General features: G+C 31.3%; 3 protein-coding genes and 1 long non-coding RNA gene across 5 annotated transcripts; all 4 read left to right on the top strand.

Annotated features, from left to right (window-relative positions):
- The first annotated feature begins 13,041 nt into the window (after positions 1-13,041).
- Positions 13,042-14,091, top strand: LOC113871625 (dof zinc finger protein DOF5.7-like). Its single transcript, XM_027508722.1, has one exon. The coding sequence runs from the start codon at positions 13,042-13,044 to the stop codon at positions 14,089-14,091; it is 1,050 nt and encodes a 349-aa protein (XP_027364523.1).
- Positions 14,092-36,037: 21,946 nt separating this feature from the next.
- LOC113871114 lies at positions 36,038-39,445 on the top strand. The gene is made up of 3 exons (XM_027507904.1): positions 36,038-36,175; positions 36,436-36,509; positions 38,677-39,445. The coding sequence occupies exon 3, from the start codon at positions 38,699-38,701 to the stop codon at positions 39,272-39,274; it is 576 nt and encodes a 191-aa protein (XP_027363705.1). The 5' UTR covers positions 36,038-36,175; positions 36,436-36,509; positions 38,677-38,698; the 3' UTR covers positions 39,275-39,445.
- A 580-nt stretch (positions 39,446-40,025) lies between these two features.
- Positions 40,026-41,068, top strand: LOC113871115. Its single transcript, XR_003505756.1, has 2 exons — positions 40,026-40,395; positions 40,718-41,068. It is a non-coding gene; the product is annotated as an uncharacterized LOC113871115 (long non-coding RNA).
- Positions 41,069-43,843: 2,775 nt separating this feature from the next.
- On the top strand, positions 43,844-71,055 carry LOC113871113 (methylmalonate-semialdehyde dehydrogenase [acylating], mitochondrial-like). 2 transcript variants are annotated; one of them, XM_027507902.1, is made up of 18 exons: positions 43,844-43,924; positions 44,020-44,181; positions 44,253-44,331; positions 55,451-55,605; positions 56,462-56,525; positions 60,221-60,300; positions 65,253-65,327; positions 65,591-65,632; positions 65,755-65,906; positions 66,419-66,509; positions 68,172-68,252; positions 68,388-68,465; positions 68,631-68,666; positions 68,746-68,789; positions 68,989-69,067; positions 69,473-69,557; positions 69,643-70,562; positions 70,605-71,030. In XM_027507902.1, exons 1-18 carry the CDS (start codon positions 43,844-43,846, stop codon positions 70,734-70,736), a joined length of 2,436 nt encoding a protein of 811 aa, XP_027363703.1. In that variant the 3' UTR covers positions 70,737-71,030. The 2 variants fall into 2 exon arrangements, with proteins under 2 accessions (XP_027363703.1, XP_027363704.1); XM_027507903.1 differs by lacking the exons at positions 43,844-43,924; positions 44,020-44,181 and having other exon boundaries at positions 44,218-44,331; positions 65,253-65,318; positions 65,582-65,632; positions 69,643-71,055.
- Positions 71,056-72,089: the final 1,034 nt, after the last annotated feature.

Here is a 72,089-nt window from a genome sequence, read left to right as displayed (position 1 = left end):
TTCTACAGAAATCAAAGTGCAGAATCATTTTGAGATTTTCACTGCAGTGAGAAGGGGTCTCGCTGTAGCGAGAGTATCGCGACTCTTAGGGTATTTGAGGGGTTTAGGGTTTGAAAAATTCATTTTTCCACCTTCCGTCTCATTATCTTTCGATTCTCTCAATTCCAAGCCCTATTTCACCAATTAAACTGCTTCCAAAACCGTTTAGGAGCAAGATTGAAGGTTGGAATCTTGTTTGGAATGTTAGGAGGTAAGTATTATGAGTTAGGATTTTGATTTTCATCCCTTTCTTTCATTTTCTCGATTTCTCATGGAGTTCTCCATGTTTTTAGGACGAAAACCCGTGAGGGGAGCATTTTCATTCTAGATTGTGTTGTGGGTCTTTAATCCATCTATCCTATCTCTTTGTACTTAGAATTTATTCATAGTGCTATGTATTGGAATGTGGTTGAGAAAAAACGTAGAAAAATGTATATTTGGATGAAAATGATTTGTTTGTAGTGAAATTGAGATAGAAAGATTGTATGGAATATAATGTGGTTGATGTTAAATAGTGTGTATGACGAAATGGTTTGATTGTGATTGGATCATAATGGGAACTTTGTGTGGAATACAATGTGATTGATATTGAGTATGATGTGTGGTGAAAAGTTGGTTGCAATGTGGTTGAAATGTGTGGACATGCCATTGGTTGATAATAAATAACGTGAAATGATTGAAAATACGCGTGAATGGCATGATGATTATTTTTGAATATGTTAGAAAACTATGAATGGTTCAGCGATATACTGGAAGTGCGAAATATGGGGGCAGTAGATATACCTTAGGGAGGAGAGGGTGGTAGTAACACCAACAGTGAGCGTGGGTGCACCACAGGCCACACACTCTCCTCCGACTCAGCCTCTGACTAACACCTTTGCTTGGGGGCCCAGTACCGCGCACGATGTATCTGTTGAGCGTGGGTTATCCGGTGACCATCCACGGTGTGAGACTGAGTAAGTCCCTAAGGTTGAAGGCATTAGGAAAATTGTTATCACAGTGCCACAGTGAGTGTGGCTAACGTATAGTGAGCGCATGTGTGTTTATGGATTAATTGAAGGTGCAGCAAGCGCACCCGTGTGTAAATTGATGTGACTTGTTGTGTATGTTGATGTAATAAATTGATTTATGGTTGTTCAATTAATGAATTAAATTATATCATGAATTATGTTAGGAACATGTTGAATGTGCAAGGTGAGTCTCTATGCTTGTGTATGTGTGGTAGTATGGAGTACTCACCCTTACATTTATTTTTCAGGTGATCAAGACGATCAGTATCAGGCTCAGTAAAAAAATGGATGAAATTGCTATAAGACTTAGAAAGTTCATTTTTGGAAACTACGATGTATTTAAATTAGTTATGTAGCAATGACTTGATTCAAAATTTACAATCCATCCTTATTTTGAAATACTTTATTGAACTATGTATTGGGAACCATTTGAATGAAATTTTTACTATTCTCATTTTATTGCAAAATTAATTTATATAAAAATTAAATTAATGTGTTACATTATGCATGGAGAGGGAAGTGCTCTTCACAGTGAGAAGGGAGAAGTGAGAACGGAGAAAAGGTCGTGAAATGAAACTTGGTTTTGCCACCTATCTTTCCTTTTCTTTTTTTTTACATGTAAGGGTATTATAGGGTTTCCCTCCTCATTTAAACCCAAAATTACCATTAGGCCAAGGATGGTTTTGCCACCTATCTTTCCCTTCTTTTTTTTTACATGTAAGGGTATTATAAGGTTTTCCTCCTCATTTAAACCCGAAATTACCATTAGGCCAAGGAAGAAATAGATGTTTTGGGGTGTTAAAATTCAAAAAAACTTGCTAGGGTTTGAACTTGAAACCTCCAACCTTACTATCACTACACCACCTTCATTAGTGTGTATTAAATTTACAAATCAAATCTAGTGAAGGGATTTTTTGAACAATTTAAAGTATTGGAAAATTCCATCTTTCAAAAAAATTCAAACAGGTATTTAGAGAAAAATTATTTTAACAAAATAAAAATAAACACTTTTATCTCAAAACTTCTTTAACTAAAATCTTAAAATTTTGTAAAATACATTGAATTACTTTTTAAAAAATAAAATAAAATTACGCTGACACACATGAATATAGAGAGAGTAAAACTCATGATGTTATATTAACCAAATAATCTACGTTTAAATGAATGAAACATTGATAAACAAATAAAAATCAGAATAATAAAATATTTCATTTTAAAACACAGAAAATAAAGAGAGAAAATTAAATAGGTACTTATAATTTTAGAAAAGACCAACTTTATTAGCACAAAAAAGAAGAAAAAGAAAAGATCCACGAAACTAATTCATAATTTAAAAGATATTTAAAAAAAAAATTTAATTCATAAAAGCGGTTAGCATATATATGCTCTTCAAGAGCAACTCTAAGTTGTAGTCAATACATAATATATTTCAATTTTAAATTACATAGTTTAATTCATTAATAACATTAAATATTATAATTTTAAAAAAATTATTATTTTATTTGTATTGTTAAATAAAATAATACTGAATAAATTAGGATGCGTACGTTTTTATTTTAAGGCAAACCAAATCCTTTGATGACCAGCGTTAGTAACACATTTTTTTTTATAAACTATATTATTATTTAAAATGTATTAAAATTATAAAATTAAGTTATACTAAATAAATTAGGAATGCGGTTCATATAATTTTATTTTTAATAACTTTTAGTTAATAATAAAAAATGTGTTAGAAAAAATATTTTATTTGTGTTGTTAAATATTTCATCCATTCTTTACATGACTTTAGTCCGCAATGTAATTTTACTTTTAAATATTTCTTGTGGTTTACATTTTAACAAGTTTTTCGTTTAATTTTTAATCTTTATATTTTCATGAATTTTTTTTAAATTTTTGTCTTTACTAAAAGATTATCATGTACTAATTTTTTATTGAATCACATTAATAACAGAAATTAAAATTAAAATTTATAAAAATATAAATATTAATATATATATATATATATATACATATATTCCAAAAGATTAAAATTAATAATTCGCTAAAAATATGAGAAAAAAATAAATTTAATTCTTTAATTTTATAATCAGTCGTAAAAAAGAAAATCCATAAATTCCCGTAGTCGATTTCTTTCGGCGCCATGTTATTGCGTTAACATGAGGCACAAATTGCAATTGGCATATTATATGAACGTAGATTGAAGAAGTAGACGATAAAAGTTGTTAGAGGGAAGACAAAAGAGGGTAGCTCGTGAAATGTAACGTATGAGGAAACCTTGTTCCTATGTAATAATCTGTGAGCGTAGTTTTTGGTTTGCTCTCACGGGAATCCAGCCACCCCTCTCACGTGTCTCTCTCTCTCTCTCTCTCTCTCTCTCTCTCGACTTGACCTGGCTGTTTTCTACGGCGCTGCCCGTTTCTTCACAACCCACTACCTTTGGTCGGTGCTTCCATCTCTAGCAAGCTAGTTTCTAGCTGTGAGCTTCATACTTATTATCACTGATTACACGTTTCAGAAAGATTAATTTTTTTTTACAAATATAGAATCATTTATTTTTATAAAATTCTCTCTAGAATTCTAAGAAAATTAAATTCTATAAGAGTTAATAAAAAATGTTTATTTCTCTGAATTAAGTTAAATCAAATACGTAATATCAGAATCGAATTTTATGGTTTTTCTTGCCGACTTGGCCTTATTTATTTTACAGTTAAAAAAATATCTCAAATATATTTAGTAATTTAATGTACCAAAGAAACTCACATTTAATAATTTAAGTTCAATTTCAGTAAATTAATTGTCTTCAATTTTAAATTAAATGACACATAATTTCTAAAACTGAAAATTAGGTTTTCTAATGTTAGAAAGGAAACTTTCATGTATATTGTATTTCAAAGTTCAATTGTTTAATTTAGTGTTTAAATATATTTTATTTTTAAAAAATTTATATTCAAAATTTATTTTTGTGATTAACAAAGTTGAAATAAAAGAGTAAAACTAAACTTTTTTATCTTTTCACGAATGAAAAGTTTGTTTAAACCTATTATTACTGTATTGATAAGTTCCTTTATGACAAAGCTACCCGGAAATCAGAGACTTGTCCTCAAGAATTGTGCTACTGCAAACATATATAACATGGGAACTGAACGCTGATGCATAGCGATCTCAAAGTGAATCTCTCTTTGTTTTTCTCATACATGTATTATGTATATTGTGGTTCTCCTGGTTCCCAGAAAGGTATTCTATTCTATCAACTAAGCTACAACAAGACAGATAAATAAATGGTTGATCACGACCGTTAAAGTCCTGTTATAGATTGGGTATCTTTGCAGTTTCAAGAGCTTTCACACTTAGTACTTCCTTCCGTTATGTCAGGCTCAAATATAGTAACAAACGTCAAGTAGACTGAATTCAAATGTGATAAAAGGTTATTCTTTTTATCTCTCAAAATCAAAGGTACATTGTATGAGGAAATTTGGAAAGGGTAATAATTTATTATATACGTAGCCATCTATATTCCATGAGTGATGGGAATTTTCATGCCTAAAGCATTCATCACCAATCATCGGGTCATAATTATAAAGATGTATTCATTTTATTATTATTTTTATAAATACAATTAAATTTAGTTTTTGTTTTTTTACAAAATTGTCTATCGATGTTAATCTTTATAATTCTTATTTTTTTTAAATTATTCTTATTGTTGCTCACTAAACATAATGTAATATATATCTAAACATGTGTTATATAAAATATTTTAATACAATCGTTGATGTGACATAATAAAAAATTGTTATGGAATAACGATAAAGATGTTTTTTTCTTAAAATAAATTTCTGAAGTATAAAATTAACCAAAAGCATCATGAAAGACCGAAGCTAAATTAACCGTAGATTAAAAATCATATCTAAGCATAGTTAAATCACGATCTTTGAGTCAAGAAGTACCCTGTCTTACGGTAATAATATTATTGTTAGTTATTATTATCATTATTGTGCTGTGCTTAAGATGATGAGGTTTGTTTGCTGTTGTATGATCTTTTCTAGTTGAGAAAACAAAATCTGGGTCTGAGTTTCAATCAATCACCTTCCTATTTATAGCTGAGCAAAACTTTATAAGGACATGTATTATTTTTGCCCAATCTGTTGCACAATTAAGTGACAAAGCAAAGGGTTGAGGTAGGGGCCATGTATCATTGATTGATAAAGGAGCAGGGTACCTGCAGCCCAAAACAGAGCACCGGTTTATTGCAATTAACTAAAGTTAATGATGTGAGATAAGCTAGATTAATGAGTTCGGGAAATATCACACGTGTGAGCTTTTTTTGGGCTCTTCAAAGTAAGTTAGAAAGGTGCATTTAATCTTTAGTTCAAAAGGGACGTTTCAAGGAAAGAAATAGACAAGGTATTGACAGTGTACAGAGCTCGCAGTGCTGTTGTACTGCTGCTGTTGTGTTCCTTTTACTGATTCAGTTCTTCCCACCCTCTCCTACTACTACCGTGTTCTCTACTTGTACTGCTCCTATAGATTTTCCCTGTTCCTGTCTCCACTGCCCCCTATTTTACTCAGAAACTGTTTTCTGAATAATAATTTTTTCTGTTCAGAAAATTCTTTGTAGACTATGAAATGTCATAATAATTTTTATTTTGAGATATATTTTTTAAATTCATATGTCATAAAGATAATAAAAATGTAAATATTTAAATAATTACATATTGTCCTATATAACGCTATTTTTTTAATGTTCAAATAATAAAAGTGACTCTATTGTAATATTTCTTAAATTCTAACTTATATACCATCTTAATAATGAATTAAATATTTCAAAAATGTCGCTTACACACCATTCAAACGCTTTCATCACATTCCAACGAATGTATACTCTCTTAAGGGAAGAGAGAGAGGGAAAAAAAAAAGGAAGAAAGAAAATGATAACTATGATATCACTATATATAAATATATAAAGCAGATGAAAGATGTACAAGATCGATAGATGTAAAAATTGTATGAGGTGTGGAAAAAATGGGTTTTAACATTCAAAGGAGTACATATAAATTTGATAAGAAGACAGAAACAGGAAAGAAAGATTAATCTTTAAATTTATGGTATCTAAACATTAATACATATTATTTTCATAATATGAAATTATTTTTTTGTTAACATTTTCGAAATAGAATGTTTACAAACCAAAGAGCTTAAAATCTGTAACTTGTGTCGTATTTATTAAAAAATTCATGCACATTAAAAGGTTTAAAATTATTTAAACAAATTAACATCACAAAGAATAATTCTACGGATTTCACATGATATATATATATATATATGCCTTCATAATGTTTGCCTCTCCTTTTTTTTGAAATGTGAAATGGGTGGAAGGATGAAAAAGATAAAATAAAATAAAATAATAGAAAGAGAAAGCTCGTGAGATATTTGTAAATGATATGTTGAAAAAAAAATAGAAAAAGAAAAGGAACGAAGACGTGAGAAGAATATTTGTAAATAATATTTAATATTTAATATTTAAGGAATAACGAAGGATATAAATAGAAAGAGATATCATGTAAAAGTATAAAAATATAATGAGAAAGACGTGAAAAAATTACCAGATATGTTTTTATAGATGGGGAATAAAACATTAATTTTTAACAATAAAACAAGAATGATATTTTGGTCCACTTAAAATGTTTGTGGTTAAAAATTTGCCAATTATATGCAAACAAAAGTGTCAAAATCCACGTATAGGTAACTTAAAAGAGAAAGAAATGGCTTGCATGTATGACGAAAAAGTTTGTTAGACATGTTCCGGAGTGAGAAAATAAAGCTACCTTACTAATTATGCAACAAAAATTTACAAGTCAGTATTTGCTCCTTGCAGTGACTTCTATTTTTCTCTCTTTCTTTTTCCTGGTACATAAGGATATTATGTAGTCAAAAACCTCCAGAGACTAATTATTTGAAGTATAAAAATTATCAAAATAATTTGTCTTTACTAATAATTTCTTTTTAATATACTCAATTAATAATCGCAATATGACAGATATATGTGCACAATTATTTATGGACTACGTGAGACTTTTGCTTTTTGTTGTGACTTGATTAGTTGATAATAATTGCTATTCATCAAATTTGAGTAAACACTCGTCATTATCTATATCTATAAAATTAATTATACTTACTTATTATCTTATGCATTAAATTTTGAAATGTATAAAGTTATTTTTATGTACGTAACTTCATTTACTTATTACTTTATGCATTAAAATTCAAAACTTATAAAATTACTCTTATATGCACTCACTTATAAATTGAAATTATATTTATTCATACTTATTTATCTAATAAAAAGGTAAGTTTACATATTTAAATAATTTTATTAATTAGTTTAATATAATATATAGTTTCATATATATTTCAAAAATTAAAATATACGTTGAATGTGAATTATTGTTTTATATTGTATATTATATTATTAGAGTAAATTTCGAAAGAAAAGATAATTTTTAGTACATTAATCTTTTATTTTCTAAATTTTCATATATTTTAAGGAAGGACTTCTTCTCTACCTATATAAGTCATATTTACATAACTTTTAAAGACTTCTCACCGTTCTTTTTATTGTCATATTTTTTCTTTGTATTTTGCAACAATGTTAGCAGTCAAAAATTACCTATCCACGTAAGTACATGTGTTTTCAAGTTTGATATTTTTTATTTTGTTTCACTAAATTGTGTTATATATTTTATTTTTTTTAAAATAAGCATAAAGTATTATTTTTAAACTATATAATGTATTGAATCTTATTTTTAATTGATTAATTTGTATTAAATCTTTTATTATTTTCTTATATTTATCACAAGTAATTATTTATTTTTATATTTCCATGATGTTGTAGGAGAACGACAAGTTTCAATGAAGATAAATGAATTTTTCTTAACGATCTGAATTCAACAATAGATGAATGAAAAATAAAAGTGTGAATATCACAACTGTGATATTTAATTATAAAAAATATGAATGTATGTATTATAGGTAATATTTATATTTCCACATCAAGATCAACAAAGAATTATGTCAATATTGACATACCAGAAGTTAATCGTTTTATAGATTCATTTAAGTATTGAAATTATTTAAAATATGTCTGTTACATTAATTATTGCTAATTGTTTACTTTTTATTTTAACTATATTTTCAATTATTCATTATCACTTTGTTGAAGAGATTTTAATTATATGCATATTGCTCACAATGTTGATAATACAAGATCTACTATTTTTACTAAGTTAGGAAATTTCAAAAACATATCTAAAATCTTAATAATGGCAAAATCAAAGAGTGATATAATAAATTTAATTTCTCTTATACTTTGTTTTTCTTATTTAAGTTTTAAATTAATTTTTTAATTAATTTTCAAAATATCGTAATTGGTTATATTATAACTGTGAACGATGTATTGCTTAAAAATGGTCTGTATTATATTTCTTGCTCTATTGTAAGAAGAAAGTTTCTTTCACAACTACAGATTTTAGATGTGAATCATGTCATAAGGTATTATATTTCTTGCTCTATTGCAAGAAGAAAGTTTCTTTCACAATTATAGATTTTATATGTGAATCATGTCATAACTACGTAGTGTATCCAATGATAAGATAATTAATTTATCACTATGTATTCTAATTTTTAAATTTTTATATTAAAATAAATTGAATTATATATTATTGCCTTAATTTATTTATATTACAGGTTTCGTCTTGAGCTTGATGTTAAAGATTTTACAGATTCAACTATATTTGTCTTATTTGATAAAGTTGTTGAACAATTAGTACAAATAAAGTTAACAGATCTTATTGCAATATCTGAAATTGTAAGCAAATGTGTTAATTTCTAACTTTTTATAAATAAAATATATTAAACATATAACTATTTTTATGTGATAATTTTTTTAAAGGTAATGGTAAAGTGTTAAAGTTGCATCCACAACTTTTAAAGATTATTGACACTTCACATATTGTTCAAATAAAAATGAGTACCGACTTTGAAAGTCGTGAAAAATAAAGTTTCACTGCAAATAAAATTGTAAAGCCAATAATGAAGGTAATATAGAAAATTAAATTGGAGTTTCATTACTTTCATTTATAATGTTTATAATACAATGATGAATAACTTTATTTTCATTGTTTATATTTACATATCGAAAAGGAAAAAGGAGTAGACAATATAAATGCAAAAACAAAAGAAAATGATTTGACAATAAGTTATCACATATATCTCTAACCATAGAAACACCAAATTTACCAAAAAAATGAGAAAATTAATATATAAATTATAAATTTATAATGTATTATTCAAATTTCTTATATTAGTAATTTATATTTGATATTTTCTTTTAGGTTGTAACTTAAGTAAGACGAAGCAAAAAAAATTATAAACAAAAGACAACAATGGAAGATTTAGAAAATTGAACCATTTTTATTACAGTATTGTATAAATACTTTTAATATTATGTAGAGTATAAAAAGTAAAATGTCACCAAACATTTAAGTCTTTTATAAAATAATTTTGTTATTTTATTATATATATCTCTCTTATTTTATTATTATATATATTATGTATTAACTTTATTCTTAGACAAATCTTGTATGTGATTCATAAATTTTATATTATATTAACATCTATAAATTTAATTAATATAAAGATTAATTTTTGTATTAAATATAACAATTCTTCTCTTTTAGTTTCTACCTAAATCTTAATTAAAAATTTTTAACTACTCTTTTTTTCTTTTCTATTATTTTAATTTTTTTAGAAAATAATTTAATAGAAACTGATATATCAAAATTATGTATAACCTATTAACATAGACAATATTTTATTTATATTTTATATTAGAATAATTATGATAAAAATTTAATTTTTTTTAAATTAAAAAATTAACAATATTTATACTTAATGATTTTGCTGCAATGTTTTTTATAAAATGCTATAATGATGATAATAAATTTAAAACTCTTCAATTAAAACTAATTAATTATAATAATTAAAATAAATTAAAAGTTACTAAATATCATAACAATGAAAATGAATACGATTTAACTGTTCTATTTTCATATTTAATAATTTTATATTATAATAAAAATAAGTAAAGAAAATATAACGTTTTAATTTTAAATTAAGTTCAAATGTTGTATTTAATTTATATATATATATATATATATATATATCATTTATTTTAAAATTTTATGAGTATAAAGTCTAAATCTTTACAACTATTAAAAGACTTTAAATTCAAGAAAAATAGTAGTGTTTAAAATGATAAAAATATTTTTTTATATTAACATATCAAATTATATTTATTTATTAGAATTTCATATTCTAACTATATGATTATTTAAAATTTTTAGATTGGAATATAAATTCTAATACTTTTGAAAATTTTTATGACAATTATAAACGCAAAGAAGAGTGCTTCATAATAGAAAAATTTAGTCATTTTGTAAATTTACAATTAGTTTTCAAGATATAAATTAAAATGCAGATATTATACATAAAAATATGAAATCAGTGCAAATTTTTTTATTAATATAATTATTTATTATGTTATATTCTTAAATTATATATTTTTAATTAAAAAAATTAAATCATGTTCACTAAATATTAACCTCTTTTTATAGAATTAGATAATGTATGAGAGATTGACAAAAAATATATATCTAAAAATAAAAATTAAATATCTAATTTACTATATTTGCATCAAAATGGTTAGAACACATTTATTTTCTAATGGCAATATAATATTTTAATGTATTTATATTAAAGTTACATTTATATATCTTTAAAATAATTATATACTTTTTTTACTTATTTTAGTTCAATCTATGTGTTTTCTTTTATATAGCATTTTAAATTTATTTTTTAAATTTTATTTAAATTAATATTTGTTCTTTTAATAAAATTTTTAAAATATTATTTTATTATTAATTTAGTTTATAAATATATTTATTTTTATTAATTCTTAATTAAAATGATAAATAATAAACAAACTGTATTAATTATTTTTAAAAATTAAAAAAAATTATATAAGAAAAAATAATAAATTTATTATTTTAATTTTATAATCCAAATAACATAATTTTACTATACTTAATTGATTATTAGATAAAATTAATTTATTTATAATGTCAATCAATATTAATTCTATTAAATTATCAAAAAAATATAAAATAATTTAATCATTTAAAAAAAATTCAATTCCATATTTTTTTATCAAAAAGTAAATTTCCAAATTCAATATATATATATTATATGATTATTAATTTTTATTTATAATACTTTTGTATAATAATTTTATTTATATATAAAAATTTTAATATATTTTTATTTTTAAATATTAATATATAGTTTTGTGTATATTAATATTTAAAGACAATTTTTAAACTTTCATACATTAGATGAATTAATATTTTATTTTTTTATATATTAGTCTGATAGGTTATTTTTAAAAAACATGATATCACGTTTTAATAATTATATAAAAATTTTATTAATAATTTTAAATTATAATTATAAATAGATAATTTATCATATAAATTTAATTCAAGAAGTATAAACAAATATATAAATAAAAAATTATAAGACCTTTTATTTAAATTTTATAACATATATTAATAAATTTATTATATTTAATAATTTATAATTATTTATTTAAAATTTTATAATAATAAATAATTTATGATATCATGAAACAATATAAATTTTATTTTTACATTTTAAAAATAAAATATTTGTATGTTATTTTATTTTATGCTAAAAAAATACTAAATTATACATATTTTAAATAATAATTTATTTTAATAAATATTTTTTTTATTATATTTAAATTATATATTTTATATTTTAAAATAAATTAATTTAATAAAAAAATCATACAACGCACGGGCATATTTTTTAGTTAATAATAAAGATAAATTTAATTGTAACTTTTTACATATTTTTTTATTTATCAATAAAAATTAAAATCTATTTTAATGGGTTTATATAGACAATTTATGAAAAACAACTTATGAATCACATAATATTTTAATTTATTTCAATAAATTTTTAAGTTTAATTTTATTACACTACTAGTAAAAAATCTTTACACTTATATTAATTAAATTATATCATAAATATAATTTTTATATTATTAATTATAAAAATTAATAATTGTTTATGATATGACAGTTCATGATTAGATGAGTACAAAAAAAAATTACACTCTCAGTAAATTTAAATTAAATTTTGAATATTTTATAACAAATTATTTTAAACTTATCTTAAATAGATTTTATAATGTAAATCATTATTTAGAAATACTTATTAAATATACATTTAATTAAATTATATATCTAAAACGCTTTAAAGTTTTATCTTAAATATAACAATCTATGTCTAATATTAATAATATAAAAATTCAAATTTTAACTGATAAATAAAGTTAAAAACACCTAAATAACTATAACTAATTTATTTATTTTTTAATATTAACCGTGTGAAGGACGCGCTTGCTTTCTGCCTAATCGTTTTGTTTTATACTGTGGTAGTGGATTACCTTATACTGCCAGAACAGTTTTGGATCATCTACGTTACTCGTTTATGTTCTCTCTCCCTCTCCCTTTCTCATTCTCTCTCCCTCTCCCTCTCCCTTTCTCATCCTCTCTCCATGTTCTCTCTCTCTCTCTCTCCCTCTCTCTTTCTCATTCTCTCTCCTTTTAGTATATATGATAACCTTTTTCTAGTGAGATCTGAAAAAGACCTGTTAGCTCACCTCATACATATATCATTTTACCAATTCTGAATCATCTCTTTGATGAGAATCACAGGCACCCATCAGCACTCAAGACCCTCCCTTCCTTCCATTTTCCTCTTCCACCATGCATGAAACCATTCAATTGATATAGCATTTATTTTCCACCCTACATAGTTCCTCCCCCCCTCCCCCCCCTCTCTCTCTCTCTCAATGATGCCGCCAGATGACATGCCTGTGAAACCAGCAACAGCCAAAGACCCAGAGATTCCAGGTTCTTCCGGAAACAGAAAATCGACAAGGCCAGCACCAGAGCAAGGCCTAAAGTGTCCAAGATGTGACTCACCCAACACCAAGTTCTGTTACTACAACAACTACAGTCTCACTCAGCCAAGGCATTTCTGCAAAACATGCCGAAGGTACTGGACTAACGGTGGAGCCTTGCGTAACGTCCCCATTGGCGGTGGTTGCAGGAAGAACAAAAAGATCAAATCTTCAACATCAAAACTACTCACATGTGACTCCAAAGACTCTGGTTCTTCTTCAGAGCTTGGTGGCCTTAGGTTCCTTCACTCTCTTTCACCTTCCATTGATTTTCAGCTTGGTGGGTTACCCTTCCCTTCAAGGATTCATAACCATCACCCTCCAACTCCATCCACTGGTGTCTATAACCAGTTCTCTTCTTTTGGGGATGTTTCAGTCACAAGTGCTTCACCTGGCTTTCAACTTGACCCTTCTGGTTCTGCTACCACCTCAAATTCTTTGATTGGTCTAAACTACCCCTTTCCTTCTGGATTCAATGGTGCAAGTCCAATGAACTCTATGAACGTTCATAGTAGCCTTGCTTCTTCAATTGAGTCATTGAGCAATATAAACCAGGACTTGCACTTGAAGCTACAACAGCAGCGATTGGCAATGATTTTTGGTGGGGACAGCCAAAAAGCTGATAGTGGCGTTTCACTTTCTCCACCGGTTAATAGCATTGGGAATCAGAATAAGTTGCAACCCGTTTTTTTTCAGAACCTTGAGATTTCCAAGCCAGAGATTTTGCCAGGTGGCAATGGTTTCAGAAAGGGTGGTCCAATTGAGGACACACAAACCGAATGGTTCTTTGGGAATTCTTTTTCCTCAGTGAATCCTACAGCAACAACTTCCAGCAGTGGAGGCAATGGCCACGATGGTAATAATGCAAACAACAACTGGAGTGGGGTCAATGCTTGGGAGGATTTGCAGGTTCAGCAACCATATAGTGCTTTGCCCTAGATATATGAGGAAAGAGCTACACCCATTTTCAATCATGGAAGGAAAATGGAAGAAATTAATAGCTAGGCCAACTTTATAATTGTCTTGTAAACCCCTTTTAGGTACAAGTTAATTAGTTATCTCTTCTTTTTTATGTTGCCGTCAAATCAACAAAGAATTAGGAAAATTTAAGATCAATAGCGTTTTGTCCTTAAATTCATATGTGTTTATATATATACTCATCAATTTGAGTTAGATGTTAATGAATTTAATTGTCTCAAATTTTAATGAATGTTTGATTTAGATATATGCTTGTGTTGTGCCCTCATTTTATCGTTGATGTAGATCCACGCTTATTATTAGTAATCAATAGAAGGGAAGGAAATTGGTGCTTCTGTTACTTACATACACTTCATGTATCTGAAGTTGATGCAATTCAACAAAAAGAGAATTGGGATGGCTTTAAAGGTTGGGTATTGAATTATTGATCTATTTGATGAACTGGAGTTTTGTCTCTACATGCATAGCATTCTCTCAATAGCCTCATTCCACGAAAGGGGTCGGTGATAAGTTTACCGTTTCACTCTATATATCTTTGGGATCTGAGATGGATTTTTGGACTGTTGTTAATGGAAACCTGGGGACTTTATAATGCTATTATACTATACCTTTTAATTTTTTGTATTTAATTGATAACAGAAAACTCATACACCACAGTGTTGGCGTGTCTCTCTCTGTCTATCATCAGAGAACTGAGTCTCAGGCTCCTTCAGTTACTGATCAATGCAATATGCACAAAACACACCACAATACTGGGTGTAGCTTTTGCTGGTTAATTAGTCTGCAGTATCAAAAAGCCTCTGTAGCCTTACTCTCTCTCTCTCTCTCTATCCTAATTTCACTCCATCTATCAATGTTACTAAGGCTCTTAATTCGCAATAATTAATTGCAGTGTGGTGTGATTTGGTGTCTGAAATGGTGGTGGTTTGAAAGTAAGTTTAACGAAACACTATCAACGTTTTAATGAGGTAGAGAGAGAGAAAAGTGTGGCATCTAAAGCTTAGGGTTTGTTATTATTATTATTATTTTAGAAGAAAACAACAAAATGGTTATGTTTAGCTTTATGATTGTTGGAGAGTGAGCCCTCAAATCCGTGCTAAATGCCACTGAGCATCAACTCTCGTTGCCATTCTGTATCTGTATCGTGTCACAGAACGGGAAAGGGAAAGCAAAGCAAAGTAGGAATTGAAGGATTGCTTTTCCCTGCTTCCCTCTGTCATCTTTATTCCTTACTTTCACAATTTGAACGAAGGAAAACAAGAGACCCCACAAATGCTTAAAAGATTAAATAAACATTCTTCTTTATCCCTTTTATTTATATATAGATAGATAGATATTATATGTGTGAATGCAAATAAAACACTTCCCCCTGCATGGTAAAACGTTATTGAAGGAATAACATTACTCTTAATTAAATTTGGTACACAAAGTTGTGAGATGTGCCTTTTCTAAATGAATGAGTCTATGCTTTCAATTCTCTAGGCAACTAAAACACAAGGCCTTAATCAATCGTCTTCGTTAGACAAGTTAATGGGTAACACCATTCCCTTGCCTCATGATTCTGTAGGAAAGGTTACTCTGGTTGCAAATTCTGCATTCATCAATACAAATTAGTGTTGGATACAAGTATTTAATTATTTATTTTTTTAAAGAAAATATATTTACTATTTTTAAATATACGTGTGTGTGTGTGTGTTTGTTCACTTCCTAAACATATGTAGGCAACTACTTCTTCAACCTACTTGTTTTACTATTAAAGATGAATTTTTAAAATTGTTTTTAAGTATTTAAATATAATAATATGTTGTTTTAAAAATTATTTATTACATTAAAAATATAATAAATATTCTTTTAATAAAATTGGTACTTAAGTATTTGATGGTACACAAAATTATATCTAATGACTAATGTTAACATTTCTTTTCTTTATTTAAATACAACTAATGCACTTCTTTCTAATTAAAAAATTTATTGTTCTCAATTAATACATTTTTTAATTTCTATTAATAAATTTTATGAGTTTCGCAAAAATAACGTAGACTTAATTAAATTTAATATTTTTATTAAATATATTAATAATTAAATTACATAAAATGTACTCAATAATAAATAATATATTAGAATGAGTACACGTATCGCTATAGCATACTAATAATAAATGTTATATATATGCATGAACGTCTGAAGTGCTTGGAGTCACTGTCCAACTAAATTATAAAAATATTTCTAATTGCCAGTTTGTATATGTGGGTTGAATGACTCATGGGTCACACGGCAAGAGAAATAGAGAAGATCAGAAGAGGAGAAGGGAGGGTTGCTTGAGAAATGAAAAACATGACATGAGGGTGCGTGATTAACGTGATAGCTGCAGATAGAAACTCCTTTTTGTTGAACAATGAGGGTGGCTCAAACTGTCATTTTACAACTTACAAAACTGCAAGAAGCTCATGACATATGCATTAAACTAAACTATACAAGAGAGACTCTATTCTCTATTTCTCATGATTCTTACACCGAAACTTCTGGCCCCACCATCTTTGATCACTTGATAGTTCCCTCCACTAGCCAACTGCAAGTAATCATATGTATGACCAGAAACATAAAGTAACACCACAAACATAAACACCGCCAAAATTCTTGTTTACTTTTATCATTTTTTTAATTTTATATTTTATGTTATTTAGGTTTTCATTAACATTCTCAAGGCTATATATATATATATATATATATATATGAGTGTTATATAGGTAGATGTGTCCTGTGTTTGTGTGGAACGTTAAAAAGTACCAGTATACGTATTACACTTGGCCCAGACATGCATGTCAGCATCATGCATCATGGCACAATAAGCTAGTGTAACGCTCCCTTATTCTTCTCTTAGAGAACAACCTAAGAACGAGAACAATGCTTTCGGCTCTGTCACCGTATTTGTCTTCTTCCAATTTTGGTTACTGGATTTGGATTTTGAGGTAAGAGGATTGGAACCCGACAAGACAACCTCCACCATCTCGCCTCACTCATCATTTCACTTCTTGACCTCTTGTCCACGTGCTTCTTTCCATTTTCCGTTTCCATTTCTTCCTCTTTCTGTAATCCTTTCTTCATATCGGTCATTTTGCGTTTAATTTACAATCAAATGCCTTAGATATACTTCCAAAAAAAAATTTTAGTATTATTTTTTGAAAATAGTCCTTAAAAATTATATATTTTAAACTCTATGAAAAATTAAAACTACATTATTTTTATTAAAATTTTAATTAAAAATAAATAAAACTTTTTTAAAGAGTAAAGCTAACTATTATCTCACTTTCATTAATTAAAAATGTATCAACATCTATTTATATATTTTTGAGTTCATGCTTTGAAAGTGAAATCGTGTGAAATTACTCTTTCGATTAAAAAGCTACGTCGGCTTATTTGGTTGAAAATTATTTTCTCTTTTGGTCATGTCTTAGTGTATTTATAACTTTAAGCAACTAAGAATGGGATATAACTCTTCATGTATTGTAGCATTCGAGATTTTACTATCAATCAAAATTCATGAGAAAAGATAAAATATGCTCATAGAATTGAAAATAATCTCATATGTAAAGTTTGCTGAATTTTCATAACTAAATCAAAGAAAAAAATATTAAGCTTATTTTTAAATTAAATTTGTGTGAAAAATCCTTTATTAGAAGAGTAATAATTTTATTCTAAATTTTATTTTTTTTAACCAGTAAAAAATAATGTGTGTATAATTTAAATACTTTTATTTCTCTAATTAAAGTCAACTGTCACTCTTGTACACTGGTTTAATTTTGTTAGCAGTATGTGTTTGTATCAGCTCAATCCCAATATAATGTATTACTTTACATCTTGCCTTCTATTGATATAACTCCATGGCAATATATGCATTTGTAGATAGGATGGTCAAGAATATTTATTCTCAAATAGTGCAAGGACTTTTCTTTCACTCAAATTAAGATAGGTTTTTATCTTGATATATTCTTGCATTATAATATATTTTCTTTCTATCACATAATATATTTTTTATTTTTTTAGATATTAAAAAGAATATAGTCTAATATGAAAAAGTACATTTTCCAATAAGAGATGTCAAAATTTTCAAGGAGTCCATTCGGAATGGAATTGAGAAAAATTCGCTGGGTAAGTTCGACAAAAAAACAGTTTACTCAACCTTTAGAAATATCTACATTAATCTCTAAAAAATATCAAAATAGAAAGCTGCAACAGTTTCGCAAAACTTTGGCTGTATCTTGAAATAAGACGGGTGGCAACACATTTTGCATAAATTTAGTTTAGTAAGTTGGATTATCTATTTAATTTCTTTTTATATTTCTTTGTTATTTTATAACACTATCCACTTACGGGGTTTAAATTTGACAATATAACTCTTTATTTTCTTTATGATATATTTTTTATGAAATTACTTTCATTTTTGGTGATCTTAAAATAGAGTTTAATTCTTTTAATTTTCTAAATTGTCATTGCTATGTGTTATAAACAAAAATTAGTATATTCTAAATTAATTTCAAAGTTACTTTACTTATCAATTTTAAAAATTAATTTTTTTAATAAAGAAAAAAAATAGACCAACTACATGATATGAAAACTATTTAAGATTAAAAGTTTATAAATTATATTTGGAGAATCATCTAAAGGATAAAAGGATCTTCAAACAAAAGTGTTAAATAAGTAAATTTGTCAGCTACTGAATTAACTTCCGTCAACAATATAACATATGAATACATGAGATAAGTTTTGAGTGAGATAATGAATATCTTGCATAATATAACAAAATATAAGAGAATCCAATCTTGATTTCTTCAAAATAAGGTTCACCTTTTATAAACAATCATATTTCAAAATTACGCTATAATAATTTTTCAATATGACTAAGTGGAAACTCTAAAAGATTATTTTCAATTAAGCATATAGAGCAAAAGAAGTAAACCTCGTTAGTCATTTACTACTAATCTCGTATAACACCACTACAACTCATATGGTTCATCCTACAATTATCATCCACATTAATTTTATAGTACTTAAAAGATGGCAGATCTCATAACAGCTCCAAAAGAGGTGAATTTGAAAGCTGAGGTGAGTTTGAATGCTAACTTATGTAAAATTAGTAGAGACAATCTTTCATAGACTGACTAATGAAATTCATAATATAATAAATACTTCATTTTTCCTTATCAAAGAGCATATTATTCTTTTAACGCCAAATATAACACCCTAAAATTTTTAATTTGAAATAAAATATATCTTATTTACAATGTCTCACGATAAAATACCAATTCTTGTGTATGATAAACTTTATTATAGCAATTTACTAAAATTTTTCTTTTAGGTAGATTTATTTATAAGAAATTTTCAAACTTCGTAATATTAATGGAACGACAATAATAAATAAATAAATAAATAAATAAATAAATATATAATAAACCAAAATTAAGTACTCTTAGTAGAAAACTTGAATATATATTACAAATATCAAGTATAAGAATTTATAAATTGTTCATCAAAATATTTGAGACTTAAGATAATATTTACATAATCAAAATAATTACATCATATAAACAAATTTAAATCCCAGAGCAGTCCTCAAAACACAATCCAACACTGAAACTCCAGTACTAATTGATTTCATGCCAACTCTCTATCTCTGCCAGATCTTTATAATTAAGATCATTGTCTGACCCAAGATAACAATCACCTGAATCAGTTGTGATCTTTGTGCCAGTAACACGCTCAAAGGTCCATCTGGACGGTCTTCCGAGATGGTCGTGATATGTAAATAGATAGGTGAGGGCTACTGGAGTTCTAACAATATCACTGTAGATATAGATACATAGGGTCTGATATATTCTACTCCTATAAAAATCAAAAGGGATACTATAAAAGAAATTCATCTATAATATAATAAAGGTCCTAGGTACATCTTCTACAAGAACAACAAACTTAAAATAACATAATCTTTTATATTCATTAAATACATAATGAATATAGGCAACAAAGAGGGGTGCATTTCTGAGTTGTAGTTTCGCTGTAACGAGAGTGTCTCGCTGTAGCGAGATTCTGCAGAAATTAGAGTGCAGTTTCCTCTGAGATTTTTGCTATAGCGAGAGAGAGTGTGTTGTAGTGAGAATATCACAACCAGAGAAATATTTAAGGGTTTAGGGTTTGAAAAATTCATTTTCCACTTCTTCCTTCAAACCCTCTCTCTATTCTCTCAATTCCTAACTCATTATTACCAATTAAATTGCCTCTAAAGTCGTTTGGGTGAAAGATTAAAGATTGGAATCGTGTTTGGGGGCGCTTGGAGGTAAGTTCTAAGAGTTAGGGTTTTAGTTTTTCATTCCTCTTATTGATTTCTCAGTTTCTTATGAAGTTTTCCATGTATTTAGGACAAAATACCGCGTGGGAGACATTTGCTACTATTGTTTCGTATTAGGTCTTCATTATGAGGTAAGGGAGGACTCTACCCTATCTCATTGTATTTGAAAATTATTTATTTGAGTGTGTATTGTAATGTGGTTAGGATGAAACGTAGGAAGAGGTATATTCTGATGAGAATAATTGGTTGTGATTGAATTTTAATGGAAATGTGGTGTGCAACATAATGTAATTGATATTGAGAAATATATGTGATGAAATGACTTTGTTTGCTATGAGATGGTGGTGGAGTTTATGTGCTTGAATGTGATGTGACTAAATGTGGGCCTACGTGCCATGTGTGAAAGTGAATATTATGATGTGATTGGGAATGTGGGTGAATGCATGTATTGACATGCCATTGATTGATGATAGATAATATGAAATGTTTGGAAGTGTGTGGAAATAGCATGTTGATATTGATTGTGATTGTGTTGGATTGGTTGGAAACTATGAATGGGTCAGCGATATATTAGGGTGCAGAAGATGGGGCGGTAGAAATACCTTAGGAAGAGAGGGTGGTGGTGACACCAACAGTGAGCGTGGGTGCATCACAGGTCACACACTCTCCTTCTTACTCGGCCTCTAATTATCACCTTTGGTTGGGGTCCCAGTACTGCACACGTTGTATCAGTGGAGCGGGGGCTATCCGACGACCATCCATGGTGTGAACTACAAAAGTCCCTAAGGTTGAGGGCATCAATAATCTTTGATCACAGTGCCATAGTGAGTGTGGCTAAAGTGTAGTGAGCGCACGTGTTGGGTGAAATGATTGAGGGTGTTATGAGCGCACCTGTGTGTGAATTGATGTGCAATTATGTGTGAGTATTACTGAAAGTAATGGATTGATGCTTGTTTAAATGTAATTTTATCATATTAGTAATTGTTGTGAAATGTACAAGGTGAGACGAGTCTCTGTGCTTGTGTGTGATAGTGTAGAGTACTCACCCTCACATTTATTTTTCAGGTGACCAAGACGATCAACATTAGCTCAGTGAAAGGATGAATGATACTACTATAGGGCTTAGAATATTTATTTTTGGAACTGAAATATATTAATTAAGTTCTGTAGCAATGATTGATTAAAATTTCTAATTCATCCTTATTTTGAAATACTTTAATGAAATTGTGTATTGAAAAACTATTTGAATGAAATTTTTATTACTCCTATTTTGTGAAATTTATTATTTAAAAATTAAATTAAGGTGTTGCAAATAAGTTAAAAGAAAATTATTATATTTAAAAAAGTAAATAAATATCACCATTATAAAAATTATAGATAAAAAAATATTTATATTATAAAATTTAAGTATGTAGAAAAATAACATATGAGCATAATAAAAATTAATAAAATTTATATTTAAATTAAAATAACTTATATTTCTAAACTTTTATCTTAATAAAAAATATATGATAAAAATTAATATTAAAATTTAAACTCAATGCAATATATATATATATATATATATATATATATATAATATGACAATAATAATAGCTATTAAATTAAAAAATAATTATAAAATATTTAATTTTATTTATTTTATTAATTTTTATTTTAAATTAACAAATATAAGTAAAATTAACTACATTATAACATTAATATAATATAAAAAATATTATTGATATAATACATTAAAATATATATTTATATATTATATATAAATTGATAAATTAGTTAATAATATAATTTTTAGTTATACTTTTTTTATGTAAATATTTATTAATTATTAAATTTTATTTTTAAAAAAAATTTATCTACATCTATGTCAAATTCAGTAAAAATAATTATTTAAAATTTGATATATTTATATTTAAGTATGTGGCTAGTATTTAAAATTTTTTTTATAGGTATCTTACTCAAAAAACTTATATCAATAAAAATAAAATACGTAATAAGTTACAAAAAATATATATTATTATATATAATTTATTTAAAATTATATTATTTATATAATTTGTTATATGGTCTTATTATATATATATATATATATATATATATATATAGTATATTGAATTTTTTATTTTATTTTCTATCATTTTTTAATAAAATTTTAGTTTCTAATAAAATATAATTCATATTTAAATAATTTTATTTATTATAAAAAAAGAATTAAACATAATATATTAATATAATAATTAAATATTAATAATAACAAAATTAAGAAAATAAAAAATATATTAATATAATATTATTATTTTATTTTATTTTATTTTGATTGCGTCTTGTTCCTATTCAAAGACTTAATTACTTTTTAACTTGTTTAAATGTAACAAATATAATAATTTATTATTAAATAAATTTATTATTTAAAAAGTATAATCGTATATAAATATTTTTAATTTTTAATAATAACAGAATTAAAAATATAAAATATATATTATTAAATAACTTTATTATTTAAACATATTTTAACAGCTCTATTTTTAAATTATATATATATATATATATATATATATATAGGTCAGTTTATCAAACTTAATAAGCTTTATAAACAGCTCAGGCCTGGTATGTTTACTTAAACAGACCTTAAAAAAAGTCTAAGCCTTACTTGTTTATTTCGTTTAGTTTTTTTTTTTTTTTTTATCTTTTTAATGTTAGTTTGAATTTAATCCCTGACCTTGGATACAATAAAAGGAAATTGAAAGTTGAAAGATTAAAAATCACACCCTCTTACACAAGAACTTAGTAAATAACTCGAGAGACATAGGAAAGCTACTGACTCAATGCTTTTATACAACAAAGATCTGGAGTTGTTGAATAGTGTAAGGATGGTGGTGCCTCAAGAGGATTGGTCACCAGAGTTGGAGATGCTGCCATAGCTAAAGATTGGCGAGTGGAGAGCATACAGAAACATCATTTTGGGGTGAATGGAATAGTAACATCATTGTTTTGGCATTCCATGTGTCACTTAACAATAAAAGTTAACACCGTTGTGACAGAAATAGTTAGTTAGACTAAAGTTTCTGACGTTTAACTAAGTTAAGGACTAACGAGTGAAGATGATTAAACTAATTTACCCAACACTCATAATTTCATAGGCTAATATGGAGGTTTACTTAATATGTGATGATGAAGATGATTGAACTATACTAAATTGAAGAAATAACAATGAAATTCCTTTAAATAATTAATGTGAGCTTTCTTCATTTATTGGTATCTTCAAAGAAGTGACAAGTAATTTGATCAAGTGGCATGATGATATAGAAAAAGAAGAAATACTAAAAAAGAAATCAAATGTTGTAATTTTAGTAGATTTTATGAAAGTGCAAGGAAAAGAAACATATGAAAAAAAATGAACAATACAATCTAACATTTCAAGATACCATAATTTCTTTTATGGTAATATCCTTGATTATATATCTTTTCTGGTAAGAATAGTAAAGATTCCCCAAATAGTGTAGATCTAACAATTACAACATCAGAAAAAGATAATTCAAGTAAATTGTTGGAAGACAATCTGCACCAATGCCTTGCCTTGATTCATGGGATTAAATCAATCAATTATCATAAAGTGTCCTAAATATCTTTTCCTTTTATTTATTGTTACCATTACGTTGTATCTGTAAATATGTACAAAACCTCTTGTAAACATAGAACTGGAAATATATACATTTTAGAAAGTTTTGCAGCACCTTGCCTTTCATTATGGTGTCAGAGCTTGGTTCTTTGAAAACCACGTCCATTGAAGAACCCAAACTCTCGATTCAGTCCTTTCACCAATGCTCTAGCCTAATTTCAATTAAATTATCCACCACAAACTTCTTGCTTTGGAAATCCTAAACCCTACCATCGATTCAAAGCCTCAACCTAGAGCATCATATCACAAACTTAGAAAAAGCAACCAATTCAACAGGAAACAAAACAAAAAATATAGATGAAGAGCAATGGGTGTTGAATGATGGATTACTCACCTCATGGCTTCTTGGCAATATGAAAAAAGAAATTCTTAGTGATGAATCTATATTATTACTAGTATTTTCCTGTAGTTTTAATCTATTTGATAAAGAAAATATGTTAGAAAAAGCAGAAAAACTCATAAAAATAGAATAGTTAAGGTTTTCTTTTAAATACATTGTTATTTTAGCATTTATGAATTTTCTGTGTAGAAATTAATAATTCAATCATATTTTTGTAGGAAAATATGAGCAAAGTTCATAAAGATGGAAGATCAATGGAAGGATAGAAGAAAGTAGCAAAATCTGGACTCAAGGAACAAGATTTAATGGAGTTTGAGTTGGGCATCAACTTTCACTGGCAAAAGTGATTGTTCCAAAGCTTGGAAATGAAGTGGATTCTGTGTGTAATCACTCTTATCCACAAGAGTGACTGTTCCAGAAAATGTCATAGCAGAGCACAGTAGCGCGTGATCACTTTTGCTGGTGAAAGTGAGTGTTCTAGACAAGCTCCAAACCTTGCAAGATGTGCATTATCACTTTCGCTGGTGAAAGTGAGTATTCCAGAGGGACTTCAATCTCAGCAGAGTTGCGCATTACCACTTTCTCTGGTGAAAGTGGATGTTCTAGAGAAGCTTCATGCATAGTAAGATGTGCGTGATCACTTTCGTTAACAAAAGTGAACACACGGCCTCTGCGTGATCACTTTTGTTCACGAAAGTGATAGTTCCAGAGAGCTTCTCATCAAAGTAAGATGCATGTGATCACTTTTGTTCACAAAAGTGAACATGCGACCTCTGCGTGGTTACTTTAGTGTAGAAAAGTGATAACGCACGAAAGGCGGGAATTCTATAAATTGTAGAAAAGCTCAGAAAATTTGAATCTTTTCTCATTTTTTCATTTTCACACCTTAGGAGAGTTAAAAAGGGAGATTGGGGGCGGCTTCCAAGCTCTGGACCTTGAGGAATCAGGCTGGGGATTGGATTTATGAAGAAATTCTGTAGCTCCTCTTCTTCTACTATTTCTTTCTCTTTTTTTTCTATGAACATGTTCTGATTTCTTTTTCTTATGGATTGATGGATCCGATTTTGATATTGTAAATTGATTGTGGATCTAGATTTTAATATCTTGATTGTATTGAACGTTTAATTCTTTCCTTAATGCAATTCTTGAATTTGCTATTTAATTGAATTGAACCTAGAGGATTTTCATCAATGGAAGTTGAGTTAATTTCTCATAGCTGAATTGAATGTCAAGGTTATGGATATCTTAGAGATAAGAATTTGTAATCTCATAATTTCCAATGCCTAATGCAATGTTTGATTGATTTACACTTAAGGAATTAGGGTAGTTAATTGAATATTAGGATCATTGAGGCAAGGGATTGTCCTTTGATTAAATAAGTGAAATTAATCATCAATCAATTAAGAAACTTAGAGTTTAGATATACTTCAGTTTTGCAATTGATGAAGAGTTGAAATCAATCCTAACTTCATTCACACATTATTTCATTAATAAAATTCGTAGCTCTGTTTTGCTATTATTTTCTGGTTTTTGCACTTTATTGCTTTTGTTCTTAAATGCTTCAAAACACTCCAAATTTTGTTTAGCTCAACTAGTTATTGATTTGTGAAGTGGTAATTGATAAAACTAATTTCTGAGGACGATACTTGGGACTCAAACTGAATTTCAAATTTTATTACTTGCTACAACTATTTAGTACACTTGCTTAGTTAGTGTTCTCTTAGCTTTGTGACACTTAGCATGATCTACAGTGGGGATACAACTTACTCAATTTGGAGTGCTCTTCATGATCAGTTGTTGCCTAACACTAAAGACAGCGAGACTTAATTGAAAAATAGCCTCTATAACTTATCAAAAGGGACTTTGTCCTTAGATGAATACATAAAAAAATTCAAAGAAATCTGTAATAAACTTGTAGCCATTGGTAAACCAGTCTCAGATGTGGACAAAGTTTTTCAAATCTTAAAAGGACTTGGAAGTAAATACAAGGATTTTTGAATTGCTCTTTTATCAAAACCTCCATATCTTTCCTTTAATCAATTTATCATGTCTTTGCAAAACTTTGAACATGTTTATCTTCCTGAAGAAAAGCCCTTTGTTGATCATAATCATGCCTTTCTTAGTCTCTGAGGAAGAAGAAGAAACATGTGTGGAGGTAGAAACAATTTTAGAGGGCGTAGCTCACATAATTCCATACAAAATCATCCTAGTCATAGCCACACCTATTAGGTCCCCCAGCTCTAGAATTCCATCAAATTCCAGTAATCATTAGAAAGGACCACCAAGGCAACAAGCCAAGGAAGCTTGCCAAATTTGTGGTAGAACAAATCACATTGCCACAAAATACTATTACAGGTATGAATACAATGGTGCAGATGATAACACCCAAGAAGTAGTGGCTGCATTGAACTTGAATGGCGATAATTATCAAAAATTTTATATTGACTCTGGAGCAACTACTCATATGACAAACCAAGGAGGTAACTTAAAAATCTTAAACCATATTTTGGTACTGACACTATTTTTATTGGAAATGGACAAGCTTTACCCATTACCCATAAGGGTAAAGCTTCTATTAAAATTATACAAGATAAGCTTCACCTAAACAATATTTTAGTAGTGCCTAAACTTAAAAAGAATTTGTTATCTGAGTCAACTTATAAATGATAATGATTGTACTTTTGAATTTAACTCTGATGGGTTTGTCATTAAGGATTAGAAACAGAGGACATTGGCCAAAGGACATAAACAAGGAAATCTTTATGCACTCAAAGGAGAAAAAATTGAAGCACTTGTTGCAGTCAAAGAAGCATTTCCTGAGATATGGCATGCTCGCTTAGGCCATCCAAATTTAAAATTCTTGCAAAATTTAGAAAATAAGCAAGCCATCAATGTTTCAAATTGGTTAACAAAAAAATACTTTATGCACTAGTTGTCAATTTAGAAAAAGTTGTAAGCTTCCTTTCAGCAAATCTACTTCAGTTTCAAGTTATCCTTTAGAAAAAATTCATAGTGATTTATGGGGACCTGCTCCTACACTTTCCTCTCAAAAATTTCAGTACTATGCAATCTTTGTTGATGATTTTTTTCGCTACACATGGTTATATCCTTTAAGAAACAAATCTAAATTTTATACGTGTTTTCTTAAATTTCAAGCTTTTATTGAGAAATAATTTGACAAAAAAATCAAAATATTTCAAAGCGATGGTGTGGAGAATTCACTTCCAACATTTTTATGAACCACTTGGCTTATAGTGACATTGTTCAACAGCTCTTATGTTCCCATACTCCATAGCAAAATGGATTTGCTGAGTGCGAACACCGACACATTGTCGAAACATGATTAACTTTACTTTTCCATGCAAATGTTCCTTTAAAATTTTGGGTTGATGCTTTCTTAACTGCAGTGTATCTTATTAATCAATTGTGTAACACTTTAATTTAATTTTCAAATAATAAATTTTGCAAAAAATAAGAATAATAAAATTTTCATTTAAATATAATTTTTCATCATAGAATTTCATCAAACATTTCAAAACAATAAGGGGTTACAAGTTTATATCAATGACTTTTACAGGACTAATTCAGTTACATCATAATTTCAAAATAAAATCTAAGTCCTATAGCAGTTCATTCATCCCTTCACTGAGCCCGGTGCTGATCGTCTTGGTCATCTGAAAAATAAATGTAAGGGTGAGTACTCTACATTATCCAACACACACATAACATAGAGACTCACCTTGCGCACCCACATGTATTCTAACATAATCTACTTAAGTACAGGTAATCACAGACAACACTTTCAAGCATTTCATTTTAATTCATAGTCGATGCACTCATGACACCAAAATATTTTACATACACGTGCGCTCACTGCACATAGTCACGCTCACTGTGGCACTGTGATCACATATTCACACCATGGATGGTCGCCAGTTACCCCTACATCATGGATACCACGTGTGCAGTCACGAGTCGCTCGACAAAAGTTTTGGTCAGAGGTCTAGTCAAGAGAAGAATGTGTGGCCTGTGATGCACCCACGCTCACTGTTGGTGTTACCACCACTCTCTCTTTCCTAAGGTATTTCTACCGTCCTTATCTTCCACACCTCCAGTGTATCGCTGAACCATTCATAGTATATTTATAACCGCATTTAACATGCTTCATTCACCCAAATTTCAATTGCATATAATATTCATATTTGCACACGGCGCACAGGCCCACATTCATTCACATTACACGACACTCAAGCCCACATTCATTCACATTACACTTACACACAGAATGGAGGCCCATATTCAGTCATATTATAAGGCACAAATACCCACATTCACCACACAAGGTTCAATCATATAGTTTTTATCACAATTTTCCTTCAATCATTTTGTTCATCATACACAACATTTCTCAATGTCAATAATACTAGGCTCCACATAAGATTTCCACTATACCCTATTACAATCAAGTCATTTTCATCCAAAAGCACACCTTTCTACGTGCTATTTCAATCACAACTCTATAAGTCACCATATAAACGAATTTTTAAGCATAATGAGATAGGGTAGAGTCCCCTCTTACTTTAGATTGAAGACTCAACATGAAATCAACCAAGGTAGTGCTCCCCATATGAATTTCGTCCTAAATACAGGGAAAAATCCCATGAGAACCAAGATAAACCAAGAAAACAGAGAATGAGGATGAGAAACAGAAACCCTAACCATTAAAACTTACCTCTAAGCATTCCCAACATAATTTCAACTATCAATCTAGCTTCTGAACGGCTTTGGAGGCAATTTAATCTGTGAAATAAGGTTTTGAGTTGAGAGAATATAAGAGATTTTGAAGAAAGGAAAGGGAAAAATGAGTTTCCCAAACCCTAAACCCCTTAAATCTCTTTTTGATCGCGACACTCTCTCTACAATAAGATATTCGCTGCTGCGACACACTTTCTCGCTACAGTGATAATCTCAAAGGAAACTGCACTGTGGTTTCTGCAGAATCTTGCTATAGTGAGACCCTCTTGCTACAATGAAACTGCACCCAGAAATGACTCTCCACTGTGGCCCTCTCGCTATAGCGAGAAAGTGACAATTTCATCCCTTCTCTTCCAGTACCTTCTCGCTATAGCGAGAAAGGCACAATTTTATGCCTTTTGTCCAGGGCCTTCTCGCTATAGTGAGGATCCTTTCACTATAGCGAGAACACCCTGCACCATACACTTAACCTATTTTGCTCGGTTCAATTCCAGCCATAAACCAACATATACATATCTCCACATCATCATCATATAAATCAACACACCACATATGACAATCCACATATATATTAATAATTAAATAATGTTGTTACAAAATTTGTGGCGTTATAGACTGTCTCTCTCATCCATTAGTAAGGAAACTCTATAATTTAAACTCCTTGGTAAAAATCTTGATTACTCTGGACTACAAATTTTTGGTTGTCAATACTTTCCTTATTTAAAAACACCTAGATTACATAAATTTTCTAGAAAAACAGCTTCTTGTGTCTTTTGAGGGTATAACCCACTTCACAAAGGATATCTTTGTTTGGATCCACACACTCACCATGTCTATATTTCACGACATGTAGTATTTAATGAAAATTATTTTTCTTATTTATCTAATACAAACTCCACACACTCACAATCCTATGATTCATCCATTACTACATTTTCTAACTTTGATGATTTGTTTTCAGGTAATAAGAATGATACCACACCCCTAATCCTTGATCCTACCAGCCCCTCTAAACCTCTAATCCTTGATCCTATTGACCTTCCCTCACCTAATTTAATTATCGGGCCCTTCTCCATCAATTCAGATCCTGTCTCCTTCACCACTGATGTAGACACATCCCCACCACCCTCTAGTTCTTCTCAACTTGCTCTTGATCCACCTTCAGTTAATATTGACACTCCCACCACCATCATTAGACCCATTAGGAACAAACGTCCTCCTTCTTACCTAAAAGACTATGATTTCCAACATACAGAATTCTTCACCATCTCCCAATGCCCTTTTTGTATCCATTAAATAGCCCAACCTATAAAACTGTCCTTAAGTACACAAATTGGAAAACTGCCATGCAAGATGAAATTGATGCGCTTTATCGCAAGCATACTTGGTCTCTTGTTCCTCGCCCACCTACATCTAATACTGTTGGTTCTAAATGGATTTTTTGCACAAAAGTTAAAGAAGATGGCACTATAGATACATTTAATGCTTGCTTGGTTGCTAAAGGATATACACAAATTCTTGGCGTTGACTTTGGAGAAACCTTTAGTCCCGTTGTCATTTGTGTTATCCTCTCTCTGGCTGTGCGCTTCAAGTGGCCTCTCAAACAGTTAGATGTCAAAAATGCCTTCTTACATAGCACACTTAATGAACAGATCTATATGGAACAACCTCTAGGCTTTGTGCATTCGCAATTTTCTAATCATGTCTGTCTTCTCAACAAATCCATTTATGGGCTCAAACAAGCCCCTCGTGCTTAGTTTGCTAAATTGTCTACTTGTCTTACTTCGATTGGATTTATATGCAGTAAAGTAGATTCCTCACTTTTTATTTACCGTCATGACACTAACTTCACTCTTTTACTTGTCTTTGTAGATGATGTTATCATTACTGGCAATACTCCAGCTTTTATTTCTGATCTTACTCAATGACTCCATCAGGAATTTGCTCTCAAAGACCTTGGCCAACTACATTATTTCCTTAGACTTGAAGTTCGTTACTTCTCTAGCGGTCTTACAATTTTCCAAGTGAAACATGCGCGAGACCTTTTGGCCAAAGCCAATATGCTAGAAGCCTCAAAGATCTCCACTCCAATTGCTCACAAAGCACTTAAACTTCATGATGATTATGAGCCTGTGGATCCTACCAAGTATCGTCAACTGTGTGGTTCTCTCCAATATCTTACCTTCACTAGACCGGACATCACACATGCTGTCAATCTTGTGTGCTAACACTTTCAAAATCCAACCAAAAAGGATCTTCGTGTTGTCAAATGCATTTTGTGATACATAAAAGGTAGTGCTATTCTAGCACTGAAGCTGAATACAGGTCCTTAGCAACCACAGCTGCTGAACTCACGTGGCTTCAATATCTCTTCTTTAACCTTGTCATCACTCTTGAATGTTGTCCCCTGCTATTTTGTGACAACCAAAGTGCTATTCACCTGTCTCATAATCTAGTGCTTCATGCTTGTATAAAACACATTGAAATTGATTATCACTTCATTCGTGCAAAGGTCACCTCCAACTCCGCTACATACCTACAACTCACCAAATTGCTGATGTGTTTACTAAAGCTTTGTGCAATGATTCCTTTGCTACTTTTTGTGCCAAACTTGGCGTTCATCCTTCCTCACTACCAACCTTGAGGGAGGGGGTGTTAAGAATAGTAAAGATTTCCCAAATAGTGTAGATCCCACAATTACAGCATCAGGAAAAGATAATCCAAGTAAACCGTTGGAAGACAATCTGCACCAATGCCTTGCCTTGATTCATGGGATTAAATTAATCAATGACCATAAACTGTTCTAAATATTTTTTCCTTTTATATATTGTTACCTTGTATTGCATCTATAAATATGTACAAAACCTCTTGTAAACATAGAACTGAGAATATATATACATTTTAGAAAGTTTTGCAACACCTTGCCTTTCATTATTTTCTACCAAATTTTTTTAAAAAATATGTGCACTATGGAACTTTTGGATCAAGTTTAGTTATGTGCTAAGTGATGATTAAAATAAAGCATAAAGAATCACATACTTTAAAATTTAAGAATGTTGTTGGATTAACATTTAATAGTTCATAGGGTGATTTATTATTTATGAAAGTGAGAATATAAAACAAAAGATATGATTATTGTTCAATAATTGTTATTTTTTTTTAAAAAAATGGACCATAAGTTTAATAAAAATATCATTAAAAAATATTTAATTTAGAAATTCTTTTGAGTTAGTGCAAACAATAATAGGAATTAGAGAAAAAGAAACAAAAATTTATACTGATTCACTCCATAACTTTAAGGCTATTCAGTTCTTAATAATTTGTCAATATTTTTATTATGAAGTACTTTGTGTATTAAAAATGTTTCACTCTTCAAAGATTATTCCATAAGCCTTTTTAGGCTCAAATTTAAGTAATTTTATAACCAGATCTTAAATCACACATTTAAGAAACTTAAAAATTAAGAAAATATGGTTTTAACAAAGTTTGAGAGTAAAAAGCTACAAAGACTTTTTGTAATGAGAATATTTCAAGTTAACATCTCTTGTTTTTAACATGATTATTCATCCTATTTTATAGATCCAGATCTCTTCGCTATGTTAGAGACAACCTTGTATCCGTTGGACATATAATATACCTTTTCTAAAAAAATTTCATACTAACATTGTGCTTCCATTTTTGCAAAAGTATTTTCTTAAAACTCTTCCTTTTATTTTTCTATAAATAATGCATTTAACATGTAAAATATCTAAAAAAATTACTGTTATCTTTACTAAATAAGTATGATTTTATTTTCTTTAAGAGAGAAATGGAGGAGAGGAGTAGGAGAAATTCATATCTTTTATCAGTAGTTAGATTCATTAAATATTCCTCTCTGCAAACTATCAATATGTGATATTTCTTTATTTCTTAAGTATATTGTAGGTTGATATATGCATTATTTTCTTAATTCAATTTTTTAAGTTCTTTTAAAAATATATTCAAACTAAAATACTTAGAATATTATTTAAAATTCATTAAATAATAATGTAAAATTTATCTAAGTTTTAATGATTGTTCATACATCAAAATTGTATATGGCAATCTATTTTATAGGTCAATTATTTTGGTTTTATTGGTTCAAACATTGTTGAGAAATTTATTAATCAAATGAATTGCATGTAAGACAAGTAACATTTAGGATATGCTTTTTTACTAATATGAAATTCTATTTGAAGTTTCAAGGCATGATGTTTAATGTAGGATATCATAAGAAGCATACCATGTTATAACGATGGAATCATTTGATGACTTTTCACAATAAGTTGTTCAAGTGTCTAGAATCCAAAAGTGAAATTTTTGAGATGAGATTTAATTTGAATTAGTGTTTGGATTAGCTTGAATTGTTGATGAGCATATAATATAAGTAAAAATTATTCACATAAAATTATATGAAATTAGAATACTAAAGAGAATTATAAATACCAAATATAAAGTATGCTTATTTCTTACCTTTGTAATGAAATTCATAACACTGAACTCTATTACCATTGAAATTGTTTCCTCAACCTTCCTACTGTCTCCAATTATTGTTGCATTCTATCAAATTTACAAAATCTTTGGCTCTCCCAAAATATAGATGCTAAATGTTAGTTTTTAGTGGAATCATATCAATTAAATGCACTATAATTAAAATTTATTAAATATAGGACTAAAATAAAAAAATTTGTTTAGATGGAATAAAATAAAAAAATTACTAAAATGTAAAGACTAAAAATGTATTAAGTGTTTTGTATTATCTTATTTGTAAAGAAAAGGATAAAACAATAAAATATCTTTGAAAAAAAATTATCATATCTTATCTTTTATCCTATATTCTAAACAAATTTTAAAAGAAATATTAAGATCATATTTTTTTTAGCTGAATTTGAAATAAATAATTCTATCATTTAAATAATTAAAATTTATATTATATATATATATATATATATTATGTTATATATATATATATATAATATTTGTATTTTGTTTTTTACATACATATAATCTTAAAATATACTTAAAAAACAATGAAACATAATATCAAAGTTATCATTGTTAAAAAAAAAATTATAAATTGAGTACTTATAATACATTCCTGTATAAGACAGCCATTAGCTAGCGTCTAAGATATAGCACTTCATAGTGTATGCTACCCGTACACAACTAATATCAACCATTAGATATAATGAATATTTAATAGACGACATTGATTTGTACTTTGTAACACGTTGGACATGTTACTTCGCTAAATTTGTAAGGTGATCATTAGCAAGTAAATAAAAAAAATAAAAAAAATTGTAATTTGGTTCTCGGTTCCCATCTAGGTTCCCATCTAGATACCGTAGACTCCCAATCCTTCTAATAAACCTCTTCGATATCTTTATGTCAAAGCTTTGATTGGAATTCTTTGATGCATTTAAGATTTAATTTGATGCTGGTTTTTTTTTTTTTTTTTCATTATTGTATTTTGAATCTATCTTGGGTTTTGATTATTAGTTGGACCATGTTCCATGTCATTTCCATATGCCCTCCTTTGATTTGAATGTATTTTAAATGTTTTCATCAAATCTTTGACTTGCTAATTTATCTTAATTCTTAATATTTTGTGTGTTTTTTAGAAATTAATTAAAATTATATTTTAACATAAAAATTATAATCTGTAATGCTCAAATAAATTTACATTTGAATGAATTTGACATTAATTTAAACACACTTAAACACCTTAAACTTTATTTATGTAAAATTATTTATGTTAATTATATATTTTATAAATATTTTAAGTCACAAGCATATTGTGTTCTTTTTATAAAATGGATACTACTATAAGATAAATTTATTTTTGACACGGTTAGAAAATATATATATATATATATATATATATTTAAAATTACAATACTAATATGATTATTTTTTTAATTTAACTTATTTTAAATTTAAAAATAAAAAAGTTACTAAATAAAAATAATGACCGCGAAAGTATCGAAAATTTATTACACAAAATGCGAGTGTGTAAACTATAAAGTGAATAAAAGTGAAATTGTCAAAAATGGTGCTACTCAACGTTGACTACAAATATGACAAAAAAGAAGAAGCAAAAAACAAAAAAATAAAAATAGCTTAAAAAAATTATGACATTTGTTAAAAAGCAAAATCAGATTTAGAGAACCCAAAGGTGAATGACACCAGGGAACTTTTCTGAAAATTAGCATAATATTAAAAAACTTAAATTACAAATTTTAGAGGATCAAATGCAATGTACGGCAAGCAGCCGGTACTAACAACCTTGATCACGCCATGTCTTCTTTTCAATTCGATAAAGACACACTTATTGTATATTTTTTTTAATAATTTTTATATAAAATTAGTCAAACTTAAAATTAACAATTTTTTGTAAAAAATTATAATTGAAATTATTGATTTTAACTAATTTTATATTAAAATTTCCAATAATAATTTTTTGAGTCCATATTTCTTTGTAATTCTTCTCAAAACTTATATTTTGTTATATAACATTTTCAAATATTCTATAAAAAAATACACTTATCTCATCTCAGCGTTTAATAGGAAGAAAAATACAATGCTGCTGCCACTCTCTCCTTGGCAAATCCTCTCACACGTTCCTTGGCGCGTGAAACACATACACTTTTAAACGACGTCACTTTATATGTCCGTTTTCAGAAACAGCGAACTGTCACATTCACGCGCATCCACTTTGGTCCTTCGAGTAAGAAATCTTAATCAAGTAAGAGAGGGAGGAGAGAGAGAGAGACAAAAGGGTTGTTGCTGGTTATCAAAACTAGTGGGCATACTCATCCATTTTGTGGACAAAACCTTCAAAATTTTCCCTCACTTTCTTTCGTACATGTATTTTCTTATCAGTCAAACTGGACAAGTTCCTCACTCTAAGGTGTGCCATTTACTGTGTCACAAAGATTAAAGAAAAAAAGAAATATTATTTGAAGCATTCATGTATTGGATTGAATTCTTTGATTCACAGTGATTATTTTACCCTTATGGTATCTGGGAAGGAAGGAACTTCGTTTAGGCATTATTTATCTGTTTCCTGAAGATTGATTACCAGTTAAAAATTTGATTCTGATTAATGAGGGCCTATTTTTCATGATTTTATATCAGTATTTTTTGTTTCTTTGCCTCTGACAGTCCTAGGTATTGTTTTTACGTTGAGGCTTTGAGGAGCAATCTTGGAGTTAAACTTACTTGTTGGTTTCTTTGGTGATCAGGTGAGACATATCATGCTCTCTTTTACTCTCATATACTGTTAATGTTGCTCTTTTCAAGAGGAGTGTGTTTGGTTAACCTTAAGCACCATGGCCATGTTTATGTGATTGTGTGTGTGTGTTGTTCCTGCTTTCTTTCTTTTGTTGTGGTGTGCTGTTTTTAAAATAACTGTTGCTTAAGATTCTAATTCTTTAAATTTCAATTTGTTATAAGATAATTTCACCAGAATCTCTTTGCCTAGAGCCCAGGATAATGGAGTTTCAGTCGACAAAGGGGTTGGGAATTCACAATGTTTATCTGTACACTTATTAATTAGTAGTTAGAATACATGCACATGATTAACAAAATTTATTAGTTCTTTGATACCTGAATAATTTGGAAATATCACATTATTACAAATAATTTGAATAAATTGCATGTTTCGAAAGTTTTGGGTGTAATTGCACCAAGAGCAAAGTTGGTGGTAATCTAAAATTTTGAAATGAAAATATTAGGGTTATACATGTTTTTGGTTCATTTTTGGTTCATCAAAATACACTCAATTTTAATTTTGGTCCTGTAGAAATTATTATTATTATTTTTATTTTTATTTTAATCTCTACATTTTTTAAAATTGTTGGTTTTTGTCCCTAATCACTGTTAAATGATGATGTGACTAACTTAGATGTTGCCTTGTGTTTGTGCTACATGTTTTTTGGTGAAGTCACATAAGTGAGAGGGGCCAAAACCGACAAATTTCAAAAGGTATGGAACAAAAAAAAATCGTTTTATATGGACCAAAATTAAATTTGATATATTTTGAGGGACCAAAAGGATATAGATGAGAGTGTACAAGTGCCTTGGAATTATACTTTTTTATGTACATGTATTATTTGTAGTATTTTGCTGCAACATTTCTTTCTTAGATGGTTTTGGTGCACACTGCACAAACATGCACTGCACAAACATGTAGCTATACACTCAATTTTAATTTGGTCCTGTAGAAATTATTATTATTATTATTATTTTTATTTTAGTCTCTAAATTTTTGAAAATTGTTGGTTTTTGTCCCTAATCACTGTTAAATGATGATGTGACTAGCTTAGATGTTGCCTTGTGTTTGTGCTACATGTTTTTTGGTGAAGTCACATAAGTGAGAGGGGCCAAAACCGACAAATTTCAAAAGGTATGGAACAAAACAGATATTTTTATAGGGACCAAAATTAAATTTGATATATTTTGAGGGACCAAAAAGATATAGATGAGAGTGTACAAGTGCCTTGGAATTATACTTTTGTATGTACATGTATTATTTGTAGTATTTTGCTGCAACATTTCTTTCTTAGATGGTTTTGGTGCACACTGCACAAACATGCACTGCACAAACATGTAGCTATACACTCAATTTTAATTTTGGTCCTGTAGAAATTATTATTATTATTATTATTTTTATTTTAGTCTCTAAATTTTTGAAAATTGTTGGTTTTTGTCCCTAATCACTGTTAAATGATGATGTGACTAGCTTAGATGTTGCCTTGTGTTTGTGCTACATGTTTTTTGGTGAAGTCATATAAGTGAGAGGGGCCAAAACCGACAAATTTCAAAAGGTATGGAACAAAAAAGATCGTTTTATAGGGACCAAAATTAAAATTTGATATATTTTGTGGGAGGGACCAAAAGTATATAGATGAGAGTGTACAAGTGCCTTGGAATTTTATTTTTGTATGTACATGTATTATTTGTAGTATTTTGCTGCAACATTTCTTTCTTAGATGGTTTTGGTGCACACTGCACAAACATGTGGCTATAACTTATCGTCTTAAGAACTTCATTGTGCTAAAAGTGCTAAAATCATAAAATTTGTTTATGGCACTGTGATGTAGGCTCGTGTGAAACTGTTTTGGACTCTTAGCTCTTATGTTGGACACTTTTATGACTGGGATCTGTGTAAGGTTTAGTTATTTACAATGCTCTGCTGCTGATGATGAAAATTGGGTGTCAATAATTTGTTTTCATTAGATGACCATCTTATTGCAAATCTTAGGAGTAACCTTCCATTGTAGGAGACATCTGTATTTTTGTTGCCTTGTATACTTGATACTGATGCATGGTGTCTAAAAATGAAGATAAGCTTTTGTATTGCCCTTATTGTTGACTGCTTTTTTCATCTACTTTGTTAATTTGACTTAGGATCCTGATTTTGGCATATTTCATGGAGGCTCAAAATCAATCAGAGCCTACAGAAGTTTTAAAAAGAATGCTTCCTCCACCGCTTGGTACTTTCCAAAACCGTGAGGATCTCATTAAACATGTTCGTGATTTTGGTGCTAATCAAGGATATGTTGTGACCATCAAGAAGTCCAGAAAGGATAGAAGAGTTATCCTTGGCTGTGACAGAGGAGGTGTCTATCGTAATAGACGCAAAATTGATGAAAGTAAGCGCAAAAGGAAAGCAACTTCACGCCTTATAAACTGTCCTTTTGAAGCCATAGGTAAAAAGGAAGATGATGTATGGGTGCTTACTATAAAAAATGGAGAGCACAATCATGAACCATTGAAAGACATATCAGAACATCCTTATAGTCGACGTTTCACTGAGGAAGAAGTGAGACAAATCAAACTAATGACTGAAGCTGGTATAAAACCACGTCAAGTGCTTAAAGCTCTCAAGCAAAGCAATCCAGAACTGCAGTCAACACCAAGGCACTTGTACAACCTCAAAGCAAAGATTCGTCAGGGAAATTTTTCAGGTTTTACATCATTTGATCTCTCCTTTTCAACTAATTGATCTAGTAAATAGATGAGAGTGCCATTGGTTTAATATCTACAAACCAGAAGCATATATTGTTATCATTGCAATAGGTTTAGATAATTGTTGTGAGAAACTGTTTTGCTATATTGTAAACTGAAATATTAATTTCAGAGAGTAAAAAGTTTCTGTTGCTATTGAATTCTTCATGTATTTTTGGCTGGAGTTGATGATTAATTGTGTTATCAGTTGTTCTATTATGATCCCCTAGTCCCATACAGAATTATGTCTTTTGATGGTTATGTTATAATGATATGATGTTAAATGCTATGCTTATATATACCTTATAGCAAAGCACAGCACTGAAAGGATTATAATTGATGAAAGATTACTGTTGGTGCTCCTCTTTGTAACTTGAAATCAGCCATGGGTAACAGTTGATTGGTTAGGGTTGTCTAGAACTAGAAGTGAGAAGTTTTAATAATTTCTTTTTAGTAACTCAAATTTAGTGATTTTTGAGTTAAGAGGTTTCTTGTTTTCCTGTTCCTTTTTGTGGGTGACATGGTGTTTGGAGCTAGGAGAGAGGCAAGGGAAAGTTGGTTGAGGTGGTTATTGTAGTTAGTTAGGGGAATGGATTAGTTAGTTAGATGGGATTTCTGAATTAAATAAATAGGATGAAGATGTAAGGGAAAGGAATTCAGATATGTTAACATTTGTAAATTGAGCTTTAGCTCTTTGTGAAAGGAGAAATCCTTTGTGAAGGGGGAAACTCTTGGGGAGAATTTTATTCTTTATTTTCTATTCTGTTCTTCAGTAAAGTTTTTCTTCTTTAGATCTTCTCTAGTTTCCATTTTATTTTCTTTGGATTCCTAACAATTGGTCTGACCTGCCGGATGCTAATTCTGGGTGAGGAAACTGCTGGATCTCACACCAAGAAGAAATGGAGAATTTGATGACATTCCTGAAGGGGACCAGCTATCTATTTGAGCTTAAGCGAATGTTGATGCAGTTGGAGAAGAAACAAGAAACTAAACCACAACAAAAGGGGTAATTGAAGGAGGTGTTCATGAACGAGAAAGGTAAATCTTGGGAGTTGCAGCATCATTCTTGCAAGGCTTGTTTTTCATAATTGAAGCATGGTCTGCACAAGGTACTAAAGAGTGAAGATGTTAGGATTTCTGAGATGTCAGAGAGCAAAAGGGCCTTATTCGTCCCTGAGTTTATAGAATTTCAGGAAAACAAGTACACAAAAAAGAATCCCCCACTCTCTTCCTAAACAGAGGCCCTATTTAAAGAAGGTTGGTGTAACCAACTTTTGTTAAAAACTAACAAGCCACCCTTATCCCTTAAAACAGAAAACTAACTCACTCCTACAGAAATCCTAACTAATAGGTCAAAGGATAAAATAGATTTAATTCCTATTGTTACCCCTTTTCCTATAATACACTTTCAAAGTCCTCTTTGCATCCTGTGGTTCCTGAGGTCTAACAGAAGAAATCATTTTTGAGGAGAAAAGGGTGAGAGATGAGGAAAGGGAGGAGGTGAAGCCCTCTGCAATCAAGAAGGTTGAGGAAATACAAGAGCTCAACCAATGCCTGAAAAGGTGGAAGCATAAACAAGGCATCATGTTGAAGGACAAGGTCTCAAATGTCCAACCCATTCAAGAGGAGGTTGATCCCCATTTAGTCAAACATTTTAAGAAGAGCATGGAAGGGATTGAGGCAAATGCTGTGATAATAGAGGTTCATTCTTTAAAAGAAAGGTGCGGTTAGCTGCCTTTGGTTGCTGAAAACTGGTGGAAACAAAAGGGAAATACCTTACCTCTGTGTTAGATCAAGAAACAGAAACAGAAAAATACAATGAAGTATTGGACCAGATCATGACAAGGTGATCATTGGAACTCTTGAACTCAGAGAAGGGGATTGTTTTCTTGGAGGAAGAGCCAGTCAGCCCACTGCCATTGTTGAAACCGCTGAATGCAGAATTTTCCCTGGATGTAGACATTTCTGTTAAAAGTTCTAGAGATGGGGAGCTGGTTGTTGGAGACCAAGATTCAAAGAAAGTTGCTGAGGTTGAGAAGATGATGGGGGAGATCATGGTAGATGTCAAAGGTGAAGTTGCAGAAACTGACCAGTATTTTCAAAATTCAAATTTGACTTATAGGACAACAGAACTACAAAAGGATCTTGTTACCATGAGACAAAAATCCATGCAATCCAGGTAATGTCTTGGTGTCAATAAAAGGGTTGAGATGGAGAAAGATTCCTACACAGTGATCAGGATGGGTGGAAGGACATTTTGATATCAAAAAAATTTGGGTCTTGATCTTGAGAAAACAGGTCAGTCTATTACTGCCGGCACAAAAACCATTGGGTGAATATTTTTTACTGTAACAATTAAGGATACTGCAAAGTTTGGTGATACAGACTACTCATCCATGAAAATTTTGGAACAAGAAATCGACCAACTACAGTTTCAAAAAATCTGATCAGCCAGTCAATGCTGCCAGAGCAGCAGGATCAAAATCTTCATTTAGCAACCATGGATAATGGGATCATACAAAAGCCAACTATGCCTCCACCACACCTGAAGCCACCAGATATGATCTTCCATAATTCCAACCTTGAGGGCAAGGTTGAAATTCAAAGGGTGGTATTGTTTGGAGCTAGGAGAGAGGGAAGGGAAAGTTAGTTGAGGTAGTTATTGTTGTTAATTAGTGGAATGGATTAGTTAATTAGAGGGGATTTGTGAAGTAAATAAATAGGATGACATAAGGGAAAGACATTCAGATTGGTTAACATTTGTAAATTGAGCTTTAGCTCTTTGGGAAAGGAGAAATACTTTGTCAAGTGGAAACCCTTGGGGTGAATTTTATTCTTCATTTTCTGTTCTGTTCTTCAATAAAGTCCTGCTTCTTTTTAAATCCTCTTCTCTAGTTTCCATTTTATTTTCTTCGAGTTTCCTAACACATGGCAAAGTTATTTGTTAATAAAGTTATAGAACAGTGTTGTTAGCATAATATGATTTACCATACAATACATGTAATTCAACACAAGTCACCCCTAGTTATGCAAATCACACTGTGAATTGGAAATGGGGTTGAATTGCAACATGTATTGCTGGAATCACAGTTGATGTTAGAGACCAACGTGCATTTGGGCCTAATGAGTTGCTAGTGCAAAATAGTGGACCTGGCCCAAAACTGTGGGTAGTTTATGTGAGAAAGAAAAAGAGAGGCATGGGAAATGTGGGTGGAAAAGACGGTGAGCTGACTAGTTAGTTATGCCAAAAGAGAGAGAGAATCGTTTGTTATATGGGAGAATAATTTGTTTAGAGGGGTATCTTTTGCAGTTAGCCAATTTGTAAGAATGGAGAGCCTCTAAGGTTCTTCAACGGAGCCAGGCTCTGAGGGTAGGGAGAGAGTCTCTCCTTGCATTTCTTCTTGTTTCAGTAAATAAATACAATCTCCCCATTTTTCTTCTTTCATTTGCTGCTGCTGCTCTGTGTTTTCTATTCTGATTCTTAACAGTTGACTAGTGTGAATTGCAGTTCCAACATGAATTGCACAATTCTTTGTGCTTGCTGGTCATGCAAAAAGAATGGGACAGGTTGTGTGCAACCCGGTGCGGAAAAACCCTAAAAATAACTTTTTTTATTATTTCCTTTTTCCATTTGGGAGGGAAACAGCTGATTCTTACTCTCTATTGATACCCAGACCAAATATTAAACAAAAAGGAAACTAATTTTTTTAATTTCTCCACCTTCTACCTTTTACTCCACACAGCACATGCTTTGTACTCCCTGCTTCTCATACTTTCAATGCATTTGGCTGGTCGGCTGGTCCTCCACATTTTGCTGCTGAGTGTTGAGACCCCCCCTCCTGCAGAACACAAACTTTGTGCTGCCTTATTTCTATTTCTATCTTATTTCTCTTAATTCATAATATTGTCTGCTGGTTCCCTGTCTTATTCTGGAATTTCTCTACTTTGATTGCTGCCTTTTTGCTGTGTTATTTTGAAGTGTATATGACACTCGTTAGCTATATGCATATGGTTGACTTCCAAATGGTAATATATAAATGTTTCTTTATCTTAAAATGTTCTTAGTTTTGTGCCTTTTAATTATTGATAATGAAATTGTGCTTTTATATTACTTTGTTAGTTATATATGTTATTTTAATTATTGATTGTGAATCTTACAATTCACGATATGGAAAAGAACCCTTCCAATTCATGATTTGAGTCCCGATTCGACAACCATGTAGTGGAGTATTTGATACTTGAGTGCAATGTTACTAATTGTATTTACCCTAGTTCTTATTTACTTCCCTGTTGTAATGGTTGTAAGAAAACTAAACTTCCATCATAACTACGCTTAACTGTATTTTGCAGAGAAAACTTTTAAATCATGGAGGCCAAATAGATCTATCCCTATTGAGAACAATAATTCATCTGAAGCTGAGGGTTCATTAAACCACAACTACCAGTTGGTAGGGTTTAAAGCCCAGGACAATATGTTTACCTCTGTATATGGTTTATAGATTTATCTTTCTCTTTCTTGTTCATTGTAATTTTCAAGCAGTGAATTTATGACTTTATTTTTATTGGTATGAAGATGAAGGTCCCAAATTTTATTGGGGGTAAATTTGTTGATTCTCAAGGTTCTGTAATCGTTGATGTTTTAAATCCTGTAAGCTGATATGTTCTTTCATGGTATTTGTTTGAATTTTCTTATCATGTGATGGTTTGTATCAAACATAATTTTGAATATTTATCTTTACTCAGGCAACACAAGAAGTTGTATCTCAAGTTCCTTTACCTACATATGAAGAGTTTAAAGCTGCGGTTAGTGCAGCCAAGCAAGCTTTTCCTTCATGGAAAAACACACCTATCACGACTCGTCAACGTATTATGTTTAAATTTCTGGAGCATATCCGCAGAGATATTGTAAGGATGTTGTTATTCAAACAGATATACTGTTTATCAAACAATGACAGGAATACTTTTTCTTATTTCAGGATAAGCTTGCCATGAATATCACCGTAGAACAGGGAAAGACATTAAAAGGTGCCCAAGGAGACGTGCTTCGTGGTTTAGGTTAGTTTTTTTTTATTTTTAATTTCTCTAGGGGGAAAATATGTTTCTGGCTACAATTTTGTTTATTTGTTTTAATAGTTATTCCAAAATTGTAGAATTAAGAGAGAGAGAGCATAGAAAGAGAGAGACAAATTAGAGTGTTGGAATTAGGATTCTCTACAATGTGTACAGACCCTTATATTTATAAGGATACATATGTAACATGAGAGATGAATATAAGCTTCTGCTGAACTTTTTCTCGAATAAAGTGATAGTTTATCTCAATATGTCTCGTTCATTCATGAAAAAACGGATTTGAGGCAATGTGTATCGCTACCTAGTTATCACACCAAATTTGTATAGGCTTAGTAGAACCAAATCGTATCTCTTCCAACATATGTTTCAACCACATTAACTCACAAGTAGTCTGAGCCATCGCCCTATATTCTGATTCCGCACTCGATCTTGATACGACGTTTTGCCTCTTACTTTTCCACGAAATTAAATTACCTCCTAAGAACACACAGTATCCGGTAGTAGATTTTCTGTCCATAGATCCTGCCCAATCAGCATAAAAAAACGCCTCTATCTATGCATGTCCATGATCTTTGTAAACAATTCCTTTTCCTGGTGCTTTCTTCAAATACTTTACAGTGCAAATTAGTGCTTCCTAATGAGTATCCGTTAGAGATGACATAAACTGACTAAATACTCACTGGAAAAGCAATATCTGGCCTTGTGACCAAGGTAGTTAAATCGGGATTCAAATTGTGAATCGTATGACCTATTTTTTGAATCGTGAATCGAATCGTATTTTGAATCGTAAGATTCAAGATCAATAATTTAAAACATAAAAAATATAAATATAAGAATATTCTAACATATAGAAATAGATATATATTAATATTTTGAAGTAAATAATATATCACTAATAATGTGACATATACTTGTAAGCAAACTAAGATTCAAATCATAACACTCAGTCACATTATCAAAAACAGTGACTGCTCAAATTCAACATAAAGTCTTTCAAAAAGATAAACAAAAAATGACAACAAGTCACTATAGTAAAAGTTTGAATGGATATGATCATTCATCATCTCCAAGATCTATGTCACTTAGTTCATCCTCTTCATCTTCCAAAATCAAAAGTTCTTCTTCCACCCCATCTCTAATAATGCCTTCAATTTCATTATCATCTTCTATTATAGATTTTTCCTTCTTATCAGCTTTGGCATTTAAGTTTCTTGGACCTATAAAACCAAAATAATGGAACAAACATGACAATATGTATTTGAGTAAATAAATTTTTAGTATTTTTTGTTCAAGTTCTAATTCTAAATCAGCACAAATATCTCTTTTTCTTTTCTTACTTGAAGCTCCCTCTTCAAAAGTAAAGCACTCATGTATATCCATCCATGAAGCATCATTTGGTAAACATGGATCCTCTTTTTCAACAATCCATTCATCATCTGATTCAATATCGGATAAGCATATGGGATCATAAGTCTCTCCCCTCTCTTCTCTACACTTTTGTCTCATCTCTAATTGTAGGTTATATTTAACAAACACAAGTGCATTTAGTCTTTGTTGTTCCAAACGATTTCTTCTTTTAGTATGCACTTGATCAAATGTACTCCAATTCCTTTCACATCCTGTTGCACTACATGTAAGACTCAAAATTCTCATGGCTACCTTTTGCAACTCTTTACCATCTCCACCATAACTCTCCCACCAAAGAGCTATTAAAATTCAAAACAAAATATGTATAAACAATTAGCAAAGTATATTATATTACTTATTGGTTTATAATTATTTGTAAAATTAACAAAGTATCAAGATTGAAGAGTTACCGGGTTGCTTCTTGTCTCTAGTGTCTATTGCCATATTCATTCCAAACAATCCTTTGGCTGACTTAAACTTCTCAAGTTGTTGATCAATCAAAAATCTTGTCCTTCTATCTGAAACCATTCTTTCAATAGTTTCATATAAACCATACAAAACCTCACTATCTGGATTAAAGTTTTTGTCATAATGGAACCTAACCAAACAATAAAAATTGGTCAGGATGAATAGGCTACTAAATGAAATTTAAGATATTAAGAATGTTTACTTACCTAGGATTGAGATAATATGCTGCTGCATGGAGAGGTCTATGTATTTGTAAATTCCACCTAGTATCAATGATCTTCCACACTTTCTTATACCTTGACTCTTTCTTTTGGAAATTTTCAGCAATTTGCTCTTTGGCTCTATCCATTGCTTCATAAATATATGGCATGGCTGGTTTTGAATCACCATCTACAAGTCTAAGTACTTTCACAAGTGGAATTACACACTTTAAACAATATTTGATGGATTTCCAAAATTTATTATCACTCAACACTATGCTCATCACTTGCTTAGCCTCAACTCTATTAGCATAAGAACTAGAAGCAAACTCTTCTGAAGCAAACATAGATCTAAGAGCATTCTTTTGTTGCATAATGCAATTTAATGTGAGATAAGTAGTTGCAAACCTTGTTACGGCTGGTCTAGCTAACTCCCTTCCCTTGGAATGCTTTCTGTACAAATTAAGGACCCATGTATGCCTATATATGTAAGTTGTGATTTTCTTTGCATTTGTAATGGTAGCATAGAAAATTGGAAGCTCTCCAATATCCTCTAGCACTAAATCAAGGCAATGGGCTGCACAAGGTGACCAAAATAATTTAGTTCTCTTCTCTTCTAATATTTTTCCTGCTGCCACAAGATTAGAAGCACCATCTGTTACAACTTGCACTATATTTTCTTCCCCAATTTCATCTACCATGTTGTCCAATAATTCAAACATTTGCTTGGCATCCTTAATTACATCACTAGTATCAATAGATTTTAGAAAAACAGTTCCACTAGGACTGTTAACAAGAAAATTAGTAAGTGACCTTCCTTTCCCATCTGTCCAACCATCACACATCAAAGTGCAGCCCCATTTCTCCCATTCACTTTTGTATTTCTCCAAATTTTGATGGATGCTATCAACTGCTTTCTTCAAAAAAGAGACTCTGACTTCATGATAAGTAGGAGGTTTTAAACCCTTGCCAAATTCTCCAACAGCTTTCACCATTTGAATAAAATGGAGGCTTCTAACCAAATTAAATGGTAAGGCATTAGCATAAATGCATTTGCAAATTTCTTGAATGACAACATCTCTATCTTTAAACATTGTATTCATTGTTGTTTGCTTCAAATTTTTAGATGTCCCTCCATTTTCTTTGTTGACAAAAGAATCCATACTTTTCTTTTGATGACCACTTACATCCTGAGTCTCAGCTTCTTCAAAAAACTCCAAGCTATTTTCATCTTTTTTCTTTTCTTTCTCTTCCAATAGCTTGATGAATATCTCCTTTACCTCATCGGGAACACTTGTACAAGCACTTACATTTGTCCTTGTTCCAGCTAAATGATGTTTCATCCTTGCAACTCCACCCCAACAAGAATGAGAACAATATTTGCATTTTACTAATAGCCTGTGCGGAGGGACACTTTCACAATGTTTCCATGTGATATCACTTTCTTTTGTTTTTTTTGTAGGACCCATTTGTCTCCCCAAATAGCAAACAGCAAGTAAAAAAGAGAGGAGAAGCCAAATAAAAAAAAAGGAACCGTGGCAGAGGGAGAGGGGACCAGAAGTTGTGAGAAGGATTGAGAATATGATGAATATTAAACTCTGTACGTAGAGAAAAGAGAAAAGAAAAGAGCGGGAATGAAAAGGAAATAAGAAAATAGGGTTTCCTTTTAATATTTTATAGTGGGTGTACCAACAGAAAAAAATTGGAGTAAAAATTGGCAGTTCTGTAAAAAAAAATTTAAAATTTTTTTTTTTTTTAGGGTTTTTACTGTTTTGGGTCGCGCCGACCCGACCCTTTTTTTGCAAGACCCGAGTTACACTTGAATCGTGCGCCGTGCACTGAATCGCGTCTCAACATGCGATTTGGTCGATACATGCGATTCGTAATGTGATTCCAAATTTAAAACGATACTTGGTTTGATATGTATCGCTGCCGCAAAGATTCGTATCGAATCGGTAGATTCGTATCGAATCGGTAGATTCGTATCACGTTTCGTGCGATACTAACTACCGTGCTTGTGACAGTCAAGTAATTTAGCTTACCTACTAATCTTCTGTATTTCTGTGGATCTGCAAAAGGAACTCCATCTGTTGTCAATTTCACTCCTAACTCCATAGGTGTCTCACATGGTTTAGCTCATTTTAGTCTGGTCTCAGTTAATAAGTCTACCTCCAGCTTTACAGATAGCAATAGGAAGGTCAAGGTCAGACATAAGATCTATTGACACTCGAGGAGATAATAGTAGAGGTTGAGTATCATTTTGAATATCATTAGCCATGGGAGGTGCATCATTTGAAGGCTGTTTCGGCCGGCGATAGTATGTTTGCTTAAAGAACTTAAAACCTGTATCAATAGGAGCTAGAGGTACAACAAGATGTGTAGATTGGACAAGAGTATAAGTCAAGAAAGGTTCATCTCAAGGTAGTCAAAATCGTGTTTTGGATTGTAGAATTGTACAATTCTACGATCTCTAGCCACACCTCCGTGCTGAATCGGTGCTAGGAACACGAAATGGTAGGATCGGTGGGATCGTGCTTGTTGGGTCGTAAAATCGTTGAAAACGCACGATCCTGACGCGTAGAGAAGAAGACCTTTTGGGCCAATGACCCGCGACCCAACCTGACTTCGTTAAAGGAGTTGGAACCCTAAAATCCTAAAAACTCCACATTGCAACTTTTTCCTTTCTTCACTCTGTTCTGTGACTTTACGTCTCTGTTGTGCGACTTCTTCCTTCGAATTTGCTTTGTGTCTTCTTTGCAATTTTCTGGCGACTGCGATTTGGCTCTGGCGACTGAGCTTAGGTTCGGTGACTTGATTTTTTCTGCGATTTGGTCTGAGATTTTCTACTTTTTGTGCTTTGTTTTTTTCTTCATCTTCATTATCTTTGGGCTACTGTGTGTGACTGAGATTTTCTTCTTTTTTTGCTTTTGTGCTCTGCTTTCTGTTTTATGTGCTATTGCTATCTACTACCATTAGATAAAATGGCTTCAATCAGTAGTCAAGCTCCTCCCTCCAAGTCATTACCAAAGAATGCACTAGGAAACAAAAGTGATGTAGCATGGCAACATGGGATTGCAATTGACAGTACAAGAAAAATTCAATGCAAATATTGTCAAAAAATTGTAAGTGGAGGTACTTATTGATTGAAGCATCACTTGGCTCAAATAGCCAAAGATGTTGGAGCATGCAAATCTGTTCCAGATGAGGTCTAAATGTGGAATTTACTTGTTAGCATGCAAGAAAATTTGAATAAAAAATCAAATTCCTTTGTTGACTATTCTGTTGAGAGAGAGACTTTAATTACAAGTAGGGTGGAAGCAAAAGAAAATCAAGTGAGAATGAGGTGACTGGAGGAGGAAATATTTTTCGGAAAAGGAGCACCTAAGCAACAATCAATAACATATTCAACAAAACTAGAAGAGAGGAGGCTTGTTAAGCTATTGGAAGGTTTTTTTATAATAATGCCATATCATTCAATGTGGCAAGAAGTGGTGAATTTTCTATTATGTGATTTAATTGCTAGCCATGGTCCTGTAGTTAAACCACCAAGCTATCATGAAATTAGAGTAAAGTATTTGAAGAAGTAAATAGAGTTAACAAAGGAGAGATTAGAAGAACATAAAGCTAAATGGAATATTGTTGGATGCATATTAATGACTGATGGGTGGACTGATAAGAGGATGAGAATAATATTGAACTTCTTGGTAAATAGTCCTAAAGGAACTATTTTTTTGAAGTCTATTGATACATCTCATATAAAAAAACAGCTGATAAAATATTTAAAATGATTGATGATGTTGGAGAAATTGGTGAGAAAAATGTAGTCCAAGTTCTGCAGGGGAGATGTTGATGCAAAAAAGGAAACACTTGTATTGGACCCCTTGTACTGCATTGATTTGATGTTAGAGGATTTTGAGAAGAAGATACAGATTCATGAAGAGACAATTCCTAAAGGTAGAAAAATTACAACCTACATCTATTCAAGGACGAGTCTTATTTCTATATTGTAACATTTCACCAAAGGCAAAGATTTTATAAGGCTAGGAATTACTCAGTTTACTACATCTTATTTCACTCTAAGGTGCCTTCAAGAAAATAGAGCTGCTTTGATAAGAATGTTCACATCTAATGAATGGAAGTCCTCTAAGTTTGCTAAGATAAAGGATGAGAGAGTTATAGAAGAATTGATTTTGGATAAAGAATTTTGGAAGGATATAATCACTTGTTTGAAGGCTGCATTTCCTCTTATCAAAGTTCTTCGAATGGTTGATTCAGATGAGGAAACTATGGGCTTTATTTATGAGGCAATGGATCAAGCTAAAGAGAATATTCAAAGTGCTTTCAATGGTGTTGAGAAAAGGTAACTAACTATAACTACTATCAAATTAAATTAGTCTCTATTTTGTGATCTATGTTGTATTGTATATAGATGGAAAGATGGAATACACAGCTCCATAGGCCTTTGCATGCTGCAGACTATTTTCTTAATCCTAGGATGCACTATAGTCCTAAATTTAAGGCTGATCTTGAATTTAAGTGTGAACTATATGATTGTTTAACAATGATGGTACTTGATGAAGATGAACAATGTAAAATTGATTGTCAACTTGATTCATTTAAAAAGCGAGCTGGTAATTTTGGTAGTCACTTGGCTAGAAAAACTATTGATATGCGCCTGCCAACGAATTGGTGGATGTCTCATGGAGATGAGCATCCTGAGCTTAAAAAATTTACTATTTGAATATTAAGCTTGACATGTAGTTCTTTTAGATGTGAACGTAACTGAAGTGCCTTTGAGATGGTAAGTAGAAATTCTTTTTTCTAAAATTATGTACTAGGCTAGCCAACTACTTTTTTTTATCTTAAATTATAATTTAATATATTATTATTTGTTTAGGTGCATACTAAAAGAAGAAACCGTTTGAAGCAAAATACAATAAATGATGTGGTATTTATTATGACAAATTCAAAATTGGCCAAGAAAAAGACAGCTAGGAGAGTGAAGGATCTTCACATAAATGTAGATGATATTCCATTTGACAATGGGTAGATAGTGGAAAATAATGATAGAGGAAATCATGAAGATTTAGGCCTATAAGACAATTTGGAAGATGAGAACATTTAGGTTGATGCTCTTAATGAAGATGAGGACTTGGAATTAGACCAAGGTTCAAACCAAGATGGTGGTGTTGGTGATGTTCCTAATATAGACAATTTAGACGATGAAGGAGATGATGGACCAAATGAAGATGATGGGCCAAATGAAGATGATGAAGGAGATAACGAATTTTTTTATTATCAAAATATTTTAGATATTATAAAATAGATATTTAAAGTTTGGATATTGATTTTGTATTTGGTTTGGAACTTTGGAATATGTTTATGTTGGACATGTTCTTAATATCATCTTTTAAAGTATTGTGGTTTGAATTAATGTTTTTATTTTGTTCCTATTTATACTATTTTATATGTATATATATAATTTTGTAGGATCTTACATTCTGTGTTACGATCTTGAACCTCCTCTTCGATCCTACATAAAATCTCGATTTTGACTACCATGTACATGGACTCAGAAGATGAGGACTAAAGAATAGAAGATTTTCAAAGAAAGACACGAGAAAATAAGATAACAACCAAGGAGAAAAATAACGGTAACCTTTTTGGGACCGAGAATAACCCAAAAACACACATTTTAGGGATTTTGGATCAAGTTTAGTTACCTAAGGACGAACATCAAACACAAAATAAGTGCAGCCAAAAACTTTAGGAGGTAAAAACAAAAGAAATTGTGATGGGAAAAGTATAGAGTGGAGAATCTCACCATGTAACACAGATGATGGCATCCGATTAATTAAATATGCAGCAGTAAAAACAACATAAGCTCAAAAAGATTTAGGAACTTTTATTTCAAACATTAAAGCACGGGCTACTTCCCTAAGATTACGATTTTTACGTTCAGCTACTCCATTTTATTATAGGGTAACAATACAAGAGGACTGATGAAGTATGTCATGTTTATTCATAAAATTAGTGAAGGATGCAGAAAAATATTCTTTAGCATTATCACTTCTAAGAATGTGCACACAAGTATTAAATTGAGTTTTAATTTCAGCACAGAAATTACAAAATATAGAAAAGACTTTAGATCTAGATTTCATAAAAAAAAGCCATGTTACATGAGAATAATTATCCACAAAAATAATAAAATATTTAAAATCAGATTTAGAAGTAACTGAACAAGGGCTCTAAACATCAAAATAAACAATTTCAAAGGGGGCATGAGGCTTTTTATTTAAACGAGATCAATAAACATTACGATGATGTTTAACAAACTAACATGACTCAATAAAAATTAGACTTTATACTAAGACATAATTTCCTAAGAAATCCTAAAGACGAATGACCCAGACGACAATGAGTTGGAAAAGAGACACTTTTTCATTCCTAGAAGCAATATAAGCTTGCGAAGTCCTTCTTCCAATAGATTCAGCTCATTAGATACCCTATCGCTACCAATAATTCTCTATGTCAGAAAAACACGAGAATAAAAAAAGAATGTTATTGAACAATTTAATGATGAAGTGATTTAGCTAATGGACAACAAATTTAAGGGAAATTGAGGCAAATATAAAACAAAAGATAAAGATAACGTTGAAACTGGGATGGTACACCCGCTGCCCTTAATATGGACTCTAGAACCATCAGTGAGTGCTACAGAAGAATGATAATTGGGTAGACAAAAAGAGAAAAGGATACCTGAATTCCCATTCATATGATTAGTAGCGCTAGAATCAATGACCCAATGCTGGGAAGAAGAGGAAAGACATGCAGTAAGATTAACTTTTTGGACAAAAGTGGCTGTAAAGGATACAAACAGTTGTTGGAAAATCTGAAATTGAGTATATTGAATAAATTCCTCATCACTTATACGTATAGTACGTCCTTTTTTCAGAGTAGCTATCAGTGATGGATACAAGGGGGGCAAGGTGGGGCTTGGGCCCCCCTCTTTGTTATATTTGTTTAGTTGGAAGCACTTAAGAAGACATTTGGATCTATCATTGATGTGCTCCTTGATGCTGACCACAAACAAGATCAAGTTCGTATGCGTAATTGGATATCTCACTTCATGACCTTGCTATCGAATTTATAGTGACAAACTAGATGAAGCAAAAGGAAAAGAAGTAAATAAGGTACTTTTCTCCATTTCATCTTCATTTCCTTTATATAATATTATATTTGTTTGTTATATTACTACTAGTATGACCCCTTTTCTCTCAGAATACGAAACATTAGTATTGACTTTAAGAAATTAATAAAAAATTGGATATTTGAGTACAATTCTCCTTGGCCCACCACCGTATCACACTCAGCAACATTACTACATTAGTTCACTCTTTGCCTTTTGTATTAGGAGTTGAACTTGAAAGCTTCTCTAATAAGCCAAATGAAAATATCATTTTATATATTTTCTTTTAATTTCTATCATCAGTGATTATCACATTTCAAGTTTTTTTTTTCAACTCCAAGCAACAACGATTCAGCGAGACAGACGACAACGAGAGAAAGAAGCAGTCCTTCTTCTAGGTTCTTTTTTATTTTCCACCATTCTTCTTGAATACAAGAATTAGTGGTATACTGGTATATTTTAAGCTTTATCAATAAATTTATTTTCTTTCGGCCCCCCTTTGAATGGTTTCTAGATCCGTCACTGGTAGCTGTATCAGGCTGAGACACTGAGTTAGCAAAGCGGGAATTACCTTGTGAGTGAAAAAATGATTGATTCCGTAGAGGATGAGTGCACTGATTCCGATAATGGCCAAATTTGCCACAGTTGTAGCACTATACAATACCATGACCTCCACTACTCCCACGGCCACAACTACCTCTACCACCTCTATCACCCCGGTGCTCGTATTGGGCTGCCAAGGCAGAGTGGTCAGGAGACTCATTTTCTATAGTGCTCTTGAGTTTATCAAAGGAAGACTACATAACTTTGGAGAAGACATTAGTAAGATTATCAACCTGCTTACTTGACAAAATCTAAAATCGAATTACCTAATATTTTGGATCAAGTCTGGGTAGTCAACCCAAAGTTATGAGTTTCTTTTGTTACACTATCATCTTGTCAATGGTTTTGCAGGCTAAAAGAGATTGTATCTCCTCGGTATGCTTCTTAAGCTCCAAAAAATAGTCCTTTAGCGTCCGCTTATTTTGTTTAGGTTGATAAATTTTCTGCAAGAGAACATACAACCGATTCAAGTTATCAGATTTTTCAAAAATAAATTGTAAGAAGTCCCACAACTCCTTCAAGGTTTTGCAATAGGTAATAATCGCTTGTATTCGCCTATCAACAGAGTTTACTAACAACGTAAGGATCTTTCTGTCGTGTATCATCCATGTGTCAACATCCTTAGGATTGACAGTTGTCGTTTCAGTCAAATGATTATCGTTTCCCATTCCACCCAGGCTAATTTCAAACAAATACTTCCACTCCATATTGTTCGTACCGTCTCCATCCAACTTAATATTAGTAAGTTTGGATAGAGATATAATCTCTATAACAGCCCCCTTGTGTTGCTCATCCTACACATCCTGGCTATCACATTTAGACATTGTATATCCACAAACAGTGATGGAATTGCCTGGGTTTCATCTCAATGGCTACAAAGAAATGCCGCACTCAAACTGTAAATGTTGAATTACAGCATATTCTGGTCACCGGAAAAAATTTTCATCCTCACAGCAGCCATGGTCGGCCTATTTGGCTAGTGGCGGTGGCGACTAAGGAAGAACCCTCGACGGCTCTGATACTTTGTAGAATTAAGAGAGAGATGCATAGAGAGAGAGACAGATTAGTGTGTTGGAATTAGGATACTCTACAATGTGTAGAGACCCTTATATTTATAAGGATACATATGTAACCCTGTTGAGCTAAGCCCATTATTATAATACTAACATAAACGTTAATCCTAATATGTCTATTATAGCTATTCATAATAAAAATGAACTTCCTGTCTTTTCTGCAGACGTGGTGGAGCATACTTGTGGGATGGCAAACCTGCAGATTGGAGAATTTGTCCCTAATGTCTGTAATGGGATTGATACATACTGCATCAGAGAGCCCCTTGGAGTTTGTGCTGGAATATGCCCCTTTAACTCTTCAGCAATGATACCATTGTGGGTAAGTATTTCATGCTAGGACTTTAGTCTTGTGTTTAGTTATTTTCAAGATTCATTTGATTTCGTTTTACTTGTATGGTGGGATAGCTTTGTTCTGTATATAGGCATGCTCCTTCCTGTAGGAATAGATCAATAAATTAATTAAATGGGGGAGGGGATTAACCTGAGTTTTACTTTTTGCACAACCAAGTTGATAAACAACCAAAATTAATGTAGTAAATCCATCTAATCTAATAATAGTATGTGATATGTATTGCTGCTGCTTCTGTTCATCCAAACTTTTCATCCCTGGATTATTATTTTTTTCTCAGTAGTTGTATTTAAGTTTCAAAAGCTGGATTTTAGTTTTTAATTATTTATGAAATAGTTTATTGCAAGTCATGAGTTATTGGGTTTAGGAAAAAATTAACAAACATGTAAGAAAAAAAATGAAGTCAAGTTAACAAATAGTGGTCTATCTAATAATCCTTTTGTATGAAAGAAGTAAATAATCTATTAAAAATACAGTGTCATGTAGGGTAGCTGGGAGAGATACAATTAACATGTAGCAATAAGCATTCCATAACAAAAAATGGTTTCCCAGATTATGTGTTCCTGCCTTAATGCTTAATTTTCTTGTGGGTTTGTTACTTCTTGGAGCCATGACAGATTGCTATTGAACATATTTGTGCTGATAATATGACAAAGTAGCACATTGAATTTTTCTATAACTTTTGTATGCCAGCACTTGAAATTTTCATATTTATGAACAACTTGTGTTCATATAAGTACATTAAATTTTGTCCTTGTGAAAGCTTTTGTATGCATCAGGTGAATGTTTCTAGTTTCTACTAAATTATTTCCTTAAACTTTTTCAGACGTTCCCTATTGCAATTACATGTGGCAACACTTTTGTTCTCAAGCCATGTGAGAAAAATCCAGGTATTTATTTGAGTCGATGGTATTATGGTATGTGAATTTATGGTTTGAAATCGTTTTAGGAAAAAATACCATGTGTAATAGTTTAATTTTGAATTCACACTTCTTAGTGTTGGCAACCTAGTTAAGTCATGGGATCAATAGTTTAACTGCACATTTAATAAATTATTATATAACTTGATAATAATTATAGTATAAGTAAAATATATTTTCAACATTGAAAGTAATAATTGTGTTTAAATGCAAGGAACCACCCTACCAAACCATGCATGTTATTGTTAACCCTTCTATTAATCATTTGTTCTAAGCAAACTTGTCATGTGACTTCACGTTCAAGTTTAATCCTTAGTCTCACCCAAATGTCTCATTTCTTTCCCAAACTTGTATCTCTCAAATGTAAATCTTTCCTTTTCAACTGATTGACACTAAGGTATCTTCCAAAATCCATGATACTGACTTTGTTATATAAGGATAAAAAATTGAGATAGATAGGACGTTTATTGAAAGTTTCTGGAATTAGCACAAACTAGGTTGTTTTGCATTGTAGAAATAACTCGTGCTGCGTGGTTGAAGTGCAAACCAGTGTACCTTTTTCCCTATCTTTCTTCTTTGATTTGGTTATGAGATTGATAAGCTTCAAGTGCATGATTATGTCATGTTTTACAAAGTGTTATCATAAAGGAAAGTAGAAAAGACAAAAGAATTAAAGAAAGCAAATAATTTAAATTTGATAGACTCAAAATTTAAGAAACTTTTAGGAACCTATCCCAAGCATAGGTAAAGGACGGGGTTGTATTATGTCTTTCACAACCAACTTATAATGTACATGAATCACTCATGATGATATTGTGCTCGGGTTAGAACCCAAAAGTAACGTATTGTATGACTTGAGTATAGTGTCAAATGAGCTAGAGCCGTTGTATTGACACCTGGCTGCAATGTTAAATGAGCAAGAGTCCTCACATTTGGTTGGACAAATTGGGTAAAGAAGTTAGACTAGGAACACTTGAGAGACAACAATTGACAAGGGTTCATATTGGTTTTGATTTTGGAGATTTAAATGTCAAAAGACAATCTTTATCTCTAAATGACACGACTTCTGAATTATGAACATTTATTATAAGAAACATTGTATCACTTGTAAGAGTAGAGTCTCAAGGTTGCAAATTGATTTCTTTTTGGTAAGTATTCATGATAAAAGAATTTACAACGCTTGCAAAGTGATTCCAGGATAGTCTTATTACATAACATAAGATCGTGGTCCTTGATGTTCGTTTTTAAGACAGGAAAACAGAGAACTTAACTAGTTATAACCCAAGAATCAATTGGGGGCTACTTAAATGTTATAAACAGCTGAATTTTAAGAAGCAATTAATAGAAGGTAATTGGAAAGCATCGGTAAAGGTAGTGCTAAACATCATTTGAGATGAGATGCCTAAAAAGTTCAAGAGAGTTGTCAAGACAATTTTGAGTCAATCAAGAAGTTTTTGGCTAAAGGATAAGGAATTTTGGTGGTGAAATGAAAGTGTGCAAGAGAAAGTTAGAGATAAAAGGAAATGTTTCAAAGCTTTGCATGTGTATGTAATAATGTAGAAAATTGACAAGGTATCAAAATATAAGAAATGAGAAAAGGCACAATCTAAGGCTTTTAAGGAATTCTATCAAGATCATGAGATGAAGAATGAAAAAAGAAAGATATATAAGCTTGTGAAAAATAGGGAAAGAAAATCTAGAGATTTGAATCAAGTTAGATGTGTTATAGATGGAAAAGACAAATTTTGGTTATAGATCAAGACCAAAAACAAACGGAAAGACAATTTCTATAAACTTTTTTATGATGGATAACAATGTTATCAATAGCGGATGACGACTCATGGCAGAGACCCAAAAAACTGCCATAAAGTTATGGCAGCAGCCATGGCGGGTATAACAAAATATATAAAAAATACTATAGGTCACAGAAAATGATAGAAAATAATTAACTCAAAATATATGTAGTATAACCCACAATCCAAGGCATAATTCAATACAAAATATGTGATTAGAAGCTTTTGATGATAAAAATTCTTGTTGAGCCATGTTAAGAGAAGCTGAAATAAAGATAAATTTTTTTTTTTAGGAAGAATAGAGAAAAAACAAACATGTGGAAGAAGAAAAAATTGAAAGATGGAAAGGGTAAAACTGAAATGAGGAAAATAAAGAAAAAACTGCAAGAGAGGGGGAAAAACAAGAAAAAAAATGCTACTGAAAAATGAGGTCGCCAAAGATGCAGGACTAGTCGCCGGAAATAGAGGTTGAGGTTACCGGAGATGGAGAACAGAATGGCAGCCGCAAGCAGAACAAGTAACAAGTCAAAGAAGAGAGAGATCTGAGACGAGTGCTACGTCAGAGAAGACAAAGAGACGAACAGAGATGAGAGAAGGATTAGAGACAAACAAAGATGAGATGGATTGGAGTCAAAGAGAGATGAATGAGATTAGAGAAGAGAGAGATCTGAGATGAGAGAGTAAGATTTTGAGTGACGAAGAAGAGGACTTACCTAAGTTTTCTATGTGGGTCACCCTTGGACCGGGTCGGGTTTGGGCCCAAATCACTGAATCCGCCAATGTTTAAATTTTTATGCCATGGCCGCTGTCACTGCCATGCGAGTAATGGCTGCCATGGCGCTGCCATGTAAAAATGCCATATAATAGAAGCGGTTTAACGGCGAGCTTAGAAACTGCCATAGTGATCTGCCATGGCGCACTATCTCAGAATTTGTGCTGCACTCAGATATGCCTAATCTTTGTTTGCCTTTCTTTTATTTCTCCTCCTGGTGGCAGGTGGTAGACTGTTTCTGGCCATTGTCACTTGCACTTATCACATCTGAATTTCCTCATCCTAAATCTGCCCCTGGTTTGTCAGTTTCCAAGCTCAAGGCTCTTTATTCAGGTTTTTCTGCCACTGTTTGCTTCATTTTCTTTCTCCTCTTGTTGATCCATGACCTCCTTTACTTGAATCTAATCTCTTGGTATCATGCTCTACCAGAGAAATCAGCCTAGCCCTGCCGCACTCCCATTGAAATCAACTGGGCCTTATTTTGCTACTAAAAGCATCTATTGGCTCCACAATAGTGCTAGAGAATCATCTTGGTCTAGCCATTCTACAAATTATATTGTTTGATTTTCTTTCTTTTTTATCTAAAGGTTTATATTTGTAGCAAGCTTAAAGCTTATTAATTAGTTTAAGGAGCATTCGAATATATGAAAATATCATATCATATGTTAGATAGATTAACCTCTAGGATTAGTTTTCCTATTTACTTATTATTTCTTAGGATTGGTTAGCATATATTTTTTATTGTATTGTGATTTGTTTCCCTAATCTATTAAGATTGTGTTTAGTATAAATAAGGGTTAACACGCTGGATTTTAAGAACAAATAACTCATCATAATACATCACAATACTCTATTATTTTTTGCAGTCTCTTTCTCTTAGTCTCCTTCCTCTATATCTTAAATCCCATAATTTCTGAAGTAGTATTTTCTTTCAGTAGTTATTGGGAGAGCGAATGGAGTTGTGTCCAGGGAGTAGATTTTTTTGTCATGTCTTTTGATTTCTCCTATTGCTATTCTTTTCCCACTGGATTTTTTCCTTTCCTTCTCTTTTTGTCCTACTGCACAGGTGTTGACAATATTGTTTGTCATTAAATTTCCAGGGGCTTCAATGATACTTGCAACACTAGCTAAGGAAGCTGGTTTGCCGGATGGTGTATTAAATATTATTCACGGTACCCATGTATGGTATACTACTCAAGAGTTAGGACCACTCTTTGCTTTAACATTATTTTGATTATAATTGTAGCCTAGTGTAAATCGTATGCTTATGACTTGAATTGTGACTTGGGTTTGCCATATTTATATGTGCTTGTTCTATATCTTTGGGTATACTCTTAGAAAGGGTGTTTCTGGCAGCAACTCTTATTCACCATATATCTTTGGGTATAGTCTTAGAAAAGGGGTTTGCGATGGGACTACCAAAAACTTTGATATTTCTTTTAAAAATTGTTCTAGTATTGAAAAATAAAGTAAGATTAATTTTCAACTTAAAGATTTTAAACGTAAATCAAAGTATTTTGGTAGTCCCATAGCCATAGTTGCACTTCAAAAGAGAACTCTAGTCCAATGGGGAGAATCTTATGGTGATCAACATCTAGAGTTGCAATGATTTGCTATCTATGTATTAAGCTTGACATGCAGTTCCTCTGTTTGTGAACATGATTAGAGTGCACTTGAGATAGTAAAGTTTTAGATTTATGATAATGTATTTCATTCTTAAAGTTACTTGGTACATCTATTAAGTGTTAATTGATTTAGTTTTTATTTAGGTCCACATGAAGAGAAGAAATTATTTGAAACAAAAGATAATGAATGATGTTGTCTTTGTGATGAAAAATTCTATATATATATATATACACACACGATGTTTGGATAGTGGAAAAAGCTTAAAATTCAGATTGGGATATGGATTTGAAGACTTGTTTCCAATGGAAAAAGATGGTGATGATGATATTGGGTTGGCATGTCTTAATGATTTAGAAATTTGTAATTTGGATTAGTTTGCGATTTGCTAAAGGAGGAGATGTTCACTGTAGTCAAAATCGCGATCCAACTCGTAAGATCGGACAATTTTACGGTCTTTTGCAGGTCCTTTGATCACGTTCCTATGTTGCAATGTGATTTTTCGAGATCGCTAGAATCGCACGATCTTCCTCATGAAATCGTGGAAGTGTGCGATCTTGGGCGAGTTTGATGGAGCCCCATTTTCTAAAAAAGCCCAATTACCCGATTTGACCTGCCCTGTTTTTTTTATACAACTTATGTAATCTCATATTTTAGGTTTTTTTTTTTCTTCTCTTCTTGCTTGCCCCTTTCTCCACCTACGACGCAGAGTTCTCTTCCTTAGCACTGCCGACGCAGAGTTCTCTTCTTCCTTAGCACCCGACCCACACTTCTCTTCTTCCTTAGCATCGCGACCCACACTTCTCTTCTTCCTCAGACTCGCGACGCACATTTCTGTTCTTCTCCAGCACTGTGAATCTGTTTTCTCCATTCTTTACCATTTTTTCCTTCAAATCACCTCTTTCTCCACCATTTTTGGATGCGACCAAGACTTTGGGGTGATTGAGTGGTGGATTGGTTCAGTGCTTTGCAAGATTGATTGTCTACCTATCATGGTTTTGATATTTTGCCCTGTTTGAAGATGTCTGCACGTGGGAAAAGTACACCTGCAATCTAGAGAGGGCAACTGGAAAGTAGGAGAGTGATTGCAAGTCCTACCATTGGTCACACTTCTACTGGCTTAGTGAGCTGCTCCGTTGGTGCAGTTGTGGCTGGTTCTTTGCGAAAAAATACTCATGGAAACAGGAGTGATGTGGCATGGATTATCTGTGGATGGAGATGCACGAAAAATACAATGCAACTTTTGTCGAAAAATAATAACTGATGGAGTTTACCATTTAAAACATCATTTGGTCGGAACACAGAAAGATGTGGGTGCTTGCTCTTCAGTTAGTGATGAAGTGAGAAAAGAAATTTGGCAAGTTGTGTCCTCCTTACAAGAGAAATTAATGAAGAAATCAAATAGCAAACTCAAAGAACTTCTTGTAGAAGGTGATGGTGGTGGTGATTAGGGGTAAAAAAGAAAAGGGAGTGAAGTTGAAGGTAGTGGGAACATTTTCAAGAAGAGAGGAGTAAGTAATCAAGTCACTCTCAATAACATATTCAAAAAGAATTTGAGTGAAGAAGTGTGTCAAGATATTGTTTCTTTTTTTTATAACAATGCCATACCATTCAATGTGGCAAGAAGTGAAGAATTTCATAAGATGTTGGAATTGGTTACAAAATATGGTGTTGGATTAAAGCCACCTTCCTATTATGAAATCAGAGTTAAGTATTTGAAACATCATGTGAATTTGACCAGGCAAGCTATTGAAGCACATAGAGAAGAATGGAGAAAAACAGGATGCACAATAATGACATATGATGGACCGACCAGAAAAGTAGAACTATGTTGAATTTTTTAGCTAACAGCCCTATGGGTACAGTTTTTTTGACTTCAATTGATGCATCTCATATATCTAAAACAACTGACAAATTGTTAAAATGATAGATGATATTGTAGAGGAGGTTGGTGAAGAAAATGTGGTTCAAATTGTGACTGACAATGCAGCAAATTATAAGGCTGTGAGTGAATTGTTGATGGAGAAAAGGAAGAAACTATATTAGACACCATGTGTTGCTCACTGCATAGATTTGATATTGGAGGATTTGGAGAAGAAGTTAACCATTCATCAAGAGACCATCTCAAAGGGAAAAAGAATTACTACTTATATTTATTCAAGGACTTCCCTAATTTCTTTATTGCAATTCTTCACAAAGGGACGGGATTTGGTGAGACCAGCCATGACTCGCTTTGCTACGTCTTACCTTACTGTGGGATGTCTTCAAGAGCATAAGGGAGCATTGGTTAGAATGTTCACATCTAATTAATGGAAGACTAGCCGCTTTGCTAAATCAACAAACAGAAAGTGTGTTGAAGATGTGATTATGGATAAAACTTTTTGGAAAGGCGTTGTTGTTTGCTTAAGAGGTGCATATCCTATAATCAAAGCTCTTCGTTTGGTTGATTCGGATGAGATTCCAATTATGGAATTCCTTTACGATGAAATGGACCGAGCTAAAGAAAAGATAGCAAAGGCCTTCAATGAGAGTAAAAGAAGGGAAATAAATTATTAAGTTCAATTTAAAATTTTAGTTATTTTTGTTTGAAAATTAATTTAATTTTTTCATATATTAGTTATCTCTCTCTATGGAATGTCATTGATAAAAGATGAGACAATCAACTCCATAGGCCATTGCATGCTGCAGCCTATTATCTCAACCTTTTTTTACACTACAATCCTGGTTTTAAAGCGGATTTTGAAGTTAAATGTGGATTATATGATTGTATAGAAAGGATGGTGGAAAATGATGAAGAAATGACTAAAATTGATGCTCAACTTGAAGATTTCAAGGCAAAAAAGAAGTTTTTTGGTGGCAAGGCAGCCCTAAATGCACTTAAAACTAATATCAAAACTTCAGCACAATGGTGGGAATTTTATGGAGATGGACATCCAGAGCTTCAAAGATTTGCTATTCGTATATTGAGCTTGACATGTAGCTCCTCTGGATGTGAGCGTAATTGGAGTGCTTTTGAGATGGTAAAATTTTAAAGCTATGAGAAATTGCATTCTTTTTCTTTACCTATTAAGCACTAGCAAATAATCAATTGCATTTATATATTTTTTAGGTCCACACAAAGAGATGAAACCGTTTGAAACAACAAACTATGAATGATGTTATTTAGTGATGGCTAACTCAAAATTAGCCAAGAAAAAGACATCTAGAAAAGCTATAGAGTTTAATCTTGATGATTTTTCATCTGATGATGAATGAATTATGAGCAATGAAAGTTCATCAAATGCTGATGATTTAGAAGTTGGTGACTTATTGGACTTGGATTTGAATCCAACACTTGGGTCAAGTTGGAGATGATTCCAATGACGCTGATGATGATCCTTTAAATTTAGATGATTTAGAGATTCCTACTTTTGATGATGACTTTGATGGAGTTGGAGATGAAGAAAATGAAGACCAAATAGAAGATGATTATTATGATCAAAATTTGAATGATTTGTTAGAATAAGGAATACCAATTTTGGACTCTTTGACTAGTTTGTTTTTACTATTGTACTATTTTGAGTTTTATGTGTAATTGACTTGAGAACATATTTATTGTCATTAATGATTGAGTTGTGATTATCTTTTATGAATTTAAGACTATTTATTCCTTATTTATCTTCTTTTTTGTGTGCATTTATATGTTTAAATATAGTTTGATACATTAGGTAGGATCTTACGATCCACTCTACGATCCTACGAGTTACGTATTTTTCTTTCCCTCCCGATCTTAAGTAGGATCTCGATTTTGACTACCTTAGAAATGTTGTGGAAGATGATGAAGACGAGGATAACATGGAGGATGATTATTGTGATCAAAACTTGAATGATTTGTTAAATGATTAGAGTTGGAGTGTTGGACTACTTTCTTTTATCCTTTAGTTTTATTATGTGTTGTTTTTGTTTTGTTAAAAACACGTGTCTTTATCACTTTTGAGTTGTTTAAGACCTTATGAATCTTTAAGTTTGATTAAATGTTTGGTGTGATTTAAGGTTTTTCTATATATGTTTTTTTCTATTCATATAGATATGTATTTTAATATAATTTTGCATTTAGTTGACTCTGACAAGTCCTGTTATGATCCAGCAATCTTATGATCCAAAACTCCCTTCTGTTCCAACCTTGAAACTCAATTTTGATGACCTTGATCTTGAGGACTGATTTGAGGGTTTACTCAATTTTTAAGAGGTCCTTGGATTATTATCCTTGTAACAAGCATGGTGCATATAATCTATACGCCTTAGCATGAGAGGGAGTGTTAGAAATGCATATTATTAGGCAGTGTATAATATATATAAAATAATTAGGAAAATTGCATCTTTTATTTATTATATTTGTTCATAATTTCATATAAATATACAGTTCATAGTCAAGTTGAGAAACAGTTTTTATGGCATCTCTCTCTCTCTCATTATAGGCACACAATCATAATAAAATTTAATGCATGTTTTTGGCTTTTATTTGGTCAGGATATTGTTAATTACATATGTGATGATGAAGATATAAAAGCTGTATCATTTGATGGTCCAATTACAGTAAGTTTGGTGCTTAAATTGTTCTTTTTTTTTCCCATTTTTGCTTTCTCTCCTTACCAGACTAAGCCACCATAGGTTAATTTAGGGCTATGTTCAATTTAGAGTTATATTCTAACGAGTAATATTTTTGTTCTGTACAATTATATACTCTGCACACCTTTCTCTCACAAAATACAGTGAAGGAGTGATTTGCAGTTTTTGCACACTGCAATTTTGTTGATATATTTTATATTTACTTTACACCTTGTTCACTTATTTTTAAGGCAGAAAAGCACATATATGCCACGGCTGCTGCTAGAGGGAAACGTCTTCAGGTTATTGCTATTATGTTTATTTCTCTTGGTTCTTGCATCACTCCAAATGCATTTTGTGACTATTAGGTTGGACATTTAATAGTGCATGTACTGGCTGGCTAATTGGTCATTATCTACATTAGTCAAATGCAGGCGGCATAAATCATGTAGTTGTCATGTCTGATGCTAATTTGGATGCTACTCTAGATGCCCTTGTTCCTGCTGGCTTTGGTGCTGCAGGAGAGAGGTGCATGACTTTAAGTGCAGCAATTTTTGTTGGAGGTTCAATGCAATGGTATCCCCTCTAGTTTGACATTATTTATTGAGTTCTTTTAGATTTTTCTTTGTATTATTATTTCAATAAGCATAACTTCTTCATTAGTATCTTCAGTAGCTACTAAAAGAGGAGTTGAACCTATAACTACCATTTAATACTACTATGTTACTTAATGAAATCTGTAATGATGAACTGTTTAGATCTTGAGTTTAACTTAAGCATAAATTGCTGATTTTAGATATCAAGTGGAAAAATGTTAAAAGTTAAAAGATGCATAGTTTGAAGATTTATGTAAAAAGTAGTTCTTCAATTCCCCTTTCACTCCCTTTCCTTTGTTAGCCTCTTCTACATTTTTCCCTTTCTTACCTCTACCAATTATTGATTCTTATTTGAGTCCTATCATGTTTCACTTATTGAGTAGAAACCTGCTTGTTTTTTAGCAAAAGTTAGAGGTCTTAATGAACTTGGGCATTTATGAGCAATATAAGGTGCTCTTTATGATCAAGTCTGTTGCATTTATCTATTTCCAGGGAAGAAAAACTAGTGCAGCGTGCCAAATTGCTTAGAGTGAATGCAGGAACAGATCCTAGTGCAGACATTGGTCCAGTTATTAGCAAAGAGGTGCAAATATTTATCTTTGTTTCCCCAAGTGTTAAATTGTTTTAATGCCACTTGATGATATTTGCTGGGTGTTCGTTAACAAGTTCATATGTCGAAAAGTAATAAATTAATTCTTAAATTAAGTTCTCTGAATATCGTCCTACAAAGATTGCTTCCAATTACTAAAAATTTCGTGAATTAATTATTTGAACCTAAATAGTGCGTAAGAGAAATTATTACTCCAATGGTCATGCAAGGCAAAAAAAAAAAAAAAACATAAACAACACATCTTTTAATATGAAACTACTTGAGATGAACTTAGGACTTCTGGTTCATCTTTACACCTCTTTTTGTTTGTTCACTTTTAGTTTATCTTTCATCCTGTTTCTTTATGATTGTCAATTACTTATACTAAAACTATTAACACTCAATGGTCATACAATGTAATCATTCTTTTTCCTAAATTATTACTCTCAATGGTCATGGAAGGCAAAAAGAGAGGGAAAACATAGAGCACCTTTTATTACGGAACTATTCGAGATGTACTTAAAGCTTTTAATTTCACCTTTGCACCTCTTTATGTTTACTTTTAGTTTATTTTCAATCCTGTTTTCTTTATGATTGTCAATTATTCTTACTAAAACTACTAATATCCAATGGCCATGTAATGTAAGCATTCTTTTCCCTAAATTATTACTCCAATGGTCATGCAAGGGAAGAAGGGAGGGAAAAAATAAAAAGCTTATGAGTTTATTAATTTAATAATATATTGAAAAAGAAAAATTAAGTTTGGTCTACTTAATTCTTTGTCTTGTTTTACCTTATAGTTCCATTAGTTACATGTAGTACAGTCACTTATAATATAATCAATTATGATATGTTAAGAGTGATCAATTCCAAATATATAAATATAAATACACCAGAACAAAACCAATCTTAAAATAAAATCACAATTGTCATTAAACATAAAAATCACATAAAGTATGCAAAGGATCTACCATAGCCCTAACTATGAATTTAACTACTCATAATAAAATAAGAAGGAAAAACAATTGTAAAGAAACTCATAGTTATTTGAAAAGAAAACGTAAACTTAAAATTCCCAAGGGAAAGGAGATGTGAAGAGTTCTTGTTTTTAAAAAATGTTCTCAGTCACTTGCTTAGATTTCGGAAAGATATTCTTCGTTTTCGCTAATGATCTCTACTCCCATACAACTTCAAAAGTTGACTAAGCAAAAGTGTCTAAATTTCAGGACCTAATTGTCTTTAAATAGGGTTTTCCAGCTCTAAAAATCTCCAAATTAGTTACAAAAGGGAATAAATACGGTTGTGCATGCCCATAAGCATGGCTGTGCATGGTCACGAAACACTCAAGTTGGCTGTTAAGCAAGGCCATGCTTCCTACTGTGCATGACTCTGCATTCTATCAAATTTCTTCCGATCATAACCAAAATGATCCTGCACTTCGTTGGTAATTGATTCATGCCAAATTGCAATAATTAATGAGTAAATCAATGTAAAATCCCTATCAAATAAGGGCCATGTGTTTGAAAATAAACTATAAAAACATTTCAAAATATAGACTTATCATTGGATGCTACATCTTGCTAGGGTCTGAACTTTGAAATAATTTGTTAATGTTTTGCTATCTTTGATTTCTTGATCCACTGCTTGAACTTCCAGGCAAAGGAGAGGATATGTAGACTAGTTCAGACCAGTGTTGAAAATGGTGCTAGACTTCTACTTGATGGAAGAGACATTGTGGTACTAACTTGTTTGACAAATTTCCTTAATCTTCATTGTTTCCAACTAAAATACTTTCCCTGATATTTTTGCAAAGTGTTGTGTTAAAATTTTATTTTGGAAGAACACATTGAGTTTTCAGAGCTTTCTTAACAGGTACAAGGATATGAGAGGGGAAACTTTGTTGGTCCTACTATCTTATGTGATATTACAACCAGCATGGAGTGTTACAAGGTATATTTTATTTCGTGTTTCCATATATTTTCTCTCCCTCTCTCTCATTGATGAAGTTATAATAAATTATTCATAGTGGAAGAAGAGAGCCTGGAAAGACAGGCGTCTTAATGATACTTTCTCAAGGTAAAAGTAAGTGATCGTGCTATCTTTTTTTTTTCACAGGAAGAAATATTTGGACCAGTTCTACTTTGCATGCAGGTGGTGTTTAGTCAATACTTGTCTTGCTTTTAACTTCACCTTGTTGAAATTAAAGGACTAACGTTCTTGTTGATCGTAGGTTGAGAACCTAGATGAGGCTTTATCAATAATAAATAAAAGGAGGTATTTGCTCTACCTGGTACTCCTTTACCTCTGTTGTAGTTTCTCACAAAATTGATACTAGTTTGATTCTTTTGAGCCCTACTTTTTTGAAATTTGAACTATGTTGAAAGTGAAACTCATTAAACTTTTCTTCAACATTTTGCTTTTGTTTTGACATTGAAAATGTCTTTCGGCATAACATGAGACTTCATTTCTACAGAAATGGAAATGGAGCTTCTATATTCACCACATCTGGTATGGCTGCTAGGAGGTTCCAGAATGAGGTTGAGGCTGGACTGGTAAGCAAGATAACCATAAATTTCTTCAAGAAGCATGCTTTCTTTTCTACACTCGGCTGATGTTCTTTATCCATTTTAGTAGTCAATGCAAGAATGTGAACACATCAGATACAGGTGCCTTGCTAGAGAGGTCACAGGCCTACTGTTTAGAAACTTGTTTCCATAATGAGCTGCATCTTTTTGAAGGCCACATTTTTTTCCTGCATGTTGTATTAATTGATTGATTAGTTTCGTGAAATTCAAGAGGGTTATTCACTTATTTGCACCTGCCCGCTTTCCCCTTCATTTATTTGTTTCTGGAGTTCCTGAGCCTGTTAGAGGCTGCGAGCTAAGGATGGCCAGATAATACATGCACTGTAAGCAACTTTTCCTCTGAAGGGTATCTATATCAAATTTTCTGCGCAGGTTGGGATCAATGTGCCAGTACCTTTGCCATTACCATTTTCCTCCAATGGGTCAAAAGCATTTGCTGGAGGTTTCAGTTTTTGTGGTATAGTTTGGGCTCTCTTCTTCCTTGTACACTCCTTGGTCATTGATTAAGGTTTTTATGTTACTTGTGCTTTGTTGAATTGCAGGAAAAGCAGGAGTACAGTTTTATACCCAAATCAAAACAGTGGCACAACAATGGAAGGATATCCCTAGACGAGTAGTATTCCCTGTTGCATGCCCATCTGAGAGAGATTCACCGAGGCAAATGACACCGCGAGCCGTATCTATAGATTCTGAAAGTGATTCCCCATCCTATGAGGTACAAATGGCCATCCACGGCGCAGATATACCAAAGACAGCCTTGACATCTGCATCTCCATCAAATGATAAGGATTATAGAAGCCAGGATGTTTCCCTAGTTATTCCTTCAACATCTGAGAGGGATATGTCGGATCAGGACATGTCACTGGTACCATCACCTGCATTGCAAAGGGATTTACCTAGCCAAAGAGTATCCATAGCCACATCACAGGCATCAGAGAGGATGTATTTTTCTAAAACATCTCATTGGAATGAAAGTTCTCCAGGAACATCGCATAGGAGTGAGACTATTCTGCCAATTTCCGAGAAGAGTCATGCGTCTCTATCTCAGATAAATGGAAATATTTATACCCTGCAGAGGCCAGATGCTGCTGCAGCTTTGAAGCAAGAGGGGGGGAAATACATGTGTATGTCACGTAAAACTGATAACATAGCTCAAACATCACTAGGGAGTGATGTCAGTCCAGCGTCTCATAGGATGGATGCTACTGTGCATTCAAATTCTGACAAGGCATACATAATGGAAGCATCCCATTTGAATAAAAGTAATGGTCAAACATTTGAAAGAACAGACCCCATGTTTTCAAATTCTGAGAGATTACACAGGCCTTCAACATCTCAAAGAAATGACAAGATTGGTTCAACATCTGAAAGGACAGATATAGCCTTAACAACAGAGAGAATATATATCCCTGCAGCATCTCATAGAAATGAAAGCATTAGTCCTACATTTCAGCTTGATGATGCTTTGCCTCCTACTTCTGAGAGGGTCTTCTTACCTCCAATAGTACAGAATATACCGGCAAGTTCAGAGATGTTATATATTCCTTCAAATTCTCAAAGAATGTATAATCAAAACCCAATAATTTCAATGGATGAATATCCCAGCCAAGCTTTACCGTCATCTCAGAGGATATAAGATATAGAACCATGTTATGTTACTCCTTTTCTTCTAAATTATAATCTTGTAGACAACAATCATTTCATTAAAAATCTACTTTTTACTTTTCAGCTCTCATCTTGTTGATCACCAAAGCTGGTGGATGATTCTAGGTGTAAAAATGCAAACTAGGAAACATGAAAGTGTCAAATGGAGAAACATTAGAGAGATAGCTTTAAGTTATAATAAAACAATATTTGTTCTAATTCAGTAAGGCGTGGATTGTACAGTAAAGTATTCATGTGTCTCTGCTTCTTTGAATCTAATGCAAAAAATGGGATGAATTATTTATTTTGCCCTATTTTTGGTGTTGCTTTACTCTTCAAATAGTGCAAATATCTGCTACAATTCAGAAATAATTAATGTTCCTATTTTATCCCATTAAGTAAGTAGATATATCAAATATATTGTTTCCTCACTCCAAGCGTCTTGGACACTCGATTTAAATATTGAACATGACAGATAAAAACAATATGGATCTACCTTGTATAGTAAAATAGAGTTGCACTTTCACATGAGGGAAAGTTTTTTATTGTATTTTGCTTTATTGTTATTATATGTGACTATTGTTTAAAAACTTTTAATATTTTTAAAAATTATTTAATTATAAATTATCTTTAACCTTACCCCTTTTTTTCAGCTGCTTAAAATTCCAAAATAAATATTTTTTAAAAAGTCTACATTTTAAAAAATAAATAAATTAACTGCTTATACTCTCAAATTAATTCTTTTTAAAATATTTATTTTCACATTCAGATTTTCTCATGCAAATTTTATCTACGTTACTTTTACATACTAAACTGTAGTGCATAGTTATTTACGTTTCTTTTCATTTTCAAATCTATTAATGTTTTATTCTACTTTCCCTTAAAAAATGCCATTGTTAACTGCAAAAGTATTTTAAGTTTAGGTCTTTTGAATTAATTAATGTGACATCCTACATTTGCTTCATTCTTACTTGAAGAGATTGGTAAGATTTAATTTTTTTTTTACCTTTATTTTTGTACTAAACCGACCCTGCGCTTTTAAAATTTTGCATCTAAGGTCACTATTCAAGCATATTATAAAAATATAATAATTACTTTTACAATCACGATAATTTTTGTAGTGTAATAGAAATAAAGAAAAAGTAATCAGAAGAAATCTAAGAGGTAAAGAGAAAATAACGCAACTTCTAACGAGAAAAATATTCGAAATAAACCTAGGGTTTGTGGTTTCACCTTTACACCTCTTTGTGATTACTTTTAGTTTAATTCTAATCCCGATTTTCTTATGATCGACAACCACTCATACTAATACTACTAACACCCAATGATCATACAATTTTAGCAA

This window comes from Abrus precatorius, unplaced genomic scaffold (genome assembly GCF_003935025.1).
Source record: "Abrus precatorius isolate BTA unplaced genomic scaffold, Abrus_2018 Scaffold7, whole genome shotgun sequence".
Classification (NCBI taxonomy): Eukaryota; Viridiplantae; Streptophyta; class Magnoliopsida; order Fabales; family Fabaceae; genus Abrus; species Abrus precatorius.
This window is presented reverse-complemented; position numbering and strand designations above follow the sequence as displayed.

Excerpts from the sequence above, each read along its gene's own strand:
- LOC113871113 (XM_027507902.1), top strand. The coding sequence starts at position 43,844 with ATGAAGATGAAGGTCCCAAATTTTATTGGGGGTAAATTTGTTGATTCT. Across the intron at positions 65,633-65,754 it reads CTAGAGGGAAACGTCTTCAG|TCAAATGCAGGCGGCATAAA; the intron begins GTTATTGCTATT and ends TATCTACATTAG. Across the intron at positions 68,667-68,745 it reads CAGTTCTACTTTGCATGCAG|GTTGAGAACCTAGATGAGGC; the intron begins GTGGTGTTTAGT and ends TGTTGATCGTAG.
- LOC113871114 (XM_027507904.1), top strand. The coding sequence starts at position 38,699 with ATGGAGGCTCAAAATCAATCAGAGCCTACAGAAGTTTTAAAAAGAATG.
- LOC113871625 (XM_027508722.1), top strand. The coding sequence starts at position 13,042 with ATGATGCCGCCAGATGACATGCCTGTGAAACCAGCAACAGCCAAAGAC.